Source organism: Triticum aestivum, chromosome 2A, assembly GCF_018294505.1.
Source record: "Triticum aestivum cultivar Chinese Spring chromosome 2A, IWGSC CS RefSeq v2.1, whole genome shotgun sequence".
NCBI classification, from domain to species: Eukaryota; Viridiplantae; Streptophyta; class Magnoliopsida; order Poales; family Poaceae; genus Triticum; species Triticum aestivum.
Genome location: NC_057797.1, coordinates 36,623,713 through 36,695,801, shown reverse-complemented (window position 1 = coordinate 36,695,801; position 72,089 = coordinate 36,623,713). Strand labels below are relative to the sequence as shown.

The 72,089-nt window shown below is 43.9% G+C and overlaps 2 protein-coding genes and 1 long non-coding RNA gene across 3 annotated transcripts; all 3 read left to right on the top strand.

Moving 5' to 3' along the window:
* The first annotated feature begins 41,524 nt into the window (after positions 1 to 41,524).
* On the top strand, positions 41,525 to 53,984 carry LOC123187266 (vacuolar protein sorting-associated protein 54, chloroplastic). The gene is made up of 19 exons (XM_044599079.1): positions 41,525 to 42,416; positions 43,290 to 43,352; positions 43,531 to 43,610; positions 45,297 to 45,414; positions 46,651 to 46,725; positions 47,213 to 47,369; positions 47,461 to 47,549; positions 47,641 to 47,891; positions 48,058 to 48,229; positions 48,325 to 48,408; positions 48,921 to 49,270; positions 49,563 to 49,716; positions 50,278 to 50,359; positions 51,075 to 51,154; positions 51,273 to 51,434; positions 52,041 to 52,108; positions 52,810 to 52,890; positions 53,031 to 53,278; positions 53,553 to 53,984. Exons 1-18 carry the CDS (start codon positions 41,637 to 41,639, stop codon positions 53,167 to 53,169), a joined length of 2,985 nt encoding a protein of 994 aa, XP_044455014.1. The 5' UTR covers positions 41,525 to 41,636; the 3' UTR covers positions 53,170 to 53,278; positions 53,553 to 53,984.
* An 854-nt stretch (positions 53,985 to 54,838) lies between these two features.
* LOC123187265 (thylakoid lumenal 15.0 kDa protein 2, chloroplastic) lies at positions 54,839 to 58,473 on the top strand. Its single transcript, XM_044599078.1, has 6 exons — positions 54,839 to 55,144; positions 55,848 to 55,951; positions 56,391 to 56,481; positions 57,410 to 57,478; positions 58,052 to 58,161; positions 58,247 to 58,473. Exons 1-6 carry the CDS (start codon positions 54,877 to 54,879, stop codon positions 58,337 to 58,339), a joined length of 735 nt encoding a protein of 244 aa, XP_044455013.1. The 5' UTR covers positions 54,839 to 54,876; the 3' UTR covers positions 58,340 to 58,473.
* An 8,388-nt stretch (positions 58,474 to 66,861) lies between these two features.
* Positions 66,862 to 69,145, top strand: LOC123187264 (uncharacterized). The gene is made up of 4 exons (XR_006493870.1): positions 66,862 to 66,992; positions 67,817 to 67,907; positions 68,004 to 68,511; positions 68,732 to 69,145. It is a non-coding gene; the product is annotated as an uncharacterized lncRNA (long non-coding RNA).
* Positions 69,146 to 72,089: the final 2,944 nt, after the last annotated feature.

Here is a 72,089-nt window from a genome sequence, read left to right as displayed (position 1 = left end):
ATACGGTGTCGTCTCAACGGATTTAGACGGTGCCCTATTTAAAGTGAATGTAGCTGTCTCTAGAGCGTATCCCCAAAATGATAGCGGTAAATCAGTAAGAGACATCATAGACCGCACCATATCCAATAGAGTGCGATTACGACGTTCGGACACACCGTTTCGCTGAGGTGTTCCAGGCGGCGTGAGTTGTGAAACGATTCCACATTTCCTTAAGTGTGTGCCAAATTCGTGACTTAAATATTCTCCTCCACGATCTGATCGTAGGCACTTTATCTTTCGGTCACGTTGATTCTCCACCTCATTCTGAAATTCCTTGAACTTTTCAAAGGTCTCAGACTTGTGTTTCATTAAGTAGACATACCCATATCTACTTAAGTCATCAGTGAGAGTGAGAACATAACGATATCCTCCGCGAGCCTCAATGCTCATTGGACCGCACACATCGGTATGTATGATTTCCAATAAGTTGGTCGCTCGCTCCATTCTTCCGGAGAACGGAGTCTTGGTCATCTTGCCCATGAGGCATGGTTCGCACGTGTCAAACGATTCATAATCAAGAGACTCTAAAAGTCCATCGGCATGGAGCTTCTTCATGCGCTTGACACCAATGTGACCAAGGCGGCAGTGCCACAAGTATGTGGGACTATCGTTATCAACTTTACATCTTTTGGCATCTACACTATGAACATGTGTAATATTACGCTCGAGATTCATTAAGAATAAACCATTGACCATCGGAGCATGACCATAAAATATATCTCTCATATAAATCGAACAACCATTATTCTCAGACTTAAATGAGTAGCCATATCGTATTAAACGAGATCCAGATACAATGTTCATGCTCAAACTTGGCACTAAATAACAATTATTAAGGTTCAAAACTAATCCCGTAGGTAAATGTAGAGGCAGCGTGCCGACGGCGATCACATCGACTCTGGAACCATTCCCGACGCGCATCGTCACCTCCTCCTTCGCCAGTCTCCGTTTATTCCGCAGCTCCTGCTGTGAGTTACAAATATGAGCAATGGCACCGGTATCAAATACCCAGGAGTTACTACGAGTACTGGTAAGGTACACATCAATTACATGTATATCAAATATACCTTTGGTTTTGCCGGCCTTCTTATCTGCTAAGTATTTGGGGCAGTTCCGCTTCCAGTGACCCTTCCCCTTGCAATAAAAGCACTCAGTCTCAGGCTTAGGTCCATTCTTTGACTTCTTCCCGGTAACTGGCTTACCAGGCGCGGCAACCTCCTTGCCGTCCTTCTTGAAGTTCTTCTTACCCTTGCCCTTCTTGAACTTAGTGGTCTTATTGACCATCAACACTTGATGTTCTTTCTTGATTTCAGCCTCTGCTGACTTCAGCATCGAGAACACTTCAGGACTGGTCTTTTCCATCCCCTGCATGTTGTAGTTCATCACAAAGCTCTTGTAGCTTGGTGGGAGCGACTGGAGGATTCTGTCAATGACCGCCTCATCTGGGAGGTTAATGTTCAGCTGGGTCATACGGTTGTGCAACCCAGACATCTTCAGGATGTGCTCACTGACAGAACTGTTTTCCTCCATCTTACAACTGTAGAACTTGTCGGAGACATCATATCTCTTGACCCGGGCATGAGCTTGGAAAACTAGTTTCAGCTCTTCGAACATCTCATATGCTCCGTGATGCTCAAAACGCTTTTGGAGCCCCGGTTCTAAGCTGTAAAGCATGCCACACTGAACAAGGGAGTAATCATCAGCGCGAGTTTGCCAAGCATTCATAATGTCTTGGTTCTCTGGGACGGGAGCGTCACCTAGCGGTCCTTCTAGGACATATTGTTTCCTGGCAGCTATGAGGATGATCCTCAGGTTCCGGACCCAGTCCGTATAGTTGCTGCCATCATCTTTCAGCTTGGTTTTCTCTAGGAACGCGTTGAAGTTCATGTTGACATGAGCGTTGGCCATTTGATCTACAAGACATATTTGCAAAGGTTTTAGACTAAGTTCATGATAATTAAGTTCTAATCAAATTATGAACTCCCACTCAGATTAGACATCCCTTTAGTCATCTAAGTGTTACACGATCCGAGTCGACTAGGCCGTGTCCGATCATCACGTGAGACGGACTAGTCATCGTCGGTGAACATTCTCATGTTGATCGTATCTTCCATACGACTCGTGTTCGACCTTTCGGTCTCCGTGTTCCGAGGCCATGTCTGCACATGCTAGGCTCGTCAAGTTAACCCTAAGTGTTTTCGCTGTGTAAAACTGTCTTACACCCGTTGTATGTGAACGTAAGAATCCATCACACCCGATCATCACGTGGTGCTTAGAAGCGACGAACTGTAGCAACGGTGCACAGTTAGGGGAGAACACTTCTTGAAATTTTTGTAAGGGATCATCTTATTTACTACCGTCGTCCTAAGTAAACAAGATGCATAAACATAATAAACATCACATGCAATTATATAGTTGTGACATGATATGGCCAATATCATATAGCTCCATTGATCTTCATCTTCGGGGCTCCATGATCATCTTGTCACCGGCTTGACACCATGATCTCCATCATCATGATCTCCATCATCGTGTCTTCATGAAGTTGTCACGCCAACGACTACTTCTACTTCTATGGCTAACGCGTTTAGCAATAAAGTAAAGTGAGTTACATGGCGTTCTTTAATGACACGCAGGTCATAGAAAAAATAAAGACAACTCCTATGGCTCCTGCCGGTTGTCATACTCATCGACATGCAAGTCGTGAATCCTATTACAAAGAACATGATCTCATACATCACAATTCATCATTCATCACAACTTCTGGCCATATCACATCACATGATCAATCGCTGCAAAAACAAGTTAGACGTCCTCTAATTGTTGTTGCATCTTTTACGTGGCTGCAATTGGGTTCTAGCAAGAACGTTTTCTTACCTACGAATAACCACAACGTGATTTTGTCAACTTCTATTTACCCTTCATAAGGGCCCTTTTCATCGAATCTGCTCCAACTAAAGTGGGAGAGACAGACACCCGCCAGCCACCTTATGCAACTAGTGCATGTCAGTCGGTGGAACCGGTCTCACGTAAGCGTACGTGTAAGGTTGGTCCGGGCCGCTTCATCCCACAATACCGCCGAAGCAAGAAAAGACTAGTAGAGGCAAGTAAGATGACAAAATCCACGCCCACAACAAAATTGTGTTCTACTCGTGCAAAGAGAACTACGCATAGACCTAGCTCTGATACCACTGTTGGGGAACGTTGCAGAAAATTAAAAATTTTCCTACGGTTTCACCAACATCCATCTATGAGTTCATCTAAGCAACGAGTCAAGGGAGAGAGTTTGCATCTACATACCACTTGTAGATCACGAGCGGAAGCTAGCCAAGGGGATGGTGATGATGGAGTCGTACTCGAACGTGATTCGGATCACCGATGTCCAAGTGCTGAACGGACAGCACCTCCGCGTTCAACACACGTACGGGACGGGAGACGTCTCCTCCTTCTTGATCCAGCAAGGGGGAAGGAGAGGTTGAGGAAGATTGCTCCAACGGCAGCACGACGGCGTGGTGTAGTTGGTGCAGCAGTACTCCGACAGGGCTTCGCCAAGCATATACGGAGGAGGAGAGGTGTTGGGGAGGGGAGGGGCTGCGCCATGGCTTGTCTTAAGCTCCCATGCGCCTCCCCACTATATATAGGGGTGGAGGGGCTGGTTTCTTGCCCTCCAAGTCCATTGGGGCGTTGGCCAAGGTGGGAGGAAAGAAATCCCATCATTTCCTTCCCCACCGATTGTTATCCCCCCTTTTTAGGGATCTTGATCTTATCCCTTCGGGATATGATCTTATTCCTTCTAAGGGGGGATCTTGGTGCGCCTTGACCAGGGGTGTGGGGCCTTTCCCCCACTACTCACGTTCATGTGGGTCCCCCCATGCAGGTGGGCCCCACTCCGGAACCTTCTAGAACCTTCCCGGTACAATACCGAAAAATCCCGAACATTTTCCGGTGGCCAAAATAGGACTTCCCATATATAAATCTTTACCTCCGGACCATTCCAGAACTCCTCGTGACGTCCGGGATCTCATCCGGGACTCCAAACAACATTCGGTAACCACATACAAACTTCCTTTATAACCCTAGCGTCATCGAACCTTAAGTGTGTAGACCCTACGGGTTCGGGAGACATGTAGACATGACCGAGACGTTCTCCGGTCAATAACCAACAGCGGGATCTGGATACCCATGTTGGCTCCCACATGCTTCTCGATGTTGTCATTGGATGAACCACGATGTCGAGGATTCGATCAAACCCTGTATACAATTCCCTTTGTCAATCGGTACATTACTTGCCCGAGACTCGATTGTCGGTATCCCAATACCTTGTTCAGTCTCGTTACCGGCAAGTCACTTTACTCGTACCGTAATGCATGATCTCGTGGCCAACACTTTGGTCACCTTGAGCTCATTATGATGATGCATTACCGAGTGGGCCCAGAGATACCTCTCCGTCATACGGAGTGACAAATCCCAGTCTCGATCCGTGTCAACCCAACAGCTACTTTCGGAGATACCTGTAATGCACCTTTATAGTCACCCAGTTACGTTCTGACGTTTGATACACCCAAGGCACTCCTACGGTATCTGGGAGTTACACGATCTCATGGTCTAAGGAAGAGATACTTGACATTGGCAAAGCTCTAGCAAACGAACTAAACGACCTTTGTGCTATGCTTAGGATTGGGTCTTGTCCATCACATCATTCTCCTAATGATGTGATCCCGTTATCAACGACATCCAATGTCCATAGCCAGGAAATCATGACTATCTATTGATCACAACGAGCTAGTCAACTAGAGGCTCACTAGGGACATATTGAGGTCTATGTATTCACACGTGTATTACGATTTCCGGATAATACAGTTATAGCATGAATAAAAGACAATTGTCATGAACAATGAAATATAATAATACTTTTATTATTGCCTCTAGGGCATATTTCCAACAGGTGCCGCCCCTCCCTCCTTGTCCAATTCGGACTAGGGCGAGAGGGGGCGCGCGGCCTGCCCTGGCCACCCCTCCTCTTCTCCACTTTAGGCCCATGAGGCCCATTAACCCCCCGCGGGGTTCCGGTAACCCCCCGGTACTCCTGTTTTATCCGAAACTTCCCCGAAACACTTCCGGTGTCTGAATATAGCCGTCCAATATATCAATCCTTATGTCTCGACCATTTCGAGACTCCTCGTCATGTCCCCGATCTCATCCGGGACTCCGAACTCCTTCGGTACTCATAAACTCATAGTATAACTGTCATCAAAACCTTAAGCGTGCGGACCCTACGGGTTCGAGAACAATGTAGAAATGACCGAGACACGTCTCCGGTCAATAACCAATAGCGGAACATGGATGCTCATATTGGCTCCCACATATTCTATGAAGATCTTTATCGGTCAGACCGCATAACAACATACATTGTTCCCTTTGTGATCGGTATGTTACTTTCCCGAGATTCGATCGTCGGTATCTCAATACCTAGTTCAATCTCGTTACCGGCAAGTCTCTTTACTCGTTTCATAATACATCATCTCGCAACTAACTCATTAGTTGCAATGCTTGCAAGGCTTATGTGATGTGCATTACCGAGAGGGCCCAGAGATACCTCTCCGACAATCGGAGTGACAAATCCTAATCTCGAAATACGCCAACCCAACACGTACCTTTGGAGACACCTGTAGAGCTCCTTTATAATCACCCAATTACGTTGTGACGTTTGGTAGCACACAAAGTGTTCCTCCGGCAAACGGGAGTTGCATAATCTCATAGGCATAGGAACATGTATAAGTCATGAAGAAAGCAATAGCAACATACTAAACGATCGGGTGCTAAGCTAATGGAATGGGTCATGTCAATCAGATCATTCTCCTAATGATGTGATCCCGTTAATCAAATGACAACACATGTCTATGGTTAGGAAACATAACCATCTTTGATTAATGAGCTAGTCAAGTAGAGGCATACTAGTGACGTTTAGTTTGTCTATGTATTCACACAAGTATTATGTTTCCGGATAATACAATTCTAGCATGAATAATAAACATTTATCATGATATAAGGAAATAAAATAATAACATTATTATTACCTCTAGGGCATATTTCCTTCTGTCTCCCACTTGCACTAGAGTCAATAATCTAGATTACACGATAATGATTCTAACACCCATGGAGCTTTGGTGCTGATCATGTTTTGCTCGTGGAAGAGGCTTAGTCAACGGGTCTGCAACATTCATATCCGTATGTATCTTGCAAATCTCTATGTCTCCCACCTGGACTAGATCCCGGATGGAATTGAAGCGTCTCTTGATGTGGTTGGTTCTCTTGTGAAATCTGGATTCCTTTGCCAAGGCAATTGCACCAGTATTGTCACAAAAGATTTTCATTGGACCCAATGCACTAGGTATGACACCTAGATCGGATATGAACTCCTTCATCCAGACTCCTTCGTATGCTGCTTCCGAAGCAGCTATGTACTCTGCTTCACATGTAGATCCCGCCACAACGCTTTGTTTAGAACTGCACCAACTGACAGCTCCACCGTTTAATGTAAACACGTATCCAGTCTGCGATTTAGAATCGTCCGGATCAGTGTCAAAGCTTGCATCAATGTAACCATTTACGATGAGCTCTTTGTCACCTCCATATACGAGAAACATATCCTTAGTCCTTTTCAGGTATTTCAGGATGTTCTTGACTGCTGTCTAGTGATCCACTCCTGGATTACTTTGGTACCTCCCTGCTAGACTTATAGCAAGACACACATCAGGTCTGGTACACAACATTGCATACATGATAGAGCCTATGGCTGAAGCATAGGGAACATCTTTTATTTTCTCTCTATCTTCTGCATTGGTCGGGCATTGAGTCTTACTCAATTTCACACCTTGTAACACAGGCAAGAATCCTTTCTTTGCTTGATCCATTTTGAACTTCTTCAAAATTTTGTCAAGGTATGTGCTTTGTGAAAGTCCAATTAAGCGTCTTGATCTATCTCGATAGATCTTAATGCCTAATATGTAAGAAGCTTCACCGAGGTCTTTCATTGAAAAACTCTTATTCAAGTATCCCTTTATGCTATCCAGAAATTCTATATCATTTCCGATTAGTAATATGTCATCTACATATAATATCAGAAATGCTACAGAGCTCCCACTCACTTTCTTGTAAATACAGGCTTCTCAAAAGTCTGTACAAAACCAAATGCTTTGATCACACTATCAAAGCATTTATTCCAACTCCGAGAGGCTTGCACCAGTCCATAAATGGATCGCTGGAGCTTGCACACTTTGTTAGCTCCCTTTGGGTCGACAAAACCTTCCGGCTGCATCATATACAACTCTTCTTCCAGAAATCCATTCAGGAATGCAGTTTTGACATCCATCTGCCAAATTTCATAATCATAAAATGCGGCAATTGCCAACATGATTCGGACAGACTTAAGCATCGCTACAGGTGAGAAGGTCTCATCGTAGTCAATCCCTTGAACTTGTCGAAAACCTTTTGCGACAAGTCGAGCTTTGTAGACAGTAATATTACCGTCAGCGTCAGTCTTCTTCTTGAAGATCCATTTATTCTCAATTGCTTGCCGATCATTGGGCAAGTCAACCAAAGTCCACACTTTGTTCTCATACATAGATCCCATCTCAGATTTCATAGCTTCAAGCCATTTTGCGGAATCTGGGCTTACCATCGCTTCTTCATAGTTCGTAGGTTCATCATGATCTAGTAGCATGATTTCCAGAACAGGATTACTGTACCACTCTGGTGCGGATCTTACTCTGGTTGATCTACGAGGTTCGGTAGTAACTTGTTCTGAAGTTTCATGATCATTATCATTAGCTTCCTCACTAATTGGTGTAGGTGTCATAGAAACCGGTTTCTGCTATGTACTACTTTCCAATAAGGGAGCAGGTACAGTTACCTCATCAAGTTCTACTTTCCTCCCACTTACTTCTTTCGAGAGAAACTCCTTCTCTAGAAAGGATCCATTCTTAGCGACAAATGTCTTGCCTTCGGATCTGTGATAGAAGGTGTACCCAACAGTTTCCTTTGGGTATCCTATGAAGACACATTTCTCCGATTTGGGTTCGAGCTTATCAGGTTGAAGTTTTCACATAAGCATCGCAGCCCCAAACTTTCAGAAACGACAACTTTGGTTTCTTGCCAAACCACAGTTCATAAGGCGTCGTCTCAGTGGATTTTGATGGTTCCCTATTTAACGTGAATGCGGCCGTCTCTAAAACATAACCCCAAAATGATAGTGGTAAATTTGTAAGAGACATCATAGATCGCACCATATCAAGTAAAGTACGATTACGACGTTCAGACACACCATTATGTTGTGGTGTTCTGGGTGGCGTGAGTTGCGAAACTATTCCGCATTGTTTCAAATTGTCACAACCCTAGAGTTTGCTTGTAACAAGTGGCTTTGCATCCATGCATCATGTTTAAATTTCATGAAACTTGAAATGGGGATTGTTGAAACCCTAGCACCAAATGAATTCAACTAGGTTCAATAAAAAATATTTTCAATGATCCCAATTGCCCTTTAGAAAAGTTCATGATTTTTGTTAAAGGTGAAAACCTCTGCCAAAAGTCATGCACATATTTCTAGGCCATTCTAGATTTTTGAATTAAATCTTATTGTATTTGAATTTGGGCACTTAAAATACTATAAAATATTTAAAATGTCCAAATAATCCCAAACCAAAATGTTCCATGTTTGATATATTCTAAACATTGGGCATGCACAGTTTGGTGTTTTTGAAAGTGCCTAGATATTTTTAGTAATGCCACAAACTTACAGAACAAAAGAAAAATAGAAATAAAAGAAAGAGAGAGAGAGAAGGACCTACCTGGGCCACTTGCCTGGCCGGCCCAGCTCGCTGGCCCAGCCCACTGGCCTCCTCCCCGTCGTCTTCCTCCCCTGCCAGGAGGACGAAGGCGCGTGCTCGCCGCGCGCGTCCACGCGCGAGCCACCTCCTGCTTCCCCAAAGCGCCCTGAGCCTTCCTACGCGCCACGCCACCCCCAGACCCGTATGGATCAATCTCTCCCTCCCTTGCTCTCCCCCTCGCCCGTTCCCCGCCATGGCCGAAGCCTCCATGGACGCACCGCCGCCGCCGACGAGAACCACCACGGCCAGAGCCACTCCCTCGCTCCCTCTCCGCGTCCCCGAGCTCCGCCACGACCCCGTGGAGGAACACAACCGACGCACGCGACCAGAAGAGGCCCCAGTCGACCGGAGCGTCGTCGCCTTCACCTCCGGTGCCCGGAGATCGACTCCGTCGATTCGCCTTGTCCAGAGCGTCCTCGAGGCCGCTGACCTGCCCTGCCGCATCCCTGTGAGCTCCTGCTCCTCCCCCCTTGATCATGCCCTCTGTTTCCGTGCCTAGCTGCCTCTCCCACCATGGCCGCAAGCTTCTCGCCGCCGGCCATGAGGTCGCCGTGGCTAGAGCTCATGCGCGATGCGTCCGAGAACACTCCTGAGCTCAGCGTGCTCCTAGGAACCCGTGGATCCCCTCGGCTGCTCTCGCTGTGACCCATAGCACCGCGGCCATCAAACCCGTGCTTCGGCCGCCGCCAAACCTCGACGCCGGCGTAGTTTCCGAACACACTAGCTCCAACCAGTGACACTACTAGATGTGGCACACCCCCACGAGTCAGACAAGCCCAGTTGCGCGTCAAACCATCGCCGGATGGTGATTTCCGCAGATCTCCGCCGCCGTTTTCGGTCACCGGCGGCTAAATGCCGGCGGGCTGACGTGGCTAAGTCATTAGCCGCTAACAGCCCCACTAATTAACCCTAGAGGCACTGACAGCCGGGCCCCACCATATAACTAAACATGGTTTAGTATTTGTTTAGATTAAACTAACCCCGCTGGTCCCACAGGTCAGTTTAACCTGGCCACGTCACCTGTTGACCCGACCCCACCTGTCAGTGACAATAAACAACATTGGGTCACTGACCAGTGGACCCCACCGGTCAGGTTTGACCTGGACCGCCCCTGTTGACCCGCTGACGTCATGCTTACGCATTGCTGACGCAGTTAATTGTTTTCTGGATTAAAAATAATTCAGAAAATTCCAGAAATTAGTATAAACTTCTAAAATTCATAGAAATTCAACCGTAACTCCAAATGAAACAAGTTATATATGAAAAATGATCAGAAAAATCCAAAGAATATGGCATTTTCATGCATGTTTGAACAACTTAACCTCACTGTCTAGTCCAGAACATGATAATGCACTATTTGAATTCATAGTTTGAATTTGAATTTGAACCTAGGGTTCAAACCAACTCCATTTAACATGTTGCTAGTTGCATTAGCTCAAAACACAGCATATTGACATGTCATGATCATGCATCATATTGTTGCATCGCAATGATTGTGTTCTTCCTTGTTTGCCGGTAAATGTCCCCTCTCGGTAGGCGCTGCTCCGACGCTGTGATCGTTGACACTGATGAAGACTCAATGTTATCTTCAGAAGTGCCAGGCAAGCAACACCCCCTTGTTCATTCCGATACAACCCCACACTCTCGCTCCTGCTCTCTGTTACTGCATTAGGACAACAACGATTCATCTGTTACTTGTTGCGGTAGTTGAACCCCTTATCCTCTGCATGACCTGTCATTGCCACAGTAAATAGATGAAACCCACTAGCATGAGTAGGAGTTGTTTGAGCCCTGATGTGCCTACTCATTCATGTTTGTTTGTTATGCCTGCTATTGCATAGAGTTACGTCAGGTCTGATTCATCGGGAATGAATTGGAGGTGTGTGAACATGTCCTACTGTGTGTGAGCTAAGTGTGTGAACATGTTTTTGGTAAAGGTAGCGGTGAGAGGCCATGTAGGAGTACATGGTGGGTTGTCTCATTGCAGCCGTCCTCAGGAACTGAGTTCTGTGTCTATGATCCATGAACAGCTGCTACCACTCATTGGGATCCTTAATTGACCCTCTCGGCTTCTTAATCACCCTAGTACTCTGTCCAGGAGTTGCAACTAGTTTCTGGTGTTTGTAGGTTATGTGTTGGCGGCCGTGCGTAGCGCTGACCCTAGGGGTGGGCTATGTTGCGGTAGATACACCGTGGCACGGTGTACCGGGCGCCCGTTTGGTGTCTCGGGAACCTTGTTCACATCGTTCGGGGCCGTATGTGGAAACCTCGGCCGGACTCCCTGCGGATGGAACCTGGATAGGCGATAAACCTGGACTAGAGACTTAAGTGTTTAGGTAGGCCGTGGCCGACACCCTCGCCAGGCTTCCGCTTGAAGGTTGCCGAGATACATGACGTGTATATGGTGGTAAGTGGTGGGAGCGTGTGTGAAGAAGTACACCCCTGCAGGGTTATCATTATCTATTCGAATAGCCGGATTCCTCGGATATGGAAACTTGGATCCCTTGCATAGTTCATAGACAAGTGAAAGTGGATACTCTAAAACTCGCAAGATAAGTGTGAGTGCTATGGATGGCCTTCTCGTAGGGAGACGGGAGCGGATCCATAGTGGTGTATTGGATGGTGAATATGTGGACTCGTGTGCGCCACCTCAAAGAGTTGCTTGTAGTCGTGGTTCAGGATAGCCACCGAGTCAAAGCTGGCTTGCTGCAGTTAAACTCCACCATACCTTCGTTGATAATGATGCATATGTAGTTAGATCTGATGTAAGTCTTGTTGAGTACTTTTGTACTCACGTTTGTTTAATTTATGTTTTGCAGAGAGAGACTCCAGTCTCGCTAGTAGTTTCGCGTGGACTTCGACGTTAGCTTGATACCTCAGCTACGATCTTGTGCCCTTGGCAGGATCTGGTAGATAGTCAGGCTTCTTAGCCTTTTTCATTTGTAGATGTCTGTACTGAGACATGTTAAGATGCCGCATGTGCTTTGCATTGTATGCTATGATTGTTGGGTCATGAGACCCATGTTTGTAATATCTCGCTCCTCGGAGCCTAATGAATAAATACTTGAGTTGTAGAGTTATGTTGTGATGCCATGTTGTATTTACACATATCGAGCATATTGTGTGTATGATTTAAATTCTTGGTATGTGTGGGATCCGACAATCTAGTTGTTTATCCTTGGCAGCCTCTCTTATGGGGAAATGTATTCTAGTGCTTCCTTGAGCCATAGTAGTCCGCTACAGCCCGGTTCACCGGAGTCCTGCTAGCCCAACACTATTGCTCAAGACACTTGACTTGGCCGGCATGTGTTTCACTTTGTTCCTGTGTCTGTCCCTTCGGGAAAATGTCACGCGGTGACATCCGGAGTCCTGTTAGCCCAGTGCTACAGCCCGGATTCACACGCTGCTGACCGACTTGCTCGATATGATTCATGTATGCCTGTCCCCATAGGTTAGTGCCGCTTTGGGTTCACGACTAGCCATGTCGGCCTGGGTTCTCTGTCATATGGATGCTAGCGACACTATCATATACGTGAGCCAAAAGGCGCAAACGGTCCCGGGCCATGGTAAGGCGACACCCGTGGGATACCGTGCGTGAGGCCGCAAAGTGATATGAGGTGTTACCGGCTAGATCGATGTGGCTTGGAATCGGGGTCCTGACACAAATGTAGACCAAACTCGTAACTCAAATATTCTCCTCCACGATCAGATCGTAGAAACTTTATTTTCTTGTTATGATGATTTTCAACTTCACTCTGAAATTCTTTGAACTTTTCAAATGTTTCAGACTTGTGTTTCATTAAGTAGATATACCCATATCTGCTTAAATCATCTGTGAATGTGAGAAAATAATGATATCCGCCACGAGCTTCAACATTCATTGGACCACATACATCTGTATGTATGATTTCCAACAAATCTGTTGCTCTCTCCATAGTACCGGAGAATGGTGTTTTGGTCATCTTGCCCATGAGGCATGGTTCGCAAGTACCAAGTGATTCATAATCAAGTGATTCCAAAAGTCCATCAGTATGGAGTTTCTTCATGCGTTTTATACCGATATGACCTAAACGGCAGTGCCACAAATAAGTTGCACTATCATTATCAACTCTACATCTTTTGGTTTCAACATTATGAATATGTGTATCACTACTATCGAGATTCATCAAAAATAGACCATTCTTCAAGGGTGCATGACCATAAAAGATATTACTCATATAAATAGAACAACCATTATTCTCTGATTTAAATGAATAACCGTCTCACATTAAACAAGATCCAGATATAATGTTCATGCTCAACGCTGGCACCAAATAACAATTATTTAGGTCTAATACTAATCCCGATGGTAGATGTAGAGGTAGCGTGCCGACCGCGATCACATCGACTTTGGAACCATTTCTCACGCGCATCGTCACCTTGTCCTTAGCCAATCTTCGCTTAATTCGTAGCCCCTGTTTCGGGTTGCAAATATTAGCAACAGAACCAGTATCAAATACCCAAGCGGTACTGCGAGCATTAGTAAGGTACACATCAATAACATGCATATCAAATATACCTTTCACTTTGCCATCGTTCTTATCCGCCAAATATTTGGGGCAGTTCCGCTTCCAGTGACCAGTCCCTTTGCAGTAGAAGCACCAAGTCTCAGGCTTAGGTCCAGACTTGGGCTTCTTCACTTGAGCAGCAACTTGTTTGCCGTTCTTCTTGAAGTTCCCCTTCTTCCCTTTACCCTTCTTCTTGAAACTGGTGGTCTTGTTGACCATCAACACTTGATGCTCCTTCTTGATTTCTACCTCTGCAGCCTTTAGCATCGCGAAGAGCTCGGGAATTGTCGTATCCACCCCTTGCATATTATAGTTCATCACGAAGCTTTTGTAGCTTGATGGCAGTGATTGAAGAACTTTGTCAATGACACTATCAACCGGAAGATTAACTCCCAACTGAGTCGTGTACCCCGACATTCTGAGTATGTGCTCACTGACAGAACTGTTCTCCTCCATTTTGCAGCCGTAGAACTTATTGGAGACTTCATATCTCTCAATCCGGGCATTTACTTGAAATATTAACTTCAACTCCTGAAACATCTCATATGCTCCATGACGTTCAAAATGTCGTTGAAGTCCTGGTTCTAAGCCGTAAAGCATGGCACATTGAACTATCGAGTAGTCATCAGCTTTGCTCTGCCATGTGTTCATAACATCTGGAGTTGCTCCTGCAGCAGATTTGGCACCTAGCGGTGCTTCCAGGACATAATTCTTCTGTGCAGCAATGAGGATAATCCTCAAGTTACGGACCCAGTCCGCGTAGTTGCTACCATCATCTTTCAACTTAGCTTTCTCTAGGAACGCATTAAAATTCAATGGAACAACAACACGGGCCATTTATCTACAATAACATAGACATGCAAAATACTATCAAGTACTATGTTCATGATAAATTAAAGTTCAATTAATCATATTACTTAAGAACTCCCACTTAGATAGACATCCCTCTAATCATCTAAGTGATCACGTGATCCATATCAACTAAACCATGTCCGATCATCATGTGAGATGGAGTAGATTTCAATGGTGAACATCACTATGTTGATCATATCTACTATATGATTCACGCTCGATCTTTCGGTCTCAGTGTTCCGAGGCCATATCTGCATATGCTAGGCTCGTCAAGTTTAACCCGAGTATTCTGCGTGCGCAAAACTGGCTTGCATCCATTTTATGTGAACATAGAGTTTATCACACCCGATCATCACGTGGTGTCTCGGCACGACGAACTGTAGCAACGTTGCATACTCAGGGAGAACACTTATACCTTGAAATTTAGTGAGAGATCATCTTATAATGCTACCGTTGTACTAAGCAAAATAAGATGCATAAGGATAAATATCACATGCAATCAATATAAGTGATATGATATGGCCATCATCATCTTGTGCCTTTGATATCCATCTCCAAAGCACTGTCATGATCACCATCGTCACCAGCTTGACACCTTGATCTCCATCGTAGCATCGTTGTCGTCTCGCCAACTATTGCTTCCACGACTATCGCTACCGCTTAGTGATAAAGTAAAGCAATTACATGGCGATTGCATTTCATACAATAAAGTGACAATCATATGGCTCCTGCCAGTTGCCGATAACTGTGTTATAGAACATGATCATCTCATACAACAATTTATATAATCACGTCTTGACCATATCACATCACAACATGCCCTGCAAAAACAAGTTAGACATCCTCTACTTTGTTGTTGCAAGTTTTACGTGGCTACTACGGGCTTAGCAAGAACCGTTCTTACCTACGCATCAAAAACCACAATGCGGTATAGTGATTGCTTTTTGATCTTCAGAAAGAACCATGTTCATTGTATCCAATTCAACTAAAGTTGGAGAAACTGACACCCGCCAGCTAGCTGTGTGCAAAGCACGTCGGTAGAACCAGTCTCATGAACACGGTCATGTGATGTCGGTCCGGGCCGCTTCATCCAACAATACCGCCGAATCAAGAAACAACTAGTGACGACAAGCAATATGTTTAACCTGAGTATTCTGCGTGTGCAAAAACTGGCTTGCACCCGTTGTAGATGGACGTAGAGCTTATCACACCCGATCATCACATGGTGTCTGGGCACGACGAACTTTGGCAACGGTGCATACTCAGGGAGAACACTTCTTGATAATTAGTGAGAGATCATCTTATAATGCTACCGTCAATCAAAGCAAGATAAGATGCATAAAAGATAAACATCACATGCAATCAATATAAGTGATATGATATGGCCATCATCTTCTTGTACTTGTGATCTCCATCTCCGAAGTACCGTCATGATCACCATGGAGATGGATATCATGACAGTGCTTTGGAGATGGATATCAAAGGCACAAGATGATGATGGCCATATCATATCACTTATATTGATTGCATGTGATGTTTATCCTTATGCATCTTATTTTGCTTAGTACAACGGTAGCATTATAAGATGATCTCTCACTAAATTTCAAGGTATAAGTGTTCTCCCTGAGTATGCAACGTTGCTACAGTTCGTCGTGCCGAGACACCACGTGATGATCGGGTGTGATAAACTCTACGTTCACATACAATGGATGCAAGCCAGTTTTGCACACGCAGAATACTCGGGTTAAACTTGACGAGCCTAGCATATGCAGATATGGCCTCGGAACACTGAGACCGAAAGATCGAGCGTGAATCATATAGTAGATATGATCAACATAGTGATGTTCACCATTGAAAACTACTCCATCTCACATGATGATCAGACATGGTTTAGTTGATATGGATCACGTGATCACTTAGATGATTAGAGGGATGTCTATCTAAGTGGGAGTTCTTAAGTAATATGATTAATTGAACTTTAATTTATCATGAACTTAGTACCTGATAGTATTTTGCATGTCTATGTTATTGTAGATAAATGGCCCGTGTTGTTGTTCCATTGAATTTTAATGCGTTCCTAGAGAAAGCTAAGTTGAAAGATGATGGTAGCAACTACGCGGACTGGGTCCGTAACTTGAGGATTATCCTCATTGCTGCACAGAAGAATTATGTCCTGGAAGCACCGCTAGGTGCCAAATCCGCTGCAGGAGCAACTCCAGATGTTATGAACACATGGCAGAGCAAAGCTGATGACTACTCGATAGTTCAATGTGCCATGCTTTACGGCTTAGAACCAGGACTTCAACGACATTTTGAACGTCATGGAGCATATGAGATGTTTCAGGAGTTGAAGTTAATATTTCAAGTAAATGCCCGGATTGAGAGATATGAAGTCTCCAATAAGTTCTACGGCTGCAAAATGGAGGAGAACAGTTCTGTCAGTGAGCACATACTCAGAATGTTGGGGTACACGACTCAGTTGGGAGTTAATCTTCCAGTTGATAGTGTCATTGACAAAGTTCTTCAATCACTGCCATCAAGCTACAAAAGCTTCGTGATGAACTATAATATGCAAGGGGTGGATACGACAATTCCCGAGCTCTTTGCGATGCTAAAGGCTGCAGAGGTAGAAATCAAGAAGGAGCATCAAGTGTTGATGGTCAACAAGACCACCAGTTTCAAGAAGAAGGGTAAAGGGAAGAAGGGGAACTTCAAGAAGAACGGCAAACAAGTTGCTGCTCAAGTGAAGAAGCCCAAGTCTGGACCTAAGCCTGAGACTTGGTGCTTCTACTGCAAAGGGACTGGTCACTGGAAGCGGAACTGCCCCAAATATTTGGCGGATAAGAAGGATGGCAAAGTGAAAGGTATATTTGATATGCATGTTATTGATGTGTACCTTACTAATGCTCGCAGTACCGCTTGGGTATTTCATACTGGTTCTGTTGCTAATATTTGCAACCCGAAACAGGGGCTACGAAATGGTTCCAAAGTCGATGTGATCACCGTCGGCACGCTACCTCTACATCTACCTTCGGGATTAGTTTTAGACCTAACTAATTGTTATTTGATGCCAGCGTTAAGCATGAACATTATATCTGAATCTTGTTTGATGCTAGACGGTTATTCATTTAAATCAGAGAATAATGGTTGTTCTATTTATATGAGTAATATCTTTTATGGTCATGCATCCTTGATGAGTGGTCTATTTTTACTAAATCTTGATAGTAGTGATACACATATTCATAGTATTGAAGCCAAAAGATATAAGTTTAATAATGATAGTGCAACTTATTTGTGGCACTGCCGTTTAGGTCATATTGGTGTAAAGCGCATGAAGAAACTCCTTGCTGATGGGCTTTTGGAATCACTTGATTATGAATCATTTGATGCTTGCGAACCATGCCTCATGGGCAAGATGACTAAAACTCCATTCTCCGGAACAATGGAACAAGCAACAGACTTATTGGAAATAATACATACTGATGTATGCGGTCCGACGAGTGTTGATGCTCGTGGCGGGTATCGTTATTTTCTGACCTTCATAGATGATTTGAGCAGATATGAGTATGTCTACTTGATGAAACATAAGTTTGAAACATTTGAAAACTTCAAAGAATTTCAGAGTGAAGTGGAAAATCATCGTAACAAGAAAATAAAGTTTCTACAATCTGATCATGGAGGAGAATATTTGAGTTATGAGTTTGGTCTTCATTTGAAACAATGCGGAATAGTTTCGCAACTCACGCCACCTGGAACACCACAACATAATGGTATGTCCGAACATCGTAACCGCACTTTATTAGATATGGTGCGATCTATGATGTCTCTTACTGATTTACTGCTGTCGTTTTGGGGTTATGCTTTAGAGACGGCTGCATTCACATTAAATAGGGCACCATCGAAATCCGTTGAGATGACACCATATAAACCGTGGTTTGGCAAGAAATGCAAGTTGTCATTTCTTAAAGTTTGGGGCTGCGATGCTTATGTGAAAAAGCTTCAACCTGATAAGCTCGAACCCAAATCAGAGAAATGTGTCTTCATACGATACCCAAAGGAGACTGTTGGGTACACCTTCTATCACAGAGCAAGATATTCATTGCTAAGAATGGATCCTTTATAGAGAAGGAATTTCTCTCGAAAGAAATGAGTGGGAGTGAGGGAGTCCTGGATTAGGGGGTGTCCGGATGGCCGGACTATACCTTCAGCCGGACTCCTGGACTATGAAGATACAAGATTGAAGACTTCGTCCCGTGTCCGGAAGGGACTTTCCTTGGTGTGGAAGGCAAGCTTGGCGATACGGATATGTAGATCTCCTACCATTGTAACCGACTTTGTGTAACCCTAACCCTCTCCGGTGTCTATATAAACCGGAGGGTTTTAGTCCGTAGGACAACGTACACATCAACAATCATACCATAGGCTAGCTTCTAGGGTTTAACCTCCTCGATCTCATGGTAGATCTACTCTTGTACTACCCATATCATCAATATTAATCAAGCAGGACGTAGGGTTTTACCTCCATCGAGAGGGCCCGAACCTGGGTAAAACTTCGTGTCCCTTGTCTCCTGTTACCATCCGGCCTAGACGCACAGTTCGGGACCCCCTACCCGAGATCCGCCGGTTTTGACACCGACATTGGTGCTTTCATTGAGAGTTCCTCTGTGTCGTCGCCGTCAAGCTCGATGGCTCCGACGATCATTGATAGCGATGCAGTCCAGGGTGAGACCTTCCTCCCCGGACAGATCTTTGTCTTCGGCGGCTTCGCACTGCGGGCCAATTCGCTTGGCCGTCTGGAGCAGATCGAAAGCTACGCCCCTAGCCGTCAGGTTAAATTTGGAAGTTTTAACTACACGACTGACATCTGTGGGGACTTGATCTTTGACGGATTCGAGCCACTACCGAGCGCGCCGCACTGTCACGACGAGCATGATCTAGCTCTGCCGCCGAACAGTGCCCTGGAGGCCGCACCCGCATCGGCTCCGACTCTTAATTCGGAGCCAACTGCGCCGATCGAGGATGAGCGGTTGGACGCCACCTCGGGGGCTGCGACCCCAACGGCAATTGAGCCAAGCACCAGCCCCGTACTTTGCGAGACTCATGACTCCAAGGAGCCGGACTCCTCTCCGGACTCCGAACCCTCCGCGCCCTGCCGATCGAATCCAATTGGCGCCGATCATGGAGTTCACTGCCGCGGACATCTTTCAGCACTCGCCTTTCGGCGATATCCTGAAGTCACTGAAGTCTCTCTCTTTATTAGGAGAGCCCTGGCCGGACTACGGTCAGCAAGGTTGGGGTACGGGCGATGAAGAAATTCAAATCCCACCCACCACCCACTTTTTAGCCACTGTCGACGACTTAACCGACATGCTCGACTTCGACTCCGGAGATATCTACGGTATGGACGCCGATGAAGGAGATGATGAAGAACCAGCGCCTACTAGGCCCTGGAAAGCCACCTCGTCATATGACATATACATGGTGGACACCCCAAAAGAGGGAGATGGCGATGGAACAGCGGAGGATGACCCCTCCAAGAAACAGCCTAAGCGCCGGCGTCAGCGGCGCCGCTCAAAATCCTGCCAAAACAAACAAGGTGATTCCAGCATGGGAGATAATAATACTCCGGAAAGCACCAAAGAAAACCCCCTCCAGCAAGATTTAGCATAGGAGGATCGAGAAACCAGCCCTCATGAGAGAGCGGCAGACAGAGAGGTCGAGGACGATAATTATATGCCTCCCTCTGAAGACAAGGCAAGCCTCGACGACGACGAATTCGTCGTGCCAGAGGATCCCACCGAGCAAAAGCATTTTCAACACAGGCTTATGGCCACGACAAGAAGCCTCAAGAAAAAATAGCAACAGCTTAGAGCTGATCAAGATTTACTAGTCGACAGATGGACTGAAGTCCTCACGGCCGAAGAGCATAAACTCGAACGCCCCTCCAAGAGCTACCCAAAGCGCAGGTTGCTACCCCGATTAGAGGAGGAAGCACTTGATGCGGCCGACCGGCCACCTCGTGGTCGCGACAGAGAGGCCTCTCGGCCCTCCACTCAAGCCGCACCCCGTACCAAGGCACGGGAATATGCGCCGGACTTACGAGACATGTTGGAGGACAAGGCAAGGCAAACAAGATCGATCTACGAATCGCGTGGGCGCCCCACGGCTCAAGACGGTAACCATCACGCTGGCCACAAATGCGGCGGGGCCGAACACAGTAGACAAGGCTCATTGGAGCTACGTCACGATATAGCCCAGTACAGAGGCGCCGCACACCCACTCTGCTTTACAGACGAAATAATGGATCATCAAATCCCCGAGGGTTTCAAACCCGTAAACATCGAATCATATGATGGCACAACAGATCCTGCGGTATGGATCGAGGATTATCTCCTTCATATCCACATAGCCCGCGGCGATGATTTCCACGCCATCAAATACCTCCCACTCAAGCTTAAAGGACCAGCTCAACATTGGCTTAACATCTTGCCAACAGGATCAATCAGTTGTTGGGAGGACCTGGAAGCCGCATTCCTCGACAATTTCCAGGGCACTTATGTGCGACCCCCAGACGCCGATGACCTAAGTCACGTAATTCAGCAACTAGAGGAATCGGCCAGGCAATTCTGGACACGGTTCCTAACAAAGAAAAATCAAATAGTCAACTGTCCGGAAGCTGAGGCCCTAGCAGCCTTCAAACACAATATCCGTGACGAGTGGTTGGCGCGGCACCTTGGACAGGAAAAGCCGAAATCTATGGCAGCACTCACGACACTCATGACCCGCTTTTGCGCGGGAGAAGACAGCTGGCTTGCTCATAGCAACAATATGACCAAGAACCCTGGTAATTCGGACACCAGGGACAGTAGTGGCAGGTCGCGTCGCAACAAGCAGAAGCGCCGCATTAACGGCGACAATGCTGAGGATACGGCAGTTAATGCCGGATTCAGAGGCTCTAAATCCGGTCAGCGGAAAAAGCCATTCAAAAGGAATCCTAGGGGCCCGTCCAGTTTGGACCGAATACTCGACCGCTCGTGCCAGATACATGGCACCCCTGAAAAGCCAGCCAATCACACCAACAGGGATTGTTGGGTGTTCAAGCAGGCAGGCAAGTTAAACGCCGAAAATGAAGACAAGGGGCTGCATAGCGATGACGACGAGGAGCCTCGGCCGCCGAACAATAGTGGACAGAAGGGTTTTCCCCCACAAGTGCGGACGGTGAACATGATATACGGAACCCACGTCCCCAAAAGGGAGCGGAAGCGCGCATTAAGGGACGTATACGCGTTAGAGCCAGTCGCCCCAAAGTTCAACCCATGGTCCTCTTGCCCGATCACCTTTGATCGAAGGGACCATCCCACTAGCATCCGTCATGGTGGATTCGCCGCATTGGTTCTAGACCCAATTATTGACGGATTTCATCTCACTAGAGTCCTTATGGACGGCGACAGCAGCCTGAACCTGCTTTACCAGGATACAGTGCGGAAAATGGGCATAGATCCCTCGAGGATTAAGCCCACCAAAACGACCTTTAAAGGCGTAATACCAGGTGTAGAGGCCAACTATACAGGCTCAGTCACACTTGAAGTGGTCTTCGGATCTCCGGATAATTTCCGAAGCGAGGAGTTAATCTTCGACATAGTCCCGTTTCGCAGTGGTTATCACACACTGCTCGGGCGAACCGCATTCGCTAAGTTTAATGCGGTACCGCACTACGCATACCTTAAGCTCAAGATGCCAGGCCCTCGAGGAGTAATTACGGTCAATGGAAACGCCGAACGCTCCCTCCGAATGGAGGAGCACATGGCGGCCCTTGCAGCGGAAGTACAAAGCAGCCTCTCTAGGCAGTTCTCCAGTCCGGCCACTAAACGACCAGACACCGTCAAGCGCACCCGGAGTAACCTACAACAAGACCGCCTGGCACGATCCGAGCAGGCGTAGCAATGTGGCCCCAACCCCAACCCTCGCAAAAAGGCAACGCCGGTACTTCGCGTACATAACTACGCTCTAGAGATACCATGGGCACAGGGGGAGGGGCACCATCACGGCACGCCCAAAACACGGCTTAAACCATACCAGGGGCTGCTGATTTTTTAATTTTCTCTTACTTTCAGGACTTCATCCTTTGGAAGGCCTGTTCGGCAGTTCAATTGCCACACAAACGATGCAAGAACTAGGGAAGCAGACAAGCCATGCCGCACTATGGAACTCCCAGGTGGTCTCTATCACGAGCAGTATACCCGTTCCGCATACTATTCCGCAGCTTGCCCCTAGAACGGACATGTTAACTAGTCCAAACTTCCACTTATCGCATTACTTGTATCGTTCTGCCTTGATCGCACACCTTTTTAATAAACAATGAATAGCTTTCGTCTACTTTTGCATTACCTTCTTTCTTTATATATGTTCCCTAACGACATGTTGCACCCGCACACGTTGGTACGGCCAAAATACGCCAGGGGCTTTAGTACCCCTCAATATGGTGTAAGAAGTCCAAACACTTTAACAAGTGCGGCACCCCGAACTTATAGCATTATATGCATCGGCTCCGAATCATGTCTTGGGTCAATAGTTGGGTTTGCCCGGCTCCTATGTTTTGGTGCCTTACGTTCCGCTATATCGGCTAAGGTAGCACTAGGAGAACCACTGCGATTGTGCCCCAGTTGAGCTGGGTCGAGCAACTCAGTGGAGAAAGCTAAAACTGACTGTCTTGATGAAGCAAGAGCTGGTCGCTGTTCGAGAGATTTTTTCGAGTCCCTAAAGACTTATGCCGCTTAGGGCGAGGAGCCGGCTCTGTCCGGCCAAGACGTGGATAGCGCCCCGAACTCGGTCTTCCGTATACCAGGGGCTTCGCCGAAATTTAAAATTATAGAATTCTATGGCTAAGTGAGAGTGTTCACGCATTATAGTCCGATTGCCTTGTTTGTTGGGCTGAGCGCCTCCCTCGAAGGACCCAAACATGGGAAAAAGAGCGCTCAGGTTTATCCCCGAACACCCCAGCACTAGCGGCACGGGGGCAGAAGCTGACGACTCGCCATCTCTCATAATTGATAAACAGCCGCATAGAAGGGAATATTTTAAATTCCAACAGCATTGCTTAGCGCATATAAACAAGTTTTCAGCGCACAGGACAAAACGAGCAAGTTTCACTCAAAAATTACATCCCTAGAACATTCATCCGCCACAAGGCAGGCACCCTTCAGAACATCCTTATAGTAATTCTCGGGCTTGCGATGCTCTTTCCCCGGCGGTGGCCCGTCCTTCACAAGCTTCTCAGCATCCAGCTTGCCCCAGTGCACCTTAGCACAGGCAAGGGCCCTACGGGCACCCTCAATGCAGATGGAGCGCTTGATGACTTCGAGCCTTGGACAGGCCTCCACCAGCCACCGCACCAGCCCGAAATAGCTCCAGGCAGAGCCCCTCCAGGCCACAGCCGAACAATGAGGCCCTTCATGGCCTATTCGGCCGCCTTGTGGAGCTCGACCAGTTGCTTCAGCTGGTCGCTCAGGGGCACGAGGTGTCCGGACTCAGCGTACTGAGACCAGAACACCTTCTCCGTCGAACTGCCCTCCTCGGCTCGATAGAATGCGACGGCATCGGACACACTCCGGGGAAGATCTGTGAACGCTCCTGGAGAGCTTCGGATTCGGGTAAGTAACAAGTAACTCATGTTTATGTGTTTGCTTTACATAAAGAATGCCTTACCCGTCGCTATCCTCTTCACCTCATCCAACTCCTGGAGGGTCTTCTGGGATTCGGCCTTGGCAGACGTGGCATTTTCAATAGCCACCGCGAGCTCGGACGCTCGCGTCTTTGAGTCAAGCTCCAAACTCTCATGTTTTTCCATGAGAGCCTGGAGCTCTTGCCGCACCTTGCCAACCTCGGCCTCACACTTCTCCCGCTCGGTGCGCTCCGTGGCCGCCCTCTTCTCGGCCTCGTCCAGCGCTTGCTTAAGGGTCGCCACCTCAGACGTGGCCCCTACAATAGCCACGATAATCCTGTCATTTTTGCAATTGCACCTTATATATATATATATATATATATATATATATATTTATTTATTTAAACAAGGTATTTCTTACCTTCATTATCCTCGAGTTGCTTCTTGGCACGCTCGAGCTCTTGCTCGGACCGCTCGAGGTTCTGCTTTAGCATGTCCACTTCCGCAGTCAGTGCGGCGGACGCAAGCAGGGAAGCCTGCATATGCATATTGACTCATTTTTGTTAGACTCCTGCGAATTCTATTTGATCCTCTATTCGGCTTTTCTTCCCGAACGCCAAACAGAGCATCAGGGGCTACTGTCTATGCGGTACTATTATTTACACATTCTTTACTTACCTCAAAGCCTGTCAAAAGGCTAGTACAAGCTTCAGTCAGTCCGCTCTTAGCGGACTGAACCTTCTGGACCACCGCACTCATAATGGCATGGTGCTCCTCGTCGATGGAGGCGCCTTGGAGCGCCTCCAACATATTGTCCGGCGCCTCCGGTTGGACGGGAGCCACCGGCACGGCGGACTTGCTCCTTTTGGAAGGAGGTCCCCTGCCGGACTCTGGAACCTCTGAAGGTTCCGGAGCGGTGTCCGGCCTAAAGCCGGACTTGGAGCCCCAGGGGGTTTCATCCCCTTTACTCCTGGAGTCCGGGAGGTCGCCTTGTGGCGCCTCCAGGGCCACCTCCTCCCGGCTTGGAACCTGTTGGGACAACACTTCGGTGTCGTCCGTAGGGCGGGGGGAGGAAGCCGTCGGAAGTGAGTTCACATCCGACGAGTCCAGTGAGCCGCTCGACGACGCATCGAGCCGGTCTTTGGGTGGGCTACATAAACATATTCGACGTGAGGGAAAGCTGTGCAATAAACGAATACTATGAATTACTCTGGTATCCGGATACTTACGATTTTGCCAGGGGCTTGGCCCTGGGCGGCCACTCCTCTTCGCCGTCGTCGGCGTCGATGGAGCAGTCCGGAGGAAGGGTTCTCCCCTTCTTGGACCCTTCGGCCTCCCCCGTTGGGGCGGCCTTCCTTTTCTTCCCTTCCCCCGCTGGAGGGGGAGAGGACTCTTCTTCCTCCTTCTCGTCTTTGTGGGAGGAGTGCATCTTGGATTCGTCGGATGATGAATCCGACACCTCCGGGCGTCGGGCACTCTTTCGAGGCCCCGTGGCCTTCTTCTTGACCTTCTTCTCCGGCACCACATAGGGTGCCGGAACCAGCAGCCTCGCCAAGTGAGCGTCCGCTGGGCCTTCGGGCAAAGGAGCCGGACAGTTGATCTGTCCGGACTTCGCCTGCCAATCCTATCAAAGGTAAGGGAGCTTAAATCCCGCATAGAGTTAAACTATGAAAAACTAGTGCCCTGTAAAAGGTACAAAAAACTTACCGCGCTAGCGTGACGCTGCGCGCTGAATCCGCGATCCTCGGTAGCGGATGCGGGAGCCTCGGCGCCCTTGAAAAGCACCTTCCAGGCATCTTCATACGTCGTGTCGAAGAGCCTGCTCAGAGTTCGGTGCTGCGCCGGATTGAACTCCCACAGATGGAAGGCCCGTTGTTGACACAGGAGGCTCAGGCGTATGAGCATAACCTGGACTATGTTGACGAGCCTGAGTTGCTTGTTCGTCAGGGATTGGATGCATGTTTGCAGTTCGGTCACCTCCTTTTTGCTGCCCCACGATAGGCCCGTCTCTTTCCAGGACACGAGCCGCGTTGGGGGTTCGGACCGGAACTCGGGGGTTGCGACCCACTTAGGGTCGCGCGGCTCGGTGATGGAAAACCACCCCGATTGCCACCCCTTCAGGGTCTCCACAAAGGAGCCCTCGAGCCATAGGACGTTGGCCATCTTGCCCACCATGGCGCCTCCGCACTCCGCCTGGTTGCCGCGCAACACCTTCGGCTTGACATTGAAAGTCTTGAGCCATAGGCCGAAATGGGGGCGGATGCGGAGGAAAGCCTCGCACACGACGATAAACGCCGAGATGTTGAGGACAAAATTCGGGGCCAGATCATGGAAATCCAGGCCATAGTAGAACATGAGCCCCCGAACAAATGGATGGAGAGGGAAACTCAGTCCGCGGAGGAAATGGGGGAGGAACATCACCCTCTCATGGGGCCTAGGGGTAGGGATGAGTTGCCCCTCTTCGGGAAGCTGGTGCGCAATGTCGTTGGACAAGTATCCGGCCTTCCTTAGTCTTTTGATGTGTCCCTCCGTAACGGAGGAGACCATCCACTTGCCTCCCGCTCCGGACATGACTGGAGAAGGTTGAGGTGGGGAGTGCGGACTTGGGCGCTGGAGCTCGAGTGCGCGAAAATGGATAGGCAAAGGAGGAAGAAGGCATAGGTGAAAAGGTGGATTCTTATCCCCTTATATGGGTGGATGCGACTATGCGTCCCCACCAGCCTGGTAAAACTCGCTTGTCTCCCAAGCGCCGTAATCAATGGCGCGGTTGAGTTACCCACTCCCGTATTGATGAGAATCCCGGAATAAGGGGACACGATCTCTGCTTTAACAAAACGTGACAAGGAAACCGCCTCGCATAACACACTGAGATGGGACAGTAAAACGGTTCGAATAAAAGCTTGGCCGTGGTGTGATGTCACACTACGGAATACGTCAGCAGATTAGATTTGTGTAAATATTATTCTCTCTGTGGCAATATGTGGAAACTTATTTTGCAGAGCCGGACACTATCTTTGTGTTCAAAATCTTCTATGAAGTACTTGGAGGAGGAACCCGCCTTGCAATGCCGAAGACAATACGCGCGCCGGACTCGTCGTCATTGAAGCCTGGTTCAGGGGCTACTGAGGGAGTCCTGGATTAGGGGGTGTCTGGATGGCTAGACTATAGCTTCAGCCGGACTCCTGGACTATGAAGATACAAGATTGAAGACTTCATCCCGTGTCCGGAAGGGACTTTCCTTGGCATGGAAGGCAAGCTTGGCGATACGGATATCTAGATCTCCTACCATTGTAACCAACTTTGTGTAACCCTAACCCTCTCCGGTGTCTATATAAACCGGAGGGTTTAGTCCGTAGGACAACGTACACATCAACAATCATACCATAGGCTAGCTTCTAGGGTTTAGCCTCCTCGATCTCGTGGTAGATCTACTCTTGTACTACCCATATCATCAATATTAATCAAGCAGGACGTAGGGTTTTACCTCCATCGAGAGGGCCCGAACCTGGGTAAAACTTCGTGTCCCTTGTCTCCTGTTACCATCTGGCCTAGACACACAGTTCGGGACCCCCTACCCGAGATCCGCCGGTTTTGACACCGACAGGGAGAAAAGTAGAACTTGATGAGGTAACTGTACCTGCTCCCTTATTGAAAAGTAGTTCATCACAGAAATCAGTTTGAGTGATTCCTACACCAATTAGTGAGGAAGCTAATGATGATGATCATGAAACTTCCGATCAAATTACTACAGAACCTTGTAGGTCAACCAGAGTAAGATCCGCACTAGAGTGGTAGGTAATCCTGTTCTGGAAGTCATGTTACTTGACCATGACGAACCTACAAACTATGAGGAAGCGATGATGAGCCTAGATTCCGCAAAATGGCTTGAGGCCATGAAATCTAAGATGGGATCCATGTATGAGAACAAAGTATGGACTTTGGTTGACTTGCCCGATGATCGGCAAGTCATAGAGAATAAATGGATCTTCAAGAAGAAGACTGACGCGGACGGTAATATTACTGTCTACAAAGCTCGACTTGTTGCGAAAGGTTTTCGACAAGTTCAAGGAGTTGACTATAATGAGACCTTCTCACCCGTAGCGATGCTTAAGTCCGTCCGAATCATGTTAGCAATTGCCGCATTTTATGATTATGAAATTTGGCAAATGGATGTCAAAACTAAATTCCTTAATGGATATCTTAAAGAAGAGTTGTATATGATGCAACCAGAAGGTTTTGTCGATCCAAAAGGTGCTAACAAAGTGTGTAAGCTCCAGCGATCCATTTATGGACTAGTGCAAGCATCTCGAAGTTGATATATACGCTTTGATAGTGTGATCAAAGCATATGGTTTTATACAGACTTTTGGAGAATCCTGTATTTACAAGAAAGCGAGTGGGGGCTCTGTAGCATTTCTGATATTATATGTGGATGACATATTGTTGATTGGAAATGATACTGAATTTCTGAATAGCATAAAAGGATACTTGAATAAGAATTTTTCAATGAAAGACCTCGGTGAAGCTGCTTATATATTGGGCATCAAGATCTATAGAGATAGATCAAGACGCCTAATTGGACTTTCACAAAGCACATACCTTGATAAATTTTTGAAGAAGTTCAAAATGGATCAAGCAAAGAAAGTGTTCTTGCCTATGTTACAAGGTGTGAAGTTGAGTCAGACTCAATGCCCGACCACCGCAAAAGATAGAGAGAAAATGAAAGTCATTCCCTATGCCTCAGCCATAGGTTCTATCATGTATGCAATGCTGTGTACCAGACCTGATGTGTGCCTTGCTATTAGTTTAGCAGGGAGGTACCAAAGTAATCCAGGAGTGGATCACTGGACAACGGTCAAGAACATCCTGAAATACCTGAAAAGGACAAAGGATATGTTTCCCGTTTATGGAGGTGACAAAGAGCTCGTCGTAAACGGTTATGTCGATGCAAACTTTGACACTGATCCGGATGACTCTAAGTCACAAACCGGATATGTATTTTTATTGAATGGTGGAGCTATCAGTTGGTGCAGTTCTAAGCAAAGCGTCGTGGTAGGATCTACATGTGAAGCAGAATACATAGCTGCTTCAGAAGCAGCAAATGAAGGAGTCTGGATGAAGGAGTTCATATCCGATCTAGCTGTCATGCCTAGTGCATCGGGTCCAATGAAAATCTTTTATGACAATACTGGTGCAATTGCCTTGGCAAAGGAATCCAGATTTCAAAAGAGAACCAAGCACATCAAAAGACGCCTCAGTTCCATCCGCGATCAAGTCAAGAAAGGAGACATAGAGATTTGCAAGATACATACGGATCTGAATGTTGCAGACCCATTGACTAAGCCTCTCTCACGAGCAAAACATGTTCAACACCAAGACTCCATGGGTGTTAGAATCATTACAATGTAATCTAGATTATTGACTCTACTGCAAGTGGGAGCCTGGAGGAAATATGCACTAGAGGCAATAATAAAGTTGTTATTTATATTTCCTTATATCATGATAAATGTTTATTATTCATGCTAGAATTGTATTAACCAAAAACTTAGTACAAGTGTGAAAACATAGACAAACAGAGTGTCACTAGTATGCCTCTACTTGACTAGCTCGTTAATCAAAGATGGTTAAGTTTCCTAACCATAGACATGAGTTGTCATTTGATAAACGGGATCACATCATTAGAGAATGATGTGATTGACATAACCCATCCGTTAGCTTAGCACTATGATCATTTAGTTTACTGCTATTGCTTTCTCCATAACTTATACATGTTCCTATGACTATGTGATTATGCAACTCTCGAATGCCGGAGGAACACTTAGTGTGCTATCAAATGTCACAACGTAACTGGGTGATTATAAAGATGCTCTACAGGTGTCTCTGATGGTGTTTGTTGAGTTGGCATAGATCGAGATTAGGATTTGTCACTCCAATTGTCGGAGAGGTATCTCTGGGCCCTCTCGGTAATGCACATCACTATAAGCCTTGCAAGCAATGTGACTAATGAGTTAGTTGCGAGATGTTGCATTATGGAACGAGTAAAGAGACTTGCCGGTAACGAGATTGAACTAGGTATGATGATACCGACGATCGAATCTCGGGCAAGTAACATACCGATGACAAAGGGAACGACGTATGTTGTTATGTAGTTTGACCGATAAATATCTTTGTAGAATATGTAGGAACCAATATGAGCATCCAGGTTCCGCTATTGGTTATTGACCGGAGATGAGTCCTGGTCATGTCTACATAGTTCTCAAACCCATAGAGTTCGCACGCTTAACGTTCGATGACGATCGGTATTAACGAGTTTATGTGTTTTGATGTACTGAAGGTAGTTTGGAGTCCCGGATGAGATCACGGACATGAAGAGGAGTCTCTAAATGGCTGAGACATAAAGATTGATATATTGGATGGCTATATTCGGACACCAGAATGGTTCCAAGGTGTATCAGGTATTTATCGGAGTGCCGAAAGAGTTATCGGAACCACCGCGAAAGTTATGGGCCTTATTGGGCCTTAAGGGAGAGAGAGGGAGCAGCCAAGGGCTGGCCGCACCCCCACCCCCATGGGCCTAGTACGAATTGGACTAGGGGGAGGGGCGGCGCCCCCTCCTTCCTTCTCCTTCCCCTCTCCTTCCTTCTTCTCCTAGTAAGACTAGGAAAAGGGAGGGTCCAACTCCTACTAGGAGTAGGATTGCCCCCCTTGGGCGCGCCCTATAGGGCCGGCCGGCCTCCCCCTTGCTCCTTTATATACAGGGGCAGGGGCACCCTAGAACACACAAGTTGACAATTGTTTTAGCCGTGTGCGGTGCCCCCTTCACAGAAACACACCTCGGTCATATTGTCGTAGTGCTTAGGTGAAGCCCTGCATCGGTAACTTCATCATCACCGTCACCATGCCGTTGTGCTGGCGAAACTCTCCCTCGACCTCAGCTGGATCTAGAGTTCGAGGGACGTCACCGAGCTGAACGTGTGCAGATCACGGAGGTGTCGTGCGTTCGGTACTTGATCGGTTGGATCTCGAAGACATTCGACTACATCAACTGCGTTACTTAACGCTTCCGCTTTTGGTCTACGAGGGTACGTAGACACACTCTCCCCTCTCGTTGCTATGCATCTCCTAGATAGATCTTGCGTGATCATAGGAAATTTTTGAAATACTGTGTTCCCCAACACACACTTCAATTCATCGTAGCATAATGCTCTTCTCGATGCATACAATTGATGTTCACACATAACCATTGAGGGATTATAACAGGAGAATGGACGGTAACAATAATTTAGTTTCATCAAACATGTCAACTAGGTTTCTCCCATGTCCTGAATAACTTTTTTTGAATGGCCCAAATAACTAATTAAGCTACTGATACGTCTCCGTCGTATCTGCTTTTCCAAACACTTTTGCCCTTGTTTTGGACTCTAACTTGTATGATTTGAATGGAACTAACCGGGACTGACGCTGTTTTCAGCAGAATTGCCATGGTGTTGTTTTATGTGCAGAAAACAAATATTCTCGGAATGATCTGAAACTCCACGGAACATCTTAGAAAAAATAATAAAAAATCCTCGCCAAAGATGAAGACCAGGGGGCCCACACCCTGTCCACGAGGGTGGGGGGCGCGCCCCCCTACCTCGTGGGCCCCCTGGATGCCCTCCGACGCCAACTCCAACTCTATATATTTGCTTTCGGAGAGAAAAAAATCAAAGAGAAGAAATCATCGCGTTTTACGATAAGGAGCCGCCGCCAAGCCCTAAAACCTCTCGAGAGGGCTGGTCTGGAGTCCGTTTGGGGCTCTGGAGAGGGGGATTCGTCGCTGTCATCATCATTAACCATCCTTCATCACCAATTTCATGATGCTCACCGCCGTGCGTGAGTAATTCCATCGTAGGCTTGCTGGACGGTGATGGGTTGGATGAGATTTATCATGTAATCGAGTTAGTTTTGTTAGGGTTTGATCCCCTAGTATCCACTATGTTCTGAGATTGATGTTGCTATGAATTTGCTATGCTTAATGCTTGTCACTAGGGCTCGAGTGCCATGATTTCAGATCTGAACCTATTATGTTTTCATGAATATATGTGAGTTCTTGGTCCTATCTTGCAAGTCTATAGTCACCTACTATGTGTTATGATCCGGCAACCCCGAAGTGACAATAATCGGGACCACTCCCGGTGATGACCATAGTTTGAGGAGTTCATGTATTCACTATGTGCTAATGCTTTGTTCCGGTTCTCTATTAAAAGGAGGCCTTAATATCCCTTAGTTTCCAATAGGACCCCGCTGCCACGGGAGGGTAGGACAAAAGATGTCATGCAAGTTCTTTTCCATAAGCACGTATGACTATATACGGAATACATGCCTACATTACATTGATGAATTGGAGCTAGTTCTGTGTCACCCTATGTTATGACTGTTACATGATGAACCGCATCCGGCATAATTATCCATCACTGATCCGGTGCCTACGAGTTTTCCATATACTGGTTCTCGCTTATTTACTTTCCCGCTGCTACTGTTACAATCACTACAAAATACCAAAAACATTACTTTTGATGTCTTTACTTTTGTTGCCGCTACCACCACTATCATATTACTTTGCTACTAAACACTTTGCTGCAGATACTAAGTTTCCAGGTGTGGTTGAATTGACAACTCAGCTGCTAATACTTGAGAATATTCTTTGGCTCCCCTTGTGTCGAATCAATAAATTTGGGTTGAATACTCTACCCTCGAAAGCTGTTGTGATCCCCTATACTTGTGGGTTATCAAGACAAATTTCTGGCGCCGTTGCCGGGGAGCATAGCTCTATTCTTTGAGTCACTTGGGATTTATATCTGCTTATCACTATGAAGAACTTGAGAGATCCAAAAACCAAGATCTATCCCTCAACTACGAGGGGAGGTAAGGAACTGCCATCTAGCTCTGCACTTGATTCACCTTCTGTTATGAGTAAGTTTGCGACACCTACACCTGCTTCTGCTATTCGTTCTGATATGTCGCATGTTATTGATGATGCCACTTCTGCTATGCATGATACTTATGATGAAACTGCTTCTATGCCTGATACTACTGTGCCCCTTGGTGAATTTCTTGATGAACAAATTGCTAGGGCTAGAGAAAAAGAAATTATTGAATCTGAATACGATGATGATAGTGATGATGAAAATATGCCTGTTATCCCTGAGGGTTATCTTTTTGATATGGAATCTTCTGCCGCTATTTTAGCTTGCAGAGATAGATATGAGCTTAAGAGGTTATTAGTTAAATGGAACAAAGAATCACTTAGAGATAAAATGAAACCCGACCCTGCTTTTGCTACTTCACCTATTTGTGTTCCTGATAAGGATTATGAATTCTCTGTTGATCCTGATATAATTACTTTGGTGGAATCTGATCCGTTTTATGGCTATGAATCTGAAACTGTTGTGGCACATCTTACTAAGTTAAATGATATAGCTGCCCTGTTCACTAATGATGAGAGATCGCGTTACTTTTATATACTCAAAATATTTCCGTTCTCATTAAAGGGTGATGCTAAGATATGGTTTAATTCTCTTGATCCTGGTTGTGTGCGTAGTCCCCAGGATATGATTTATTACTTCTCTGCTAAATATTTCCCTGCTCATAAGAAACAAGCTGCTTTGAGGGAAATATACAACTTCGTGCAAATTAAAGAAGAGAGTCTCCCACAAGCTTGGGGGAGGCTTCTCAAGTTACTTAATGCTTTGCCTGATCATCCTCTTAAGAAACCTGAAATACTTGATATCTTTTATAATGGACTAACCGATGCTTCCAGAGATTACCTGGATAGTTGTGCTGGTTCTCTTTTCAGGGAAAGAACACCGGATGAAGCTGAAATTCTATTGAATAATATGTTGACAAATGAAAATAATTGGGCACCTCCCGAGCCAGCTCCTGAGCCAACTCCTGCTCCAATTACTGAGCCTATTCTTAAACCAACTCCGAAGAAGAGAGGTGTTCTATTCCTCAGTCCCGAAGATATGCAAGAGGCAAAGAAATCTATGAAAGAAAAAGGTATTAAAGCTGAAGATGTTAAGAATTTACCTCCTATTGAAGAAATACATGGTCTTAATATACCGCCTGTTGAAGAAACATATGATCTCAATTCTTTATTTATTGAAGAACCTCCTGATCTCGATATCCCGACACAGGTAGTAAAGGTAAATTCTCTCTATAGATATGATAAAGCTGAAGTCCCTCCTACTAAAATTGCTAGTCAGTGCTTGGATGAGTTTGATAACTTTATGTTTAAGCAAGACGACTTCAATGCTTATTTTGGTAGACAATTAAAAGAAAATGCTTATATGATTAGACGCTTGGGTGATTATATGGCTAATATTAAAGGTGAACTTAAACTTGTTAGCAAACATGCTTCTATGGTTACCACTCAAGTAGAACAAGTACTTAAGGCTCAAAAAGAAGTGCTTGATGAAATGAATAGTAAGAAAAATGATTATGCTGTTAGAGTGGCTACTAGAACTGGTAGAATGACTCAGGAACCTTTGTATCCTGAAGGCCACCCTAAGAGAATCGAGCAAGATTCTCAGAGAAATAATATTGATGTTCCTAGTTCTTCTAAAAAGAAGAAAAAGAAAAATGATAGAACTGTGCAAACTTCTAGTGAACCTATTGCTGAACCACCTGATAATCCAAATGATATCTCTATGTCTGATGCTGAAACACAATCTGGTAATGAACATGAACCTAATGAAAATATTAATGATGATGTTCATGATGATGCTCAACCTAGTAATGATAATGATGTAGAAATTGAACCTGCTGTTGATCTTGATAACCCACAATCAAAGAATCAACGTTATGATAAAAGAGACTTTGTTGCTAGGAAACATGGTAAAGAAAGGGAACCTTGGGTTCAGAAACCCATGCCTTTTCCTCCAAAACCATCCAAGAAAAAGGATGATGAGGATTTTGAGCGCTTTGCTGAAATGATTAGGCCTATCTTTTTGCGTATGCGATTAACTGATGTGCTCAAAACAAATCCTTATGCTAAATATATGAAGGATATCATTACTAATAAAAGAAAGATACCGGAAGCTGAGATTTCCACCATGCTTGCTAATTATACTTTTAAGGGTGGAATACCAAAGAAACTTGGAGATCCCGGAGTACCTACTATACCTTGCTCCATTAAAAGAAATTATATTAAAACTGCTTTATGTGATCTTGGAGCCGGTGTTAGTGTTATGCCTCTCTCTTTATATCGTAGACTTGACTTGAATAAGCTGACACCTACTGAAATATCTTTGCAAATGGCTGATAAATCAACTGCTATACCTGTCGGTATCTGTGAGGATGTGCCTGTTGTGGTTGCAAACGTTACTATTTTAACGGACTTTGTTATTCTTGATATTCCCGAGGATGATAGTATGTCTATTATTCTTGGAAGACCTTTTCTTAATACTGCAGGGGCTGTTATTGATTGCAACAAAGGCAATTCACTTTTCATGTTAATGGTAATGAGCATACGGTACACTTCCTGAGGAAACAACCTCAAGTTCATAGTATCAACTCCATTGGAAAAATTCCATCGATTATAATTGGAGGTTTTGAATTTCCTCTTCCTACTGTCAAAAAGAAATATGATATACTAATTATTGGGGATGTGCATATCTCCGTTGAGGTAACTTAGTGTTATTCGAAATTTCTCCGGTTTCATGATTATCGGAATGAGTTTGTTAACAAGACTTGATCAACCTTGTTAGTGGATTCTTTTTGATGAGCATGAGATGGATGAAACTAGAAGCACAACCTTCTGTACCCTCTCTATATTTTCTGTTAATTAGTAGAAATAAAGTAAAAATAGTATTTTCTATCTGTTTCCTGACTTATCCGTGCAATATAAAAATATCCTGAAAATAAAAGTCCTCAGAATGCCATGCCAATTTAATATGATTTTTCAGGAATATTTGAGGATTTACTGTGCAAAAATTACCGCGGGAGGAGCTGCCACCTGGCCACGAGGGTGGTGGGCCCCCCCTAGGGCGCGCCCCCTGCCTCGTGGGCCCACGGTGGCCCTCCTCCACTTATCCCAGCACCCATCTTCTTCCTCTGTCTCACACAAACCCAAAAAACCAACTCAAGCACGAGTTCCGGCCACTTTTGTTGTGATTTTCGATCTCCTTGCTCAAAGCACCTCTCGCAAAACTGCTTGGGGAGGTTGTTCCTTGGTATGTGACTCCTCCATTGGTCCAATTAGTTTTTGTTCTAGTGCTTTATTCTTTGCAAATTTTTGCTGCTTAGGTGACCCTGTTCTTGAGCTTGCATGTCAAATTTATATGGTCAAAGGTAGTTTTGATGCATGATATAGGCCCTAGGCACTTGTAGGAGTAGTTGCTATCAATATTATTGAGTTTGGTTTACTTTTATTTTGAAGTTACTAAAAATTTTAGAATTTTTCAGAAAATGATGAGGAGATTATAGAGGGGCTCATCGAGCCAAAGCTCGAAGGAAAAGGCACCGAAGCCTAAGTATAATTTGCCGCGCACCACGGAGATTCGGGCGTGTGAATGGCCTTCTGATGATTTCTTGAGAGCAGCCGGTATCTATGAAGATTTTCATGAATTGGCTCACAATGCAGGCATCACCGCTTTCCTCCACGACCAATGCGATCAGTATCTCTTACTCACAAATACCTTTGTGCAAAACTTTCATTTTCATTCTAGAAACTCACCACCTACGGTGGAGTTTCATTTATATGATGAGCATAAGGAGATGTCACTTTATGATTTTTGTCGGATTTGTTTAGTCCCTTTTGAGGGCAAGACAGAATAACCACATCATGATGATGTGGTTGGGTTTATTGATACTATCACTATAGGAGAAACTAGGAAGGTTTCCGATGCACGAATCACTAGCATACATTTTCCTGTTTTACGTTACTTTGCATTATTTGCTAGTCGTTGTTTAATTGGACGCGGAAACTGTGAAAACCTTAGTATCCCTGATATAATTATTCTGCTCCACGATTTATATAGTGATAACACTTTTAGTATGGGCGGTATTATTGCTAGACGGTTAAGTATGAACCGTACCAAAGGCCCCATCTTTGGAGGCATCTATGCTACATGCCTAGCCGTACATTTTAACATACCTATTAGGCATGCTGAGAAGGAAGAAAAGGTGTTGTCCCGTGTTTATCTAGATCATAAAAGTATGGTGGCACATGATTTTATTGTTAAGAATAGGGCAGGAGAGCTTAAATATCAATTGTTTTTTAACAAATATCATCCTGAGACTATTATCCTGCCTGCTCCTTCTTTGTTTGATTTGATTGTAGGCACGTACCTTGTTCCGTTGACGGCTATTCACGCCTACCGGAACCTTGCACCAGCCGAGGAGCTAGAACCGGAACCACAATTTGATCCTTCACGGCAGTCTAACTATCAGTGGGATCCGGAGATGATTGCCAGCCAGTGGCAATCGGAGCCTTCTTCTTCCTCATCACAGTACGACCCCAACAACTATTATTATGGATATCAGTCAGGTCAGCCGTGGCCATAGACCAACTTAGGCCAAAAGCCTAAGCTTGTGGAGTACGTATTTCTTGCCGACATTACATTTATGTTCACACGCACTCGTTGCTAGATGTCGGTGCTCATACTCTTTCACTATAATATCCATGCTAGTTTATTTTCTTTTTCCTGCTTTCTTCTTGTGTGTTTGTTAAACCTTAAGAAAAAACCAAAAAAATAGTAGTAGTTTATTTTTCTGCTGTAGTAGTAATAATTAAAAAGAAAATTCAAAAATATTCCCCGTTCTTCTTTTGCTTGTTGGAAGCTTTCCCGTGTAAATAGTTTTATTTCTTTTCTTTTCTTTGGGGGTCAGTAGGAGAAGACCATAATTAAATTGTTGAAGTGGCTCTTATATGCATTATTGTTGATTTAACCAAGAGCCCATATTGCCTTGTCTTCTCTTGTTTATTGAATGCTCGCAGATTCCAGCTTAGTCCAATGCACGTGCACTCTTATTATTATTCACACCGTTCGGTCATGCAAGTGAAAAGCAATTATGATGGACCGACTAAGATGAGAAAAGCTGGTATGAACTTGACCTCTTTTGTTTTTGTAAATATGATGAGTCCCTCGTTTTTGATTCAGCTTATTATGAATAAACATGTTTGCAATGACAATTAGAGATCGTAGTTGCTTGTGTCATGCTTGATTAGCTATGAGTTATAATGATTTACCTTGTGTGACCAACATGTTATTGCGATGATTATGATGTGGTATGATGGGGTGGTGTCCTCCTTTAAATGATTTAAGTGACTTGCTTGGCGCATGTTCACGCATGTAGTTGAAACAAAATCAACATAGCCTTCACTATATTTATGTTCATGGTGGATTATATCCTACTCATGCTTGCAACCAATGTTTATTAATTTTAATGCATGTACATGGTTGTTGTCGCTCTCTAGTTGGCCGCTTCCTAGTCTTTTGCTAGCCTTCACTTGTACTAAGCGGGAATACTGCTTGTGCATCCAATCCCTTAAACCCCAAAGTTATTCCAGATGAGTCCACCATACCTTCCTATATGCGGTATCTACCTGTCGTTCCAAGTAAATTTATATGTGCCAAACTCTAAACCTTCAAATAAACATTATGTTTTGTATGCTCGAATAGCTCATGTATCAACCAAGGCTGTCCTTATCTTCCGTGTTAGGCGGGTTATTCTCAAGAGGAGTGGACTCCGCTCCTCACTCACGAGAAAATGGCTGGTCATTGGGATGCCCAGTCCCATGCTTTATGCAAACTAAATCAAAATTAATTGCAAACAAAACTCCCCCTGAGACCTGATGTATGTTGGAGGCACTCGTTGTTTCGAGCAAACCATGGATTGATGCTTGTTGATGGAGGGGGAGTATAAACTTTACCATTCTGTTTGGGAACCGCCTATAATGTGTTTAGCATGGAAGATATCGCCATCTCTCAGTTGTTACATTGACAATGAAAGTATACCGCTCAAAATACAATTTATCTCTATTTCAAAACTGAGCTCTAGCAGTCGGGACCACCCCGGTGATGACCATAGTTTGAGGAGTTCATGTATTCACTATGTGCTAATGCTTTGTTCCGGTTCTCTATTAAAAGGAGGCCTTAATATCCCTTAGTTTCCAATAAGACCCCGCTGCCACGGGAGGGTAGAACAAAAAATGTCATGCAAGTTCTTTTCCATAAGCACGTATGACTATATACGGAATACATGCCTACATTACATTGACGAATTGGAGCTAGTTCTGTGTCACCTTATGTTATGACTGTTACATGATGAACCGCATCCGGCATAATTATCCATCACTGATCCGGTGCCTACGAGTTTTCCATATACTGGTTCTCGCTTATTTACTTTTCCGCTGCTACTGTTACAATCACTACAAAACACCAAAAACATTACTTTTGCTGTCTTTACTTTTTGTTGCCGCTACCACCACTATCATATTACTTTGCTACTAAACACTTTTGCTGCAGATACTAAGTTTCCAGGTGTGGTTGAATTGACAACTCAACTGCTAATACTTGAGAATATATTTTGGCTCCCCTTGTGTCGAATCAATAAATTTGGGTTGAATACTCTACTCTCGGAAGCTGTTGCGATCCCCTATACTTGTGAGTTATCAGCTACTCATAGATCACATGACATAGGCATGAGCATTAGCATAATGTTACTGTCTACGTCTTAAATTATATAATACCCCACCAATAAATCACACGACGCTAATCATCAATAAAAAAATAAACATCAGGACCTAGCTTTGACCATGGAGGGCGTCGAGGATGGATATGGAAATGGCGTTGTGGATGAAGATGATGCTCCTGTTGTCTTGGTGCTGGCAGAGAGTTCCTCCGGTGAAAACGACGAGGGAGGGAGTGATCCATTCTGCCCCTGAAACAAGGGTCAGCGAAAGTGGTGGATCTTTGACAATTTAGGAAAGTGGCCAAAAACATGTTTTTTCGGACATTGGGAGATATATGCTAAATATATTTTTGGCACATTATTTTTATAATACAATGGTGATACAATCAGATAACTATTTTTTATTGAAAAGCTTCCATGACAAAAGATCCACATTGTTTCCATGGGCATGACCAAAAAGTTCAAGATCGACCCCACTTCTACAATGCTCACCTTTTCTCAATCACTTCTCTTTTCGATAAGTTCTTAATTCACAACTTTCATTTTATTTATTATTTACTGGATATAGGAAGTGAGCACAAAGTAACATAATGATATAACAATACAGTCTAACCCTCTTCATGTGCATTGGCATTGCACACAAAAAGAAAGCGTTAACATAGATGAAAGACCAATGCATGGTAAAAGTAGTTTTTTTCCTTTTTCAATTTTAGTATTTTTGAGACATTGAGAGGGCTCTTATTCCTTCCTCTCTCGTAGTTATGGCAAGTAGCAGCAACAAACTTAACAGTATAAGTTTCATTAGAGTTCTTATGAGCACTAGCTAAATGCATATCAGAAACATAATCCTTAATGTAAGCAAATTTCCCCTCTAAAGTATAGTTTCGAGAGCTAGAAAACATAGAATTACCATATGTGAGAGCAAGATTATCATTCATATTTTATCATCCATAATAGTAGCATAATAATCTTCAAGTAATTCATATATATGGTCACCATAAGGTTTGTTCCAATATTGATCATAGGCATCACAAAAAGAATGTTCATCCAAATAGCTTTGTTTGTCATCAGTATTATTTCCATCATCCTTAAGCCACTAATAATTGTTCCACATGGAGGGGAATTAATCATAGTGTGACCATTATCTATATGATTCATCTTTATGTACTCTCTTAAAAATTTCATGCGGAAGATCATGGCCCCCCTAGGCCTGGGCCCTAGGTCGTCGCCTCGTCGGCCATACACCAGGGGCGGCCCTGCGAAGCATAACTGTGTGGTTACATCGAGAAATTTTTGCCTCTCGATTGCAACTCTATAAGCATCAAATAAAACTCCCTTTTCTGCACAAACACACATACAGAGAAAGATATAGTTTTCATTCAAAACTAGGCAAAGAGGATTGTGATGATACTAGAACAATGCCCGTGCGTTGCAACGGAATATAAATATGTAAGTACGGTAGCTTGTGATTTACTTGTTAATAATAATGTGTTTGTGTAAATAAATGTTCATCAAATTCTGACCGTGATTACCTTATATTTTGATTAAAAGTTTGGTAAGTAAACTAAACTGAAATTGGTTCAGAAGATAAGTAAATTAAGGTAATTAATTATCATATACATGAAAGGTTGGATGAATGGATGGTTGAAAGAAAGATGAAATGAGAACCCTTAAGTTCTTTTTAAGTAAGTAGAGATAGAGATAGAGATAGCACAAACCAAAAGGCTGAAAAAGAAGATTATTATTGAGAGAAACCAAAGGCGAGAGAGAAGGAAAAAACCGGGAGAAATCAGGGAAGCAAACCACCACACTCCCTCCCTCTCTTCTCCCCTTCCTCCATCCCTCCCTCCCACCTGACCAGCGACAGATCTGACCAGCCAAGCTCTCCCCCACCCCTGCGGTTGGCTCCGCTCCCCGGCCCTCCCAGATCCCGATCTCCCATGCCGCCGCCTCCCCTCCCCTAGCCCCCCGCGCAGCGATGGCCTCGCGCCCGCCCCTCCGCACCGCCTCCGCCTCCTCCTCGGCCTACTCCACCGACTCCCCCACCGCCGCCGCGGGCCCCCCGGGCGGCGCCCCGCAGTCCATCACCTCGCTCCTCAACAACCCGCTCCCCTCGGCCTCCGCGGGCTCCTACTGGCTCCCGTGGCCCCCGCCGGCCGCGCTCCCGGAGGCCCCGCCCCCGCCCTCCCACCCCCCGTGCGAGGTCTCCCGCGCCGACTTCGCGCCCTACCTCGCCCGCGTCGCCGATCCCTTCGCGCGCTTCGCCGACGTCCGCCTCCACGCCACCGCCGAGCTCGCCCTCGCCGCCTCCGACGACGGCGCCCCGGCCGCCGCCTCCCCGTCCTCCGGTCTCGCCGCCTGCCTCCGCGAGGTCCCCGCGCTCTTCTTCAAGGAGGACTTCGCGCTCGAGGAGGGGGCCACCTTCGAGGCCGCCTGCCCGCTCGCCGAGCCCGCCCTGCAGGAGCGCCTCGGCCAGCACCTGGACGTCGTCGAGGCGCACCTCGTCCAGGAGATCGCGCGCCGCTCCGAGTCCTTCTACGAGGCCCAGGGACGGCTCCGCGGCCTCGATGGGGAGATCGTCGCCGCCGTCGGGAGGATCCGGGAGCTCAGGGAGGTGGTCCGGGTGCTCACGGGCGACCTCGTCGGGGACGCCCAGCAGGTGCAGGAGCTCAATGCCACCCGAGGGAACCTCGTCGCCTTGCAGGAGAAGCTCACCATCATCCTCTATGTCAGTCAGGCGCTCGCAGCCCTCAAGCTGGTGAGTGGTCTTACCGAGCATTGCGTTTTGTTTGCTTGTGGATCAGCAATGTTGCTCCCAGAAATGGTCCGGACATGTACTGCACATTGTTTATTGATGTGGTGTATTACCATTTCTCTCATTGTTTCGTGAGTCGGTTGATAGTCAGGTTAGGTGCGAAGTATGCAAAGCCACAAAACGAACATTGCTCTGGGGGTTAGTGAACTGATTGATTAGCTGACAACCATCGCTGCGCATGGAACACCATGAATTGCTACGCTATATGCATGAATGTTTTTCATGGAATGACCTTGCATATTTTCCATATGCTACTGGTACGGTGGTACCTTGGAAGTCACAAGTGTTAAGTGCCAACTGTAGGTCGACATGGAGACATGCTGTCCATTCTTGAGTCGTTACACCAGAAAATGGATGATTGGGAAATGCAACCTAACGATGTCTTTGGATCCATCTTCTTGCCTTATTGGGGGCAATGGTCTTTATTTGATTGCAGAGAAATTATGACCGGTCTTTCTTTGAGAGGATATGAGTTCGTGTAAATGCCCCATAAGCACATACTACTGTTCTAATTTCTAAATAGTGGCTGCGTATGACATTCCTTGTCCAACTGCAAACACAACCACATTTTTCATATTTTGTTGCTAGTCCATAATTATCATTATTCTCTGCCAGATCAATGCTGTGCTATTTATGTTGTCCAATGATCTATTGTGTCTGATTTGACAGCCTGACCTGAACTGTTCATACTTAAGCAACAACTGGATTTTTGTTTTGCTTCTGTACTTTGAATCGTAGTAACATATTGCTTAAGGTCCCTCCTGCCTTCAAATCTCCGCTGTGCGCTGGGTTTATAAGCTTGTTCTACATGTGCAGCTTGTGCTAGCGGCAGATTGTGCTGGTGCGCTTGATGTCATTGATGACTTGCAAAATCTCATAGTAAGTTACCTAATCATTACCTTCTACATGACCTGATGCCAGTGTTATCGTAACATTCCTATGCCGTTACTCTTTGCCATCACACACCACCTAGCAAATTTCCAATAAATGACTGCAGTCAGCAGACATGTTCAGTATGTGTAACTTATGTTTATGATACATAAATTCTTTCAATCAGGACACTGATGAACTTGCGGGGCTTTATTGCTTTCGGCATATTCGTGATCAGTTGGGAACATCATTAGATTCAGTGAACAGGTATTTTCGTACAAACTAAACATATGTCCTATCAATATGATGTGCTCTTATTTATAGGGGCAATACTTATCACAGGAATGACAGCTCTGATGTGAAAAATAAATACCTTTACATGCTTAGAACTACATTATGAATTCTGATGGAAAGCTTGAGACATAATCTCTATCAGTGTAGGTAGGCTGATTTATGAGATCAGGAACCATGTAGTATTTTAACTTCAATTGCAATTTCATCTGAGTATCTGAAACAAAAGTGATACTGCAGTCATTTGTTGGTATCTTGTCGTAGCAGTATGATCTATCAGAATACACATCAATGCTACAAATGCGCCAAAGTCACCCCTAGGTGGTCTGTCTAGGCGCAGCAAGGCAAAAGTACCCGAGGCTACACAGGGCTCAGCGCCTTTGTGATGCAAGGTGCATGCCTGGTCAAACTGCATGTTAACAAGATTAAGAGAGGGCATTGAATCCTAATGTGAAGGCCCTAAAGTCAAAATAAAGCCAATGTAATGCCCCAGTTTTCATCATTGACACCTGACTTCCCGTTGATTTACCGATGTAGCACCTCAAGTGTGCCTTGTGCCTAATACTGCCTTCGTAGCCATCCATATGATTGGCAATTGAATAGTTCTGGGCCATCGTTTTCTTTGTCACATGTTTACTACATGAGCCAAAACATTTTGTTGGCTTCTCAATATACTCATACATATGGATCCCAATAAGATACTTTAAGGGCGTGTTCGGAAGTCCTCCACGCTCCGCGCTCCACGAACTCTGTGCGAGAAATTAGGCTGAACGGTCTAAGCTTCCTGAGGTCAGCTTCGAGAAGCTGTACCGAGCCGTAGTGCAATTTGAACGAGTCAAAGAAGCTGGGTTTTCGCAGCTTCACGGAATCCTCAGAAACGCGTAGTTCGCCTAATTACGTGTGATGCCACCGCCAAGTGATTTCCCGTACCGGTTCGTGCTCTCGATTCTTTTGTCACGCGCAGTCCTCTCGATCGTTGGATTTGGCAACGTGAAGACATCATGACACTCAGAGCGTTCCTCCAAACTGGGCCAAGCCCAGTCTCTCTTCTCCTCTCGCCGAGAAGGCCTAAGGCCTCTTTTCCTTTTCAGTTAGATGGGCTTTAGACAATCCAAGCAGGCTGCCAGCCCGCCTAGCGTGGAGAGGAGCTGGTGCACGTACAGAACGGTGCTGTCTTCTCGCTAGAGTTGGAGCCCAGAGCGCAGCTGAGAAGCTGTGGAGTTGAACAACGCGGAGGACTTCAGAACACGCCCTAAGTGAAATACATTTGTTGATTCTTAATTTTTGTGCAAGCCAATGTCAAATGCAATGATTCTGTTCCAATGATACTCAAATGTCAACTAGGCTTTAGTCAGCATAATGTTTCAGTTGTTTTGGGCGATATTAAGGCCTAAATCAGTACATCCATTAAGTGGCATTTTAGTGAAAAATGTACCCTAGATCCACCTATATCCTTTAAATTTAGCTTCTATATTGTCTCATTGCTAATTGTACGTTATCGCCATCTAGAATATAAAGGTCAATTTTGTCATTAATCGGAAGCTACCTTAAAATCGTGTAATTTTATTTTCTTTATATTTGCCCCCTAGAATAGTAATGTTGTTTGCAGCCTTTTCTGTCCCATCAGCAACTTGCTGTTTAACTTATTATTCATTCTTGTAGCATTCTTTCAGCAGAGTTTGTACGGGCTGCTGTTCCTGATGGAAAAACTGTTGATGCGATGGTTTTATCAACTGTGAAAAGGAAGACTTCTACTCCCCTCAATGGGACCGAGCATGAAGTATGTGCGCTTTCTGTTTTGCAATTCTCCATCTCATAATTGGCCTGTCTTTACCTGATTTTAACGCAATGTGTTCATGCTGAGTTTTTTGTGTACCTTCCATGCCAACTTTAAATAATATTAATTAGTTAACTGAAACTGAATGAGCATGACTAATGAAGTGTGACTGAGAGATCTAGAGAGGCTAAGAACTGGTAGGGAGTGAATACCTATCATTCACGCTGAGTTAGTGGTACCTGCAGCGCCTGTTTCCACTTGCAACCATTGGCTCTGTAAATGAATCAATGCCAAGAAGGCAAGGACATTGCTATTTTTGATTTCTTTGTAGCCTCATCACATTATTACATTATTATTTCTGTCATTGTATCGTTGTTTTGGGAAACTTTTGTATTGTGGAGTCGCATCCATGATCCATATAGCGTACCCAAGCAATGTAGTTTCTTTTTTTCAAGAAAACGCAGAGGACGGAAAAGAAAGAGTTTGGTTACAATCCTCCTAAGAGGCCAAGTTCAAAACAGCAATATAGTTTCTTGATGACTAAAATAATTTTACCAAAATTTCTGTTTGATGCATGTCGAGTGTCAACATAGGATCCTCACGTCACAAAACGATTTGGCCAGGCGACCGATCGAAGGGCAGTAGATGATTGCCGCTGGAGTCTGCCTCATTCTACTTTTGGTTTTCTTGCTGCATTAGAGCTGGCTTTTAGACTATGCGTGATGATCCTTTTGGACTACTGCTGTTTGGTTTGTAATAGGACTAGTTGTTGCTAGCTGGTGCTGCCAGTTTTTCGCCCCATGGCATCCGTTTCGACAGCGGACGGATGCAGTGTGTTTCCTGGCAGTGCTTGAACTCGCTGTACCTCTTTCCGCTCTCCCTGACAATGTTTCTGGAACTGTTGTATTTCCGTTCATTTGCAATGAAAGGGGTTTCCCGGTTCAAAAAAAAAAAGGATCCTCACGTCACAAAACGTGATCCTGAAATAATTACAGTTTTCAGATCATAAACTATGTTACCACACTGTTACCATATATACCACGACCGTGGTCCAATCAGTTCTTGCTCTTCTCCAATTTGCCGAAAGGTGAAATACTAATTTGTTTTTTTCAACAATTGTTTGATGTGACTCCTTTGGTTTAGATTATGGTTTCATTTTTAAGCTACACTGTTGTTGTTCTAGTAAAATGTTTTCAGCTCTGTTCCTTCTATTGACCGACATTCATCATCTCAATGCAGGTAAACGTTGATGAGGAGGATGGCTTCATCCTCAGAGATCGTCTTCTCCCCCTCATTATTTGCCTGCTGAGAACGGTTAGTTCTGTCAGATATTTCCATTAAGTTGATATATTCAAATGGAGGGTGGATGTGCAGAAAAATAGGGTGTCCTGTGGCTGCTTTTCTATTCAATATTACAGGGCTTTAGTGTAACTGTGTAAGACGACATATAGATTTAGTTCCAGAGAAGCACTTATTCACATTTGTATGCGCTATTTAGCCACACAATGAGCACAATAATATTTGTGATTATTCAATAAGTTTCTCACTCATATAAGCTGGGTTTATGGGGCCTTATAAGAGACTACCCTCACTAACAGGGCACTTGTAAATAAAATGCCCTCTAAAATTCCATGCATACAGAAAACCAAGTTCAGTATTTTTTTTGAAAGGTCAATCACCTATGAGCTTAAAAAGCTAAGTGGTGGAAGGATCATGCTTATTTATTTCTGGATATTTGGTATATTCAGCGAGTCATTAGTCTGGGATACAGAATAATAAGGTTCACATTTATATCTCGCAGGACAAAGTTCCTGCAGTGCTCAGAATGTACCGGGATACCCTTATTACTGTTATGAAAGCTTCAATCAAATCCACAGTTGCAGAGATGCTTCCAGTATTGATTTCCAAACCAATAGATTCTGATTCAGTAACTGGAGACAGAGCTGCCGATTCTGATGGTCTTACTTTTTTTCTTAATTCAATATCTGTCTTCATAGCTTGCTACTATGCACGCTAACTTCCTACTTGTTTTGAACTGCAATTGTGCAGCTGGAGGCCAGTCTTTAGCAAATAAACTGCGTAGTCTATCATCTGAAGGTTTTGTTCAGCTTTTATCGGCTATTTTTAGTATAGTTCAGGTAAATTAGTTTCTCAATACAGTATCATTTTGTTTTCCTTTAAATGAAGATGGTCTACCAAATTAAATCTTTATGTGTACCTCCTTTCCAGGTACATCTCCAGCAAGCAGCTGAAGTTAAAAAAATAGTTCAGTGGATCATGCGGAACCTTGATGGGAACATAAGTCCTGATGACACAAATCCTGTCGTACAACACGGTGGCTCAGTTGATCTTTCCCAAGAGAAAGACTATGATGTTACTTCACGGGTCTCTAATACTGTTACACGCACTCCTACTAAGCTTCCGTTGTTTCAAGGAAAGACAAATGATATGTCCAGTATAAATTCAATAAAGAATATTCGGTAAGTTAAGTTATAATTTGCTCTTTGTTCTGTAAAAACCAATTTAATTGCTGGTATCATGGTGATACTGTGGTCAGTTTTGGCAAATATAGTATTTCATTGCTTGCAAACCTTTATATGTGATGACGCAAACACAGATTTGCTTGAGCACTTGCATTTTCTGCAGAGCTGACGTGTTGAGAGAAAGCACAGAAGCAGTGTTTGCTGCATGTGATGCTGCACATGGACGATGGGCTAAGCTGCTAGGTGTTCGTGCTGCTCTACATCCCAAGTTAAGGCTTCAGGAGTTCCTGATCATCTATAATATAACAGAAGAATTTATAGCTGCTACAGAAAAGGTTATTATTTTCTCTGTTTAAATTATATGCACATATATCCATGTTAATTGCGTAAAAGCAAGTTATGATATTATTTTCACCTCTTGTCCTCATAGGTTGGAGGCAGGTTAGGTTACAACATTCGCGGAATTCTACAGCAACAGTCAAAGCAATTTGTTGAGTATCAGCATAGTGTTCGGGTGAGTTATGTATTACTTTGCTGAAGTTTACGAAAGCTAGATTTACAGTTTTACAATCAGATAATGGAACAAAGTCAGAAGCTTGTTTTAAATTTTGTTAGTACGAGCAACAGCTTATAGGATAATTACAACACCATTGTGCCTGAAACATGAATTGGTAATGGTGCTATTTCTGAAGTATAAAGCCTTCAGCCTTCTCGCTCAGTTATAGCCTATGGATGTACAATAGCTTGTATACAATGCGGTTCCTTTCTAGTTCTGTTTTGCAAACAATATTACCAATAGTATTGGCATTCACCATCATCAAATAACTTCAGGTTGAAATGATAGTGGAACTGAGGACACAAAGGCCTAAGCTGCTCGTCAAAATTATTTGAATTATCTTAAAAAATTATAACACTACGATTTATTAAAAAAATTGATATAGATTTTGGATTGATACCAATCTTATTTTATAGTTGATGCATGATTTATAGTTTTTTGTGCTCTGAACGTTTAATATTCCTTTGAAGATGGCAAAAATTAAGGCAGTTCTTGACCAAGAGATGTGGATCGCTGTTGATGTTCCTGAAGAGTTCCAAGCGATTGTTCTGTCACTGTCATCAACTGACTTTCCTGTTAATGGCATGGAGATGCCTAGCAATGATAACAACTCAAAGCTCAGTGAGGATGGGGTTTCAACAAGTCAAGAATCAGCACATTCAACTGAAAATAATGTTGAAAATAGCAATGGAACATCTACGACAAGCAATGAAAACAAGGTTGAATCCACTTCTCAGACTGAAAATAGTGTTGCTGGCCATGTTAGGCCAGTCTCGCAAACCATTGTGCTTGGAGGTGTTGGCTATCATATGGTGAACTGGTTAGTCATCTAAAATTTTCATTTAATTCTTCAAAACAAGTTACTGTTTCTTCTTTCTAAAACTTGCCATGTTGAGGACAAATTAGATCAGTTGCCACACTTTACTAACCCAGAAGTGTGGCAAAGAATTCATCCAGTAGCAGTTCCTGTATTCATCTGCTATTCTTCTATAGTGATATATGCTGTCTTTTTTCTGTTTCTTTCGTCATCTTATGTACTCATTTAATCATCTGTGTTTCTGTGAGATGTATCCTTGCCTTTTCTCAATAACGCTTCAATTTTTGTTTGGCAGCGGTTTGATATTGTTGAAAATGCTATCAGAATATGTTGACATCAGTAAATGTTTGCCATCGTTATCTTTTGAGGTGGTCCAACGTGTTGTTGAGATATTAAAGCATTTCAATACCAGGACTTGCCAACTGGTTCTTGGCGCAGGTGCCATGCAGGTATCATTGTTTACCATTGGTAACAATAATTCCTCATTGTTTAAATATGTAAACACAGCTCGTAATTTGCTATTAGCATTTTCTCATAATTTACCATTTAATGCGGATTGTTTTAATAAATCTTTGAATAAATATATGTCTCTGCTGAGAACCACCTCTTGGTGTGGTGGTGGAGCTGTGGGGGCATGACTCCACCCACCAGGGTTATAATTCTGGTGCTCACATGTATGCTGTATCTGTATGGGTCTCCTGTACACTCTTTCTATTAAAAAAGTAGATGTCTGCTAAATGAACTTGCTATCAATTTATCATTGTTCATCATCGTATAGGACACTATTTGCACAATAGTGTTTTAGCTATATGGAAACACAACAATTTTTAAGAAAAGACGAAAATCTTCTCTGTTTTTTTTGAACAATAGTACTTCAATGCACCAGTAGTTTCCTCAAATCTTAATCAAGCTAAATAGCTATTTAATGTAGGCATGTGCTGCCACACTTCTTTTTTTATATATCAAGAAGTCTGGACTGCTTGGTTTATTTTCCTTTGGTTCCTTTTCAGGTATCTGGTCTGAAATCAATTACTTCTAAGCATTTAGCTTTAGCAAGTCAAATTATCAGTTTCATACATTCTTTGATTCCAGGTAAGCATTTTTCCCTACCTTCTGTCTTTTTGCTGCACTGTTATTTATTGTATCCATACTTTCTGTTAATTTTGCCAAAACATAAAGTTCTGAAGGCTGACTATCCTGTCACTTCAAGTGATTGTGGGTTGCATTATCTTATCTTATTATATGTTTTTAGTTGATTATTTTTGTGTCTTGATTTGTTGGTGGGATGAAGGTTTGGAAAACTGGAAACCAGGATCCTTAAAAGATATCTACAGAAATATAAACTGAAGCGCTTTTGTCTCTCCCTAGAACTGTTGGTATTTGAGTAGCTATATGATGTAGAAGGGTAGGGAACAACACAAACTAAGTAGAAGCAATAGCTAGTTTCCAGCTTAGGGACCAGTACCAGGTGTGCTGTTCCCCTTTGTTTATCTAGAGCCTGATTCATGTACTCTAGTAACTTTCATGTTATGGTGATAGCCAGATAGGCAATAGATTTATTTCACTACAAGTAAACTGCCTTACAGCCAACCAGAACTAACATTGCAATTAATTAATAAATTCACCAAATATGCAACATATATCCCAAGAGCCATCCTGTTCTTGCTGCACCCAATATTTACTTAGGGAAAAGAAAATGCAAATGGCCATGTTGAATCAATTTTTTCAGGATGAACTATTTGGGAATCCTTGAAGTATCTGTGATTTTGATCACTGCTTGGCCAAACCTTTTTTTTTGAAATTGCAGATATTCGTCGAGTACTTTTCCTGAAAATACCGGAAGTACGCAAACATCTGTTGATGTCTGAACTGGATAGAGTTACTCAGGTATGATTTCTATTTTATTTATTTGACATTCATGGGTTAGGGTAACTCTTGACTGGCACCAACCTGTTTTATGTGCTTGCATGAATTTCATTTCTTACAAGTTTCTCGGAAATGACAGGACTATAAGGTTCATCGAGATGAAATTCACACCAAGCTAGTCCAGATAATGAGAGAGAGATTGCTAGCAAATCTTAGAAAATTACCGCAAATCGTGGAAAGTTGGAATGGACCAGATGATAATGATTCGCAGCCAAGTCTATTCGCCAAAGCTGTTACAAAGGTAGTTATGGTTTAGCACATTACTCCTTCCGTTTCTTTTTACTCCGCATATAAGATTTGTCTGAAGTCAAACTTTGTTTGACCAAATTTATATTTAAAAATATCAACATCTACAATATTAGAGTTATATAATACGAACATGAATTCCATGATGTATCTAACAATATTGATTTGGTATTGTGAATGTTGATATATTTTCCTATAAACATGCTCAAACTTTATGAAGTTTAACTTAAGAGAAATCATGTATGCGAAGTAAAAAGAAATGGAGGGAGTATCAATGGGAATCACTCTGTTACTATCTCTGTTCCTAAATGTTAAGACATTTGAACTGCAAAAACGTCTTACATTTAGGAACAGAGGGTGTATCATTTTATTATGATTTGTACCTACACTCATTGTTATTGTTCAATGGAACTGCAAATTCATCTATTGCTACTTGGAAACAACATCTTAACTCATTTATTGACCCCCATTTACTGTCCTTTATTCTCCTGGAATCTTGTTCAGGTGTTTTCACTTATTTATGTTATTTGAATTCTGACTCAGGCTTTCCTTTCAGTTTAGTTAATTGTTGCTGAAGTTTTTGTACATAAACATTTTGCAGGAAGTCACTTACTTGCATCGCATCCTTTCTCAAATACTGCTTGAGGTAGATCTGCAAGCGATATTCAGGTAAAGAAGTATCCTGTGTATCTTTAGAATCTTTGGACCATATCTTTTTTTTTTCTAGAATGGTGAGGTTATCAGCTTCGGCTCTTATTCAGTGTATGTAGCTGGTTAACTTATTCATGATATGTAGAAAACCCTCAGTGGAACACCAAACCTACATCACTTTAAAACAATTGGAGCACTGAAGTTTTGAAAACAATCTGTAAGGTGTTACTGTTCTCTAAGATGAAGCTCGGTTCATTGGGGTAGCAACCATACGATGGCCATTCAGCATAGCTGAAGGCTAGAGATCATAGGGGAAGTTGCTTAACTGAGCATGATGATAGCGCCTCCTTATTTGTAAGGAGTTCCTAACATATTAGGCCTAGAGATAAACCAATTAAAGCCATCTAAACATAAGTCAAACTATTTGTCTCTAACTAAATAATTTTAATGATTTACCCCCTGGGTAATGCAACTTTGGCAAACCGAGTTAAAAACAGCATCTGGTGGTAGTGACGCTGCTCAAGCTGAAGTAACCACGTGAACAATACTCTAATGGGCTTCATGTAATGCAAGTAGCACCATTATTTGTAATTTTGTTTTTTATGTTCAATATTGATTTTGCTGGAAATATTATCCATAGCATGACAATTCGTTATTATTTGTTTCCTTGCAAGATCTTATTGACTTTTAATTTCGTTTGACCCTTCTATGCAATGCAGGCAAGTAGTCCAGATATTCCATTCCCATATTACAGAAGCATTTTCAAAGTTGGAAGTCAGTAGTCCTCAGGCAAAGAATAGGTACAGTACCAATAAATCGTACTGCCATTTTTCCCCACATGCAAAAAAAAAGAAGAATCGATTAATTTTCCGTATGTGTTGTATGTATTCTATACATATACTTTTTTAACACTGCTGTTTTAATGATTGATTGAACCCAGATTATGTCGAGATGTTCAACATATTCTTGTATGTATTCGAAAGTTGCCTGCTCAGAACTTCAGCTCAGAACCTGTTCGAAATTATGGTCTTCTTGATGAGTTCTTGGCTGAGAAGTTCGGGACAAAAGTTGACGAGTGATTGACATGTACATTAGGAACTGACTCCTGTCTGCAAATGTTCAGTGGTGGTACATATGGTAAATGTGAAGTTATGAAAGACACCACTGTTGGCATAAAATCCTATGCAGGTATAATTTGGATTCATACCTTTGTGACTTGTTTGCTTTCTCACGTCCAATGAAAAGTCAATCCTGGTTTGTCTCTCACGGCCTTCCGGAGCAACTTACGTAGATTGGTCTTCCCTAAGAGATATTTGAGTTGTACGCAAGTCTGATCCTTTATCTTATATTACCTCCGTCCCAAAATTCTTGTCTTAGATTTGTCTACATATGGATGTATCTAACACGTGTATTTGACAACTAAATGTCCTGACAACTAATTTGCAATGCTGCAACAATGCAGGTATTGCTGCGGAGGGTATCGGAAACAGAGCGCTCTTGATGGCAATGAATTACCATGTCAATACATCCAATAGCGCTTTGTGGGATCACATGCCAATGGTTTTCCACATCTGACCTGAGCCGAAATTTTTGCACCGTACTTCCGCCATGTTAGGCCGCGTTTCATCTTTTGCTTGTTATGATAGTATTTCAACCCTTTTTGTGGGAAAAGCTGATATTGGTTAGATGTTGGGTATAGAAGAGCCATAGAGGGAACCTAACAACGACATTTTCGGCAGCACGGCCCATTCTTTGCATATTGCCCTGCTGTTTGGTGCAGTGTGTTATTAATTGGATATTGTGTCGTTGATGCAGCCGAGTGTATCTTGTTCCTGTAAGGTTTGTATAACTATTCTTGTCAGTGCAATAATAAGTAATTGTGAAATGTTTAGTACATGCAGATATTCATACTATACATGGTTATTTTACAGGAATTTGGGGGCTTAGTCGTGCCCATTTTTTATTTATCATTGGTTGTACATGTTGTAGAACTCTTGAGTTAATTTTTTTTTCTGAAAGCCTGAAAGATTATTAAACATGGCGATCTTTTTATCTGGGTGGAAATTTGAAATTTGTGGTAAAAATATTTGGCAGAATAAATTAACGGGTTTGAAATTTATGAAAGCAACAGAATTCGTGAGCAAAAACCATGGTCTGTGCTAATTGGCTTTGTTTTAATATTAAAATATTTTATCAGAAGATTACCGAGGTTTGTATTAAGGTGGGATGTGTTTGCCGTGTTTCAAAAGGAATCGGACAATTCTTCACTTTTGGAGTGAATAATTTATGCGATCCAAATTGTACAGAATCTAAATGTCTTCTTTTTAATGATTATCACAACAAAGATTATTTTGTGGGTGATTTATCACAACAAAGTTGAATAGAAGTCCTGTTCAAGCAAATAATAATGAGAAAACAAAGTCCAAACATTATCCAATGGGTCTACTCCATTTGGATCATTTTCCTACTCAACAGAAAAAAAAACCAGTGCATTTTGTTGGGACGTGTATTAAGTTGGGACCTGACTCAAAGGAATCGGGTAATTCCTCACTTTGGGTGTGTGAATAATTTACACCATCCAAAGTGTACCAAATCTAACTGTCTTTTCTTTTTGATGGTTTTATCACAACAAATTTGAACATGAATACAAATCCAATTTCAAACAGTAACAATAAGGAAATCAAAGTCCAAACACGCTCCAATCCATGTGGGCCATTTTCCTTCGGCTCAGCAAATAAAATCACCAGCGCCTATTTTTCAGAATCAGAACAAAAACAACAGAAAAAATGGTTCTCCTCGTCCTATCCACCCTCCCACGGGCACCCTACGGAGCAGCCGCGTCCACATCGTCGCCGACGCCGTTATCCATTCACCCGCGGCCAAGGCGGCATCCTCTCGCCGTCGCGCGCTGCTCCGCTCGTCTGACGCCGCCGCCCACCGCCGCAGCCACCGGCAGGGAGGCCGCTGCTTCTTGGGCCGGCAAGCTAGCCGGCGCCGTGCCATGGAAGGCCGCCGTCTCCAGCGCGCTCGCGCTCACCTTATCCTTCTCCTGCTGTAAGCCATCAGTCTCATTCTTCATCTTCCTTCCATCGAAGCAGTTGCCAGGAGCTGCTCGCTGTTAACTGGAGGTCTAGAACAGTTCCACGTTTAGGTTTTCTGATGCCCTTATCTAATAACGAAATGATGCGCGACTCGTTGGTGAATCAACAAATCTTTCATCTGAATTTTGTTGGTGTGCTGCATGGTAACGCTATGCGAATCAATGCACCATCAACACGAGACCGAAGCTCGAGTCTGAACCCGAAAGGCGAAGCTCAGTTCAGTTCATTCAGAGTGTGCAGCGTGTTTGGACGCTCTTTATCCATAGTCCATGTTACCAGAAAGAGCGATTCTCACCGCCGGTGCCTGCTGTACAGAAATTATCCATTTTCTATTTCAGCAATTGTCCCCCCTGTGTTGTAGCAGTAGCGCCAGCGGCAGAGGCAGAGGCGGCAGATGAGCTGCATCCACGCGGAACTGATAATCTTTTGCATCCTCGATCGTGGTTGTGCAACGGAGAAAAAACAAATCTAATCTCTTGGTGAAGTGGTGAAAATTGTGGGCTGTGGCATAAATAGAAGATGTGTTGTTGTTTTGGAGTGGCATTTTGCAAGTTTGTTTTCCCCATTACCATATTTTCGTTGGTACACTTGAATGAAAAAGGATCATATGTGTGCTTTCTTAGTGGAAACTTCCCCTTGATGCTACGTGCTTGCAGTTGTTGGTTTGGCCAATGCCAAGGCTGGGGTCAACAAACCTGAGTTGCTCCCCAAGGAGTTCACCACCGTCATTGACGTCGCCGGTTTTCTCTCTTCAGGCCAGGTAAATTCAGACCTTAGATCTTGTACTATGAGCTGTCCGATGATTCACAACTACTGGCAAATTTGGTGTCCGCGAGAAACAGAGTGACGCTAAAAGCAAATTTGCAAATTCCCTTGTGCCTAATTTTCTTTAACATGTCGTATTGACTTCCATAAGGGTGCAACTACAAATAGTTCTTATCTTCAGAGGGTGGTCTTAGTCTCTCCACCTTTTACTTTTGGTGTTGATAATTGGAGTACATATGTTTTTTTCTTTTGACAGAAAGACTGTAAGGGAACCCCCTGCAGTATAATTGGTGCAACGAACCCAAATTGCAATTACCATGCCTTGAACCTGAGTGGGTGGGAAGGCATCAGCCCCTTCCCACCACTAGGCTATGCCTTAGTCTGCTTGGAGTACATATGTTAGATAGCTGCTGACTATTTTGATTTGTTCTTAGGAAAATCGTTTGCGCCAAGAGATTGAAGACCTAGAGAAGGACACTGGGTATAAGTTGAGAGTTCTCGCACAAAATTATCCGGATACACCAGGTGATTTTTGCTTTTTCTTTTTCACATTTGTATGAGTCGCATTGGTAAAGCTGCTGCCTTGTGACCATGAGGTCATGGGTTCAAGTCCTGGAAACAGCCTCTTACAGAAATGTAGGGAAAGGCTGCGTACTATAGACCCAAAGTGGTCGGACCCTTCCCTGGACCCTGCGCAAGCGGGAGCTACATGCACCAGGTTGCCCTTTTTTTTTATTTGTATGAGTCGCATTGTGTTTTATTTTATTATTTTTCTTCAGTTCATGTGCATAAATACATGCAAGGATGGTATGTCTGGTCAAATATTGCTGACGATGAATATCGCTATAGCTAGTAAAAACTTCCTGACTGGCCACATAAAAAAGATACATATTATCTTGTTGAAATTATTTCCAGTACGCAATTGTTTTCAGTTTTGTCACATACTGTCAGAAATTTAATTGTTAAAATCATTATAGAAATCGCACACTTATTAGATATATTGCTGATCCTAAGATAGCACCTTTTGACCATGTGGAATACAAGTCTGGCCCACGAGGGCAGCTGCGTATGTATTCAATTGGATCGGGAATGCTGAGTCCTGAGTTTGCTGGACTAATGCAGATTAATTTGTGAATCTATGCTGATTCTTTTTACTCGACAATCTGTATATATTTTTTGATTAATGCACATAAACCTCGTGTAATATGGAGTGGGATTATTCTCTCCTTATGTGGCAGTTATTTACTCTCAAAACCAATGTAGAGCATGTACTTGCGATTATCATTGGCCAACATGACATGTATAAGCTATTATCATATAATCATTCATTAATCTATTATTCATATAATCTTTTATTCTTCTCTGTTATAGCTAACAGGAGGCATTAATTCGTGTTCTCATGACTGTGCACATGTATCGTAGCACATACAAATTGATTAATGCTGTCTTACAGGACTGGCTATCAAGGATTTTTGGCAAGTTGATGACCGAACTATTGTCTTTGTTGCAGATCCCACCTTCGGTATGATACTAAAGATAATATTCACACTACACTTGGTTTTTCCTTTGCCATGGCTATTTTGTTATCTGAATAACGAAACTGATAGCAAATTTTAGTATATTACTCTAATAAAGTTCAGATATGGATCATTTGTAAAGTGCAATTCCTGAATTAAGAAAAATGAACACTGCTGGGGAGAAGTATGATGCAGGAATGATCATGACAACCATATGGTTCACTTATCCATGCAGCTGATGTGTCATTTAAGCCTAAGAGCATACTCAATGATGTTAATTCCTGGTGTATATATTTTGTGTCTGCATAATATTATCCTGCAACAACACACGCTTCTTGATGTAGGCTGCACTATTGCACACACAAATGCATGCACCAGGGTGTGTACGATGCCATGCACATGATCCTGATCCAGAATTCCAGATTTGTTACATCAGAGTGCCTTCAATTTTGCAATAAAACTCACTTTACAGTATTTTTTTTCTGCTAGATAAGTTTTGAAACACAAGTGTTGTCACTATCACGCACTCATGCTTACTGGCAGGACAGAAATGCTCAAGCGTGGCTCTGTTTTTGTAGGTAACATTATAAATTTCAACATTGGTTCATTGATTGATCTAGACATTCCTCAGAGCTTCTGGAGTCGTGTTGCAGGGAAGTATGGAAACATGTTCTATTGGAAAGAAAAGGTTAATACGGCATATCCTTCGTAATGGTGCGTGGTTTTCCTGTAGTTTTTCCTGATCTTGCCTTTGTTTATGACACATGGAACAGGGAGAGGATGCGTCAATTGAAGGCGCTGTGATGGCAATATCGCGCTGCCTGAGAGAGCCCACAGGGGCAAGTAATTGTTCCGAGGTGTTTTAGAGTTGGAAGTTCATCGCGGCTAGACATGCCGAAGATAAGACCAGCGAATACTATATGTACATAATCAAAATGTCAGTTACATTAACTGAACATATTTTCGCCTTAATTTTTTAAAGTCAAAGGACATTCGTTTATCCTCGGTAGAATGCTGCAAAGATACAAAATCATCACCACCTAGCATCTGATAATCTAGGCAGAGTCAGCCAGGACATAGTCAGGACCACTCTCATGGCTTTCGTGCATCACATAGGCTACAGCCAAATACACCAGTAGTTGTTCTATTAACTCAGTAAGTTATTCAACTAGGTTAAACTTCTATGCTACTCACCGTTTTTTCGTACTTTGCTGCCCATTTTTAAAAACTAATATTGCGCCGTGTGTTCTTGCACATTTAGTGTTCCAAAATTATTATATAGGGTCACTTTAACATCTAGCAATTCCGAGGATCTCTATTTGGGCCGATCATTGCTCTATGGAATAATAACTTAACCTAAATTGCAAGGCACATATAACATATCCCTTGGCAATAGCCCAAGGTTACACATTGGTCGACTCACTACGGATTTGCCATGCCACTATTTTTTATACCTTATCTAACATGTTTTCTCTTTTCCACCCATCTCTATCTCCTTATTTTCTTCTCTAAACCTAATTTACGGCTACCATAGCCTCCCCGGCCGAACTCTAGCCCCTCCTCTGTGATAATATATATCCTTCATCTTGATATTTTTGTCAATAGCCAGTTAGCATATAGCACCTCTACAACGCGATAAACCATATCCTTCAACGGAATTGCACCTATATGCTGAAATAATGCACTACCTGTATGGGAATCGCCCTTGCCGTCATGTAGTCAACAACTTGATCTATGCCTACTTGTCATTATTTTCCAGTTCGGTCTTGCCATTGATCATTACTCACTACCACATGTAGGTCTAACAATGTCATCTCTCGTGAAGACCTTTGCTCAATAATTTTTTAGATCTAAAAAAAGGGGGATAGTCGGAACCCTTGGATTTGGTGCTCAATTAGTACTAGTATCTATGAAATACAATGATGTATGTGTTCATTTTGTTTAAAGTATATATTTTCGTCGATCCCGTCTTTCCTGGCTAGATAAGACCATAACAACTGGCGCCTAAAAGGAGGCAGCGGAGGCGACCTGTGGGGCCCATTTGACCCAACGGTAGGCCACACTAAATTCCTAAGGAAATTGTGTGGAAAAAATTGTAGTCCTCCCGTTTCTAAATATAAGTCTTTTTAGAGATTTTAATATGGACTACATACGGATGTATATAGATTAGTTTAAAGTGTAGATTCATTTATTTTACTCCGTATGTAATCCATATTAGAATATCTAAAAATACTTATATTTAGGTACTGCTATTCACCTAACACAGCCATGGTGGGCTATCCAACCCCAGTCAGATCCTTAAAAAAAAGGATCGCTCCTAGACCTCGCTCCCCAGGCAATGCCAGGAGCGGAACTCTAGCGCCGTTTACAGCCGTCCACTGCGGCCTCCCCTTCCGCCGCTGCCAAAGGCCTCTGCCGCTGTGGCGGCGGCCCCCATCTCCGAAGGAGGTGGGGGTTCCCTGGTTGTGGTGCAGGAGGTGGAGGACGGCCCATGTGGAGCGGCGCTGACGGGGAAAAAGATGGTAGCGCGGCGATCCTAGTGGTCTTCGATCTCCTGCCCAATTCGCCGCTCTTCCAGCCGCCGGCCGTCCTGGACCTCTGTATGGATGGGTGCATGACACTCCCGGACCTCTGTATCGGATGGGACCCGGTCGTGCGCGTCCTGAAACATCAGCCCGTGCGGCTTCAAGGAGTCGCATTCTGAAGCTTCGCATTCCGTCCACTCCATAGGGTATATCGACATGGTCTTCTATGCCACTATCCATGGTGTTGATAGTGGCGGGGAATGTCAAGGTGGCCGTCCAACGGCACTATCGTCCATGGTTTGGTGGTGGTGAACTAGTGATTCAGATCGGACGGCCGAATGGTGGTGACTGTAAACTGTTCTGCCGTCATTTCCTACGGCTCCATGACGGTGATGGTCATCGAAATGTCTCTGGGAGGGTTCATCTCTCCTGATCTCATTGTTGACTTCGGCGGTAAGATACAAATAATGGACGATGTCTTGACACAGAGGGATGGTGTGCAGTGGCGGCGTCACATCACATGTTGCCGCTAGGTTCATGGAAAAGTGGTGGCTACAACACATGAGTGACGTCAAAGATGGTGCTATTTGAGCACCCGGTCTTCAGCCCCGGGGCGAAAGCCTAGGTCACACCCGAGTGGTGATACCTGGCAATGACGATGCTTTCTTATGTCGTTACCTTGTTTAAGACATTGCTCAGATATGCTTAGACTGTTCTTCAGGGTGAAAACCTAGATTCTAGCCTTGGTTGTTGGATCCGGTGACCGCGACACTTGAGTGTCGCACCCTTCCCGAAGGCGTTGCTGTTGAAAAACCTCGCCGTCCATGTGGTGCCATGAGATGGTTGGTGTGGATATGTTCATTGTTGTAGTTTGCCGATCATGGATCTTATTGCTTTGAGGCTTTTTTCTTTTTTCCTTACCTACACATAGCATTGGTTTTATATGACTTTGCTAGTTGGCACATGTTTTCTCTTGTGTGTGAGTTGGTGTTGGTTGTGTGCATCCTAGTTACGCAGAGACCGGGTGTGTGCTCTTTGTGTTATGTATTTTCTTGATACTCTATTTTGAGCCAATAAAACCCACCATTTTTCAAAATAATAACATTGTAATGCTGTTTGTAAAACTTACACGTCGACGTCATATACTAGGGACTGGAACTCTCACAACAAAACAATCATTTGAGTTTTGAATTTTCATTTGTAGCGGTTTATATTCATTTTTTGTGTGAAATGCAACTTAATTTTTCTTTATGCATCAACAAAATTAGACTTATTCTTGGATCAAACTAGTTCTTGTTTGAAGCCTCAGTCGCAGTACATATATAATTTGGTCTAATTGCTCTTGTATTTGGTTCACTTTCAGCCAGCTAGATTGATATATTGGGCGCATGCACACATACGGTACCCAATTAGTGATAGAAGAAAAAAAAACTGATCTGGGGAATTCCCACGCTCTGTCTGTTATCGATCTGGAATGTGTTCCCTGCCATAACTAAGTAATGGCCACAATATATGAGGCGATCTCCAGATTAATTGCCAGCCGCTCAGACAAATATAGAAGCGTGATCTTCTGTGATGCAGTAACATTTGACACCAAAAAGAGAGCGGCGATGGCGCGGACGGGCTCGCGCGCTCTTGCTATCCGGCAAGGACGGAGTGGCAACACGTGGTGTATAGTATTAAATGCAATCGTATGTACAAAGCATCGTTACGTACGTTCGCAAGCGAGTTGACGAAGACGGTGACGGCGAATCTAACGAGGGAGAATCGGTACGGGATATTATTGTTCCGTTGGTACAGATGGGTTGTGACTGCTCACGTTACAATTCCGTCTCGTGATTCCGTTGCATAAACGCTGCGTGCGGGATGCCTAGGTGAATACTATAATGTAGGGCACCGTCATCTGTCCGGGGCTGGAAAGTAAAAGCAGATCTGTCTTCTACCCCTGGGGCGGTGGCGATAGCGAGGAGCTCATGGCTATGGAGGTCGTGACCGCCGGAGAGGAGGAAATTGATTTCTTGTCCGATCCGGTCGACAGGTAAACCTTGCCGCTCCCACTTTATGTTCTCTGTGGTAGGATAGAGCAGTTCCTTACTTTCATACTCGTCCCGCTTGAAAAATAGATTTCCACTGCTGGATTTGGACGGAGCAGAGCCGCTGTTGAAACATGGTGCGAACCAAGCGCCAGTGTGCGGGCCTGCTGAATCCAGCATTGCTGAAGCGGGAGATGCCATAGTAGCCATGGAAACTGATCTGAACAGCACTTGCGAAGCAGTAGTGCTGTCTGTAGCAGCTTCAGAGCAGTCTACAGGGAAAGACAACCCTGAAGCCCCTGGCTGGACGAAGAGGTACATCCGCACGGCATTAGCTTTACTGTGTTTGATTTGTGCACTAATTGTTCCTCCATGTGCATGCCGTGTGCTAAAACACCTAAGTGATTTTTTTTTCTGAAAATATACATCTCTATACATGCAGAATCCGGGTTGGGCATGTACCTGAGGAAAGACCCCCATGTGCTTCTAGGATGAGTGCGCTGGAACTAACACTGCGAAGCTATGCAGAAAACAAAACTGAAACTGTCATAGTTCCTGCTGTGGGAAGGAACTTTGATACACTCGGTGAAGCTTATGATTACTACAATCTATATTCATGGGAGGTTGGGTTTGGAGTAAGATATGGCAAAGCCGGCTAAATGTCGAAAGAACCAAATGCATGCAGGAGATAGTTTGTGGATGTTCGGTGAGTAGTCATTTACTGTGATACGTATCGCTGCCTATGAGTGAAGATGTTATTGACAAATACTGTGATGTTCGTTTTTTTTGTACATTTTCAGGGAATACCAAAGAAGGATAACAAACGTACATGCCGATGTAGATGCCCTGCTATGATACGGCTGCTGCGTTCAGCCGATAATGGCTGGTATATAAATGAGTACAGGACAGATCACAACCATGCTCTCACTGAAAAATGTGGTGAGAAAGTTTACTGGCCTTCACACAAGCATATTGATATATACACACGTGATGTGATTAAACAACTCCGTGAAAACAACATTAGCGTTGGCAAAGTTTACAATATAATCGGAAGTTTCTTCGGTTCAATGAGCAATGTACCATTCACCAAAAGAGCTCTCCGAGGGTTGTGTGGCAAGATCAGTCGTGAACAAGCTGATAATGATGTGAAGAAGACAATGGATGTTTTTGCAGAATTAGGAGCAAAAGATTCCGGGTTGTACTACAGAGTACAGCCTGACGAAGAAAGCCGCATACGCAATCTGTTATGGTCAACTGGTGCCAGCAGAGCACAATACTACTACTTTGGAGATGCAATAACCTTTGATACAACTTACCGCACAAACATGTATGCCATGCCATTTGGACTGTTCGTTGGAGTCAACAATCACTTCCAGAGTGTGATATTTGGTGGTGTGCTCATCAGGGATGAGACAGAGGAAAGTTTCAAGTGGGTCTTTAGTGAATTCATCCGCATGATGGGTGGGAAGCATCCACAAACAATACTAACTGGTGAGGAATGCAATAAGATATTTTTCTTAATCTCTCGTATTGTCGAACACTGTGTTGTCAGAGTACTGACATAATATGATGACTTTCGATTTTTCTTGTAGACCAATGCAGAGCAATGGAATTAGCTATTGAGAAAGTTATGCCTGACACAACACAACGATGGTGCAAATGGCATGTGCTCAAAAAAGCAAAGGAATATCTTGGATCGTATTACACGAAACGCAGCAAATTCAAGTCAGATTTCCACAAAATAGTACAACACATGTTGACAGTAGACGAATTTGAATTAGCATGGGAGCAGATGATTGAAACATATGGTCTGCAAAAGAACAATTACCTCACCCAGATATATGAGACAAGAGAGAAATGGGCGAAGCCATATTTCCATGGAAAGTTTTGTGCTAAGATGACCAGTACGCAGAGCAGTGAAAGTGCCAACCACATGTTGAAGACTTATGTTCCAGCTAGTTGTCCAATGCATCTATTTGTTCGTCAGTACATGCGGCTTCTTTTTGATAGAGAGGCAAGTGAGAACTATGAAGAGAGGAGAACCAAAATAGTAAGTTTTTCAGAAATTGTTATTCGGATTTTGTTAGTGTGTGATCTCATGTCATCTTATAAATATAATGTCTGCTTTTTCAAGTGTCCCCTGTAATGAGAATGAACACACCCTTGGAGCATCATGCTAGCAAGGTGTACACTCGAGCTATATTTGACATGTTTGGCCAAATCACATATGAAGCATCACCGTACAGAGTTGAAGAAGTTGAAAAAGGTAAAACATACTTTGTCAGACGACACCATCCAGAAAAACATGAAATGTGGTGTAGGGTTCTATATAAGGTAGAACTTGTTGATGATGGACCACAAGTGTTCTGTGAATGTGGCAATTTCGAGCACACTGGCCTGCTCTGCTGCCATGCTGTCAAGGTAATGCACTGCCATATCCTGCTGCTAAAAAATCTGAAAAGTTCTCTTTTGAATGCCTGTATGATGAAACACCACCTATGTGTGACAGGTACTGGATTTCATTGGCATAGATCACATACCAGAGAAGCATATTCTCAAACGTTGGACGAAAGATGCACGAGATATACTGCCAGCCCATCTGTCATACCTTCAGAAGGATAGCATTTCTGTAAAGTCAGTAACATTCAGACATTCAAATCTCTACAGCCATGCACTTGAAGTTGTGAGGTTAGGGGATGCAAATCCAGAGGCATATGGGATTGCAATGGAAATTCTCAAGATAACAATGGATAAGCTAACACCTGTAGCTGCTGCCCGTGATGGCATGGGATTGGAGGACAGAACTCATCGGATGCAACTTAAAGACAAGGAACCCATTCCAGCAATCGCATACACCAGCGGCAATGCAAGTGATGCAGAAGGCAGCGCTATCGGTGATTTTGTAGGGCTGAAAGCACGAGAGCGAAAAAGGAAAGCTGGGAGACCTACCAACAGCAGAGATAAACCTCCATACGATGATCGGGGTGCAAAAAGCAAGAGGTTAAAACAATGCAGACCTACTGAAGATGGTGACAAGTGCGGCACGAGCAAGCGCACTCGTTTCTGCATCATATGCCGCGAACCTGGACACAAGAGCACAACTTGTCCGCAAAGAGGTGATCTTCCTCAGAAGGAAAGGAAGGAGGCAAAATGCTCAAATTGTGGAGTCGGTGGCCATAGGAGAAACACCTGCAACAAGCCAAGAGTTGTTCTCCATATTGCTGCCAACACTGATATAGACGCAAATAGAATTAGTACTTTGGTTTGAACTCATGTGATACACGATGTTGAGGGCTTTGCAGCCAGTAGATGATAACTCTCTGTAATAAGACATGGCATTTGTTGCTGTGCGACACAAATCTTGTAACTTATTATGGTCTGAACAATTTTTCTGCTCTGTATTTTCAAAATGGAAGTTTATTTTTCTATAAATTCATTCCCCCGAGTGTATATATTCACTTCTACCTTAGTCCTCGCATGCAACATTAAAATCCTATCGCGGGTGTGGATGACAGCTGTGAACACAAGCCATGATGTGTGCGCTGAGCGCGAACCGCCCGCCGTTTGAATTTTGTACTGATCGAGCGCGCTCGGGGCACCACGCTGTGCTTAAATACCGATACCTTGCCTCTCGTCCAGCACCCCTGACTCTCACACCAACCTCCACCACTTGCCACCCCAATCCCCCCAAGCCCTCTACATCCTGCTGCCTACGAGCAAGGTGTGCAAAAAGCAAATCAGTGTGTGCATACCGCATACAAGTTTAGATATGTCTGCGGCTCTATCCATCGCACAATCTGATGGGCATGTGTCATCAAGATCTGCTTCGGTCGGCATTCGATTCACCGACAATTGAAGTCAGCCGACCGGCAGTGATCCGCATCATGATGTTCTCTCCCGCAGCTCCTCTTTGATCATGGTATGTACATATGATCTTTGTTGTTTTTGATCTGTTCTTCGCCTGTCACATGTCCTAGCAGTAATAACGCAGATGGCGTCTGCATGTAGGAATCAGTTCATGGCAGGGCTGATGGCGTCTCAATGGCGGATGGAGATCAGAAAGATGAGCCTGAAGTCGAATCTCGTCTTTCAGCGGTCGAGGGGATGGCTACATATGATCCAGAAGAACATATTTTAGCTGGCGGTGACGACACCACAAGCACGAGTAGCTACTGCGAGTCAACTACCAGACTCATCCGTTGATCCAGTATGGACGACGACGATGGCGCTACACCAGCTAAGCGGGCACGCATGCACGAATGAAAAACCTATGAGTTTTCTTAACATCTGCTAAGATGGGGCTACCGCTCCATAAGTAGAAAGCCTAGATGAGATTAGCGAGTCAACTAAAATAAGAATCTTTCCATTTCCCCCTTTACCGCTGTATTTGGAAAATCCGAGCATGGGGGGTGGTATTGAGTTAGGTTTGTATTGAAAGCTAACTGTAGGTCCCACCATGGCTAGGTGGATTGTATGGTATCTACACGACGAAGTTGACCGTCTGTGCAACTTTGGATCTAGATTATGTTTCGCTTTGTCGTAAATTATGAGTAATTTGTTTAGATGTGCGTAACTATTCTGTTTGATAATAGCTATGGCACATGTAAATGCATATCCATTGGATTTTGATTTTTGTCTTTTCTTTGATATGCTCGCTTACAAGTTTTTCTTCCGGCTTAGCACACGCTCGCGACGCTGCTACATCGGCTGTCTCGCGGCCCATTTTCCCAATGGATTTTGCGTAGCGGGCCGTTGTTTGTTGGGCCGGCGGACCGTTGGTTGTCCCCAAGAGAGCAGTTTCGTGGATTAGAGGGCGCTGGTTCAGATTTCTCCCTGTTCATCTCCTCTCCTTCCCAGGTCATTCATTTCGCCCGTTCCCCATTCTCCTCTTCCTCAGTTGCTTCTGGAGGCGACGGCGGCTTCCGGAGGGCGATTAGTGCAAGGAGACGAGTTGATCTGAGGTTGTTCTCTCCTTTGCTTCTCTTCCACTCTTCGTGTATGTGGCTTACTCACAGATCTAGAATCTAGTTATGGCGTTTGTGTGTTACTCGATCTAGGGTTCGTGGTTTCAATGCCTACACGAGCTTCTTTTCTTTTTGTTTGCGTGGCAAATGATTCTGTTAGGAATGTTTGTTTGCCTCGTTCCCGATCCCCCTGATTGTTAGAAGCAGGAGGCTTTGTTTTTCGATCTATCTAGTAGTTGGGGTGGAGAGTGGCTCTGTAGATGTGGATATTGAGTATAGTTAAAGATTGATAGATGTTCAATGTGGCTGCGCTGCTCACTTCCTCTTTGTAGGTGCACGTGTTTTCTTCGGTATTCAATGTTTGATCTATGGAGCAGATATTTTTGATTCAAATCTATCTGAATATATTGACATATGATTCAGAACGAGAATTAATCAATACCATCCGGTGTGTAGTTTTTGTTTGATGTATGTGATATTGTCCTCTAGTAAATTTGCAATAGGTTTGTACAAGTGTGATAGGTTTTTAGCAGTCCCTGGTTGATATTCTGTGTCAGTTTTAGTATATATGTTTTGACAGGAGGCAGAACAATCCATGGCAGATTTGAACACATGTCTTATGTCTTTTGCGCAGCAATCATGTTTTTTTTGAAATTCAGTATTCCATGAGTAATTAATCTGTAAGCCTAGTCTCTGAACCAAAAGGTGTGATTTTTTCATTTAACATATTTTCTGGTTTCAGTGCTGTGAAATCAGTTTTTGTCGGTGAGCAGTACTGTCAGATAACAGATTTTTAATGCATATACAACTTTTGCAACCAGGATGTTGTGCCAAGTTTGCTTCTCTCATTGCGCGGCGTACAACGACACGACCTTCGGCATGTTTTTTCGGGATCCAAACAAAAAAATTGTGGTAATGTCTGCCGACATGTGCTCTGTGTGTTTTTGGTAGGCTCTCTATTTTTTTAGTTGTTTAACTTTACTGATGCTTTCATTCTTTTATTTTCAGCTGCTGCCCTGCTCTGTGACAGAACGTTTCCCACGGCACTTTGCTGGTGACTTTCTGAACTTCCGAGCTCATGGCCGACGGTACGTTGTGTATGTGTACACAGGGGCTGACAACAAGAAAAGAATTGGTGGTGATGACTTGTGGAAGTTCATGAAGGACTTCAACTTGGGACTTGGACAGCTTGTTGTTCTTGTGATGACTGGGCGCATTGCAAAAGCATATGTGTGTTCCTTTAGTTCTGGCTTTGTTGATGGAGGTGGATCTGAAGTAGTACAACAGGAGGAAGAGCAAATATGCACGGATGAAGAGGGACGGGTAGATGAGGATGAGAATGATGGAAAGGTCATGGGAGAAGCAACCATATATAGGCATGATATACAACACGGGTGTGATTTTGGATTTGGATGAGGAAGACCAGCTTGCCAGGATCATCGACATTGAGCAGGGGAACATTGGTTCACGGTTTGTTCATCGTTTCACACGCACCAACACCAGGAAGAAGTCAATGGTATGTTTCTTTTCTAACATTTTTTTACATTATTGAGCCTAAACGTCTAGGCATTGCAATCAGATACATGTTATTTTATAATGGTATAGGTCAAATTTTAAACCTCCAATCATCAGCACAACCATTTAGCAGCATAAAAAAACAATGATAGATCACATCTACATTTTTTATGGCTCTAATCTGTGTCTCTTTTTTTGTTTATTCTTTCTTTTTTACCCAGAAAATCCCCAACAAAGTGCGTGTGCTCCTGAATATTGGAGCTGAAGGTTTTATTGGTGTTCGTTTGGGAGAAGGCCCGGTCTCCAGGGTTGGATTCAAAACATCCAAGGATGGACGCATGGTTTTCAGTAAGGAGTGGGGAATTTTCGTGTCAACTCACAACTTGGAGGCAGGGAGTGCTGCTGTTTTCACCTTTCGTAGGAGCAATACGGCCACCTTTGACGTGGTTTGTGTTGTTGACATTCTGAGCATATGAGCTTAGTTTCTACTTCCATGCTAGCCATCTACATTTTTCTGGTCTTTGTGCCATGCGTGATTTCCATGAAACTTGTTAAAGTTTGCTATTTCTTATGTTGAATGCACTTTTATGGCGGGGGATTTGAACCTCGCTCCTCAAGGGATTATGCTACCCGCTGCTGGCCCATGTGACTTTTATTATTTTGGAATGTGTGGCCTTCGGTTGTTTAGTATGCAATATTAGCAATATTGTCGGAGTTTCAGGAAGAATCTCAACTTTTTAGGTGGAGTTTGGAGGGTGAATGTAGTTTCCCTTTTTTAGTTGCAATTTTTTATTTTATATTGTATTTATAAAAATAAAGCAATTAGGAGTATATGCTCATGTGTATCAACAAGGTGCAAACCGCCTTGTTTTTTAGTATATTTTACAGTTATAAAATTTATACAGATAAATATAAATGAAATAAAAGTGCATAGATTTTTTCAAATTTTATTTTGTAGTCTGATGTAGATGTACAAAATTTATTTTTTAATTGGAATTTGTCTCGTGTGATTTATTTTTGTAGACATATAGTATACATGCATGGAAAACACCTTGGCTAGTACATGCATTTTGTGTGATTTTTTTAAGATGAAAAATGCCAAGATTTTTTGTAATACTCCTATTTATAGAAATAAAAACATAGCCGACAAAAGGCATATTTGAGGGTAAACTTGGTTCGCGTCTGACTGCATCAGACACTCCTATTTTATGTAAAGGTTGTGTGGTTTTTCATTAGCCTTTGTTTTTGTTTTATATGTGGACTTTTGTTTTTTCATGCACAAAACAAGGTGGTCGCAAAAAAAAACACCACTATTTGAAGGAGAACCACATAAAAGAGAGCCGTCTCTCTTGCATAGTACACACTATAAATTGAACACCCAGCTTCAATTCATTTTTTCATCAAAGTTTTGTGCTAGTTCTTCAGGGGGGCGGAGGGGAGTTACCAATTCTGGTCTTGCAAGTCTTCAAACTATAAGAAAAATTATCTCAAAACCTGGTTTGGTTGGTAATCATCTAAATGGATTTTGGCATATATCCGATAGAAGCTCAACAATTTTCAGAACAAAGATGGTTGATGATTTTCAGCATTCAATTATAATCATATGGTGGTCGGAGCACTTTTTATTTCCTATAGTTGTCTTTTATTTCCAGGATATTTATTTCACAAACTTGCATGGTCTAAACAATGATGCGATCAGAGGGATTGTTGACAAATAAAGAACGCTAGGATGACAAAATGTTCCTAATATTGGATATACTATAAAAGTGATATACATTTGTTCTAATAGTAACTTCTTCATCATTTTTTTGTAGTATACAATTTTTTTTGATGTAATATGCATGTTTTTGTAATAAATATTTTTTTATGTGTTTTTGTTGTAATAACAATGTTTTGTAATAAAAGACATTTTTATGAATTTTTTATGCAACAATATATCTCTCCTTAGGTGATGAATGATTTTCAGTTATAATCAGTTCTTTGTCCAGCGCCCACACACGAATCACGAGGTTTGTGTGTTCAGGCACAAACAATAGTTTAATGAGCTGCGCTGACAGCCAAGTACACATTAGGCAAGGCAGCACGCACCAGATGGTGGACCGTGTGCATTATTAATCTCAACTGATCCCGTGGACAACCAGACCATGGAATTGTCTATGCATGCGTCCGTGCTGCCCGCGAGGGAGCCAGTTGGCACAGTCCAAGACTGATGCATCCGGCCAAACCTAGACCACTGAGCTACAGTACACAGAAAGGGCACTTTTGGGAAGCAGACAGCATTATTTCAGCCGACCAATCCACAACTGCAATTCAGCTGGCTTGGCCCAGCCCGGGATGCGTGTCCGACGCACGCGCTTCTTCTCAGATACACTTCGCCACGTGCCCACCTTTCCCTTATTTGCCCCTGTCTCTAGCCCGCGTCGTTGATACAAATGAGGTAAGGCAACAAAAAACGGGTGCGTTGAATTTGCTCCGAACCCATGTGACCGTGCAGTGGGTACGCCACTGATCCTGGGCCCAAACAGACTGAACACTGTACATACGGCCGTGCCTCGCTTCCGGAATCCAGCCCTTGCCTTATCTACACGCTCTGCTGCGAGCATCTAGCAATCCAGGCCACATCTTCTTTCTTCTTCCTCAATAGCCCCTCCGCGCTCCTCACCGCGCTCCTGCCCGCCCCTGAGTACAACGGCGACAGTTAACTCACTCGACGCCGCTGACCGAATCGGGAAGCTCAGCGGAGCGTGAAGCTGCATCGGGCGAGGTACATGTGTTCGCTTCCGCATTCTTCTTTCCTGTCTCTAAGATGAATCTTGCACTGTAGCTACTGTAGCTTGCATCTAATCTCGCATCTAATGGCATTTTTTACGGCGTGTTTGCATGCAGCTGCTAGCTCGTCCATACGTGGCTGCAACACGATGGCCCCGGTGGAAGAGGGCGACGGCGCCGACCCAGATCGAGCCAGATCGGACGCATTGGTGGGCGAGGTTCCAAGGAGGAAGGGGAGCAGCCCGCACAAGCCGACGGGCTTGCAAGGCTCTGACGCGGATGACATCCCCAATGTTCGCTGCGGCTTCACGACTGCGTACGTCGGCAGCCTCTCGCCCCTGATGTACGAACAGGTGAAACCAACTGGCCTAGCATCCCTGTTAACGACTCGTGCATCTGGTGGAGGAGACAACAAGATCTACTGGAGTTTGCTTATGAACATAGATACAGATAAAAAACCATGACATTTCCAAATCGCCAGGTTAGACCCATAAATGAAGCAGCTATAGAGTTTGTTACCGGGATAAAGTCAGGATCTACTCCCATCCCATTAGTATCACAAACCCTGCAAAGCGAGATCAATACAAATCGGGCTGCTATTCTAGAACTACTTGGGATAAATCGGGTGGCAGAGGGAAGGGCCAAAAGAGGGAAAATCCAGGTTAAGGAGGTGCTGACAGTACTTAGGAACATAGATCCGCGTTCCACAACTAAAAAGGACTTGGACGCAACAAATGTCGGCTACACCCTCCTTGTGTGTGCAACGACGATTGCGCCGCAGGCCAGCTGTGGATTAGTGCCTGACGAGGT

What these genes read in the sequence shown, in the direction of transcription:
- LOC123187266 (XM_044599079.1), top strand. Translation starts at nt 41,637, where the DNA reads ATGGCCTCGCGCCCGCCCCTCCGCACCGCCTCCGCCTCCTCCTCGGCC. An exon ending in TTATAGCTGCTACAGAAAAG is followed by an intron (nt 48,230 to 48,324) that starts GTTATTATTTTC and finishes TTGTCCTCATAG; the next exon opens with GTTGGAGGCAGGTTAGGTTA. An exon ending in GATCTGCAAGCGATATTCAG is followed by an intron (nt 52,109 to 52,809) that starts GTAAAGAAGTAT and finishes TATGCAATGCAG; the next exon opens with GCAAGTAGTCCAGATATTCC.
- LOC123187265 (XM_044599078.1), top strand. Translation starts at nt 54,877, where the DNA reads ATGGTTCTCCTCGTCCTATCCACCCTCCCACGGGCACCCTACGGAGCA. An exon ending in CACCTTATCCTTCTCCTGCT is followed by an intron (nt 55,145 to 55,847) that starts GTAAGCCATCAG and finishes ACGTGCTTGCAG; the next exon opens with TTGTTGGTTTGGCCAATGCC. An exon ending in TGTTGCAGATCCCACCTTCG is followed by an intron (nt 57,479 to 58,051) that starts GTATGATACTAA and finishes CTGTTTTTGTAG; the next exon opens with GTAACATTATAAATTTCAAC.